The sequence below is a fragment of the Lactuca serriola genome, chromosome 4 (genome assembly GCF_051521515.1).
Source record: "Lactuca serriola cultivar US96UC23 chromosome 4, Lser_US96UC23_V15, whole genome shotgun sequence".
In the NCBI taxonomy this organism is placed as follows: Eukaryota; Viridiplantae; Streptophyta; class Magnoliopsida; order Asterales; family Asteraceae; genus Lactuca; species Lactuca serriola.
Genome location: NC_136411.1, coordinates 392,381,611 through 392,453,699, shown reverse-complemented (window position 1 = coordinate 392,453,699; position 72,089 = coordinate 392,381,611). Strand labels below are relative to the sequence as shown.

At 34.2% G+C, this 72,089-nt stretch overlaps 4 protein-coding genes across 7 annotated transcripts; all 4 read right to left on the bottom strand.

The window, feature by feature from the left end:
* Positions 1-16,640: 16,640 nt before the first annotated feature.
* On the bottom strand, positions 16,641-24,187 carry LOC145097878 (uncharacterized). Of its 4 annotated transcripts, none has more exons than XM_079035538.1 (22): positions 23,810-24,187; positions 23,029-23,089; positions 22,666-22,835; positions 21,558-21,812; positions 21,348-21,472; positions 21,187-21,231; positions 20,774-20,855; positions 20,620-20,688; positions 20,381-20,551; positions 20,151-20,216; positions 19,994-20,062; positions 19,754-19,897; positions 19,429-19,502; positions 19,047-19,301; positions 18,860-18,960; positions 18,687-18,763; positions 18,456-18,566; positions 18,298-18,340; positions 18,174-18,214; positions 18,015-18,076; positions 17,855-17,906; positions 16,641-16,971 (listed from the first exon to the last, which is right to left on the bottom strand). In XM_079035538.1, exons 3-22 carry the CDS (start codon positions 22,828-22,830, stop codon positions 16,921-16,923), a joined length of 2,058 nt encoding a protein of 685 aa, XP_078891664.1. In that variant the 5' UTR covers positions 22,831-22,835; positions 23,029-23,089; positions 23,810-24,187; the 3' UTR covers positions 16,641-16,920. The 4 variants fall into 4 exon arrangements, with proteins under 4 accessions (XP_078891664.1, XP_078891665.1, XP_078891666.1 ...); XM_079035539.1 differs by having other exon boundaries at positions 23,825-24,187; XM_079035540.1 differs by having other exon boundaries at positions 23,939-24,187.
* A 9,771-nt stretch (positions 24,188-33,958) lies between these two features.
* Positions 33,959-34,492, bottom strand: LOC145099873 (uncharacterized). Its single transcript, XM_079037378.1, has one exon. The coding sequence runs from the start codon at positions 34,490-34,492 to the stop codon at positions 33,959-33,961; it is 534 nt and encodes a 177-aa protein (XP_078893504.1).
* Positions 34,493-34,520: 28 nt separating this feature from the next.
* Positions 34,521-35,027, bottom strand: LOC145099872 (uncharacterized). Its single transcript, XM_079037377.1, has one exon. The coding sequence runs from the start codon at positions 35,025-35,027 to the stop codon at positions 34,521-34,523; it is 507 nt and encodes a 168-aa protein (XP_078893503.1).
* A 78-nt stretch (positions 35,028-35,105) lies between these two features.
* LOC145099871 (uncharacterized) lies at positions 35,106-38,263 on the bottom strand. The gene is made up of 5 exons (XM_079037375.1): positions 37,583-38,263; positions 37,221-37,461; positions 36,502-37,135; positions 36,183-36,357; positions 35,106-36,116 (listed from the first exon to the last, which is right to left on the bottom strand). Exons 1-5 carry the CDS (start codon positions 38,261-38,263, stop codon positions 35,106-35,108), a joined length of 2,742 nt encoding a protein of 913 aa, XP_078893501.1.
* Between the last annotated feature and the right edge of the window lie 33,826 nt (positions 38,264-72,089).

Genomic DNA, 72,089 nt, shown 5'->3' with positions numbered 1-72,089 from the left:
TTGGGGCGCAAACCGAACAAGTTTGTTTTCTTCCCCAAATCACTTGTACCCGTTGGATATGAGTTGGATATGAGTTCGATGACAAGTAGCTACCATCGACTCCAATGCTCGGTAACAACCTTCGAAATCAACTATCACATACCAATTCGAACATCACATGTCGATACCCACAACGACCGAAATCAAACCATCCAAGTCAACTATCAACATCGATACTAGTAACTACACATTTCAAATCGCGGGCCTCCAATTTCGAACCGTCGGAATCAATCCTTTGAAATCAATATACAAATCGAAATTTCTCTTCCTTCTGCGGTTCGCTTCCCAGATGCGAGCAGTGACCTTTGCATAGTGTCCACACGATTCACACATCGAACATTACTTTCGAAATTGTGTTCGACATCGGGCAAAAAAGCAAATCCACTCGTTGCGAAACCAAGAGAACTATACACATCGAACTCACAAACCATATAATCGAACTTGCCATCCATAGATCGAAATTGCTCTCTACAAATCGAATAACTACCATAAAAAATCAAAATCACCACATATAAGTCGTACCCGTTCTTCCACACTTCGCTTTACAGATGCGAACTGTGAAAATCATACAACAAAATTGCAAGCCACATATCGAACTACACTTTTGACCATTCGACTTTAAGACTTCAATCGATTGACCCCAAATCGAAATTCAGATCGTGAATGAAGAGTATAACCAGTCGACTTTGACATTGACCTTATAGCAGCAAATTCGACTATCTCAACCCAATACAATCGTTTCCAAGACATTCGATCCTAAGGAGTAATCAACAACATCATCGAAATCAACACTTGACTAAAAACACATATACCTTCGAAATCGATATACTCGACTCAAACCAAATACGACTCCAATCAAAATCGAAATCAACTCTAGCATATGCATTGATTTTGACTTTCCTTTTTGTCTTTTCATTCACCAGTCGTATCTGTTCTTGGGTCGTTCATCATAATCATCGAATATCATATACAAATACTCAATTCATTCATTAAATCGAATTCCATTTCCTAGACCATCAGTTCCATTTTCGAATCCAACATCTCCAAAAATCCATATTGACTTCGAGCAAACAACAATCAAAAATCGATATTCAAGCATCAAACTCATGAGCCAGTCAAAATCGAAATTATTTCCACTATAGCTTTCGACTTGCCTTCAATCAACGATCAACCAAGTAAAAATCGATTCCAACTCAACTCAAAACAAGTTTCGATTCTATTGATTTTGACTTTTATGTTAACAGGTCTTCATAGGATCTCAATTAATAACGTCGAGTATCAGATTTAATATAAGCAAATTAGGCTAGATAAATGAATACTATTGGATTTTGTCAAAATGGGCTCAGTGAACAATTAATATTTTGAATTATTGGGCTCATTGTGAATCACTGATGAACAGTAAAAATTTCGAACAAATTTTTTTTTTTTTGGATTTCGAAATTAAAAAGAAATATGAGAATATGATTTTGATTTTTGGAAATTGGATCAACAATGGGGTTGAAACAAATTAGATCCAATGAGTCAAAATGATCAAAAATGAAAAACGCAAAGTACTAATCGAAATCATGAATTTTTGGAAACCATTTGAGAATTTTATATATTTTTTTGATGATCCGAGTTCCATTTGCAATGAATGAATAAGGCTTTGATGATATTGGTTCTTTGGTTGGAACAAGAAAATCACCAAATTGAATATTATACCACCCATGATGTGTGTTGTATAACTCGTTCTTTGTGTTCTTCAACGATCTAACACCATCTTCATAAGAACCATCAACAATTTTGGGTTTTAACTTCAAATTCATTGCAACATTTGATGATTGTTTTTTGGAACCCAAATTTGTTTCATAGATTTTGGCTTCACAACAACATTTGAAGATTTTTGTGAATAAACCCACTTGTTCTTACTTTTGATCTTGTTCTTCTTTTTCTTTCTCGTCTTTTTGCATCTTGAAGATTTGAATTCAAGAACAACATCATTCTTGACAACTTTAGTTTTTCAAGTTTGAATCACATCTTTTTTAGTTTGATATTTATGAATTTATTGGATTGATGGCTTTCGATAAGAAATCATTCCTTCAAACGAATCACAAGAACACAACATATCATCGGTTTGAACTCCAATTGAGCAAAAAACTTTTTCATCTTCATGAGAATCAACTTGAATCTTCTTATCATGAACTTCAAGAACATCAAGTGTGACATCCTCATTTTCTCGGCCAGAAAAGACTGATTTTGTTTATGCTTTATAAAAATCAGAGTATCTCTTTTAATAAAAATATTGCGGAATTTGTTCCCAGAAAAACATGATAAATACGTTATCAAAGCATTTTCGAAGAAAAGTATTTTTATTCATTTTAAAACATTTGGGATGTCATTTTCAATACATAAACATAAGCATAAACAGAACTTACATTCATTATCACTAGTGATTTACATCTCCTTAATCTCTCAGTGTAATGTGACATCATAACAACACCTGTGATATAAATAAACTGAGTGGGTCAGGTTGGGAAATCTGGTGAGTACATATGGTGTTCAACCCACAATAATATAATTATTATGTTTAAACAATCAAGCAATCAACCCAATTACCCATCTCCGTTATCTTCTTTATTCTTAAGGATCTACCCTAAGAATCAACTATTTCTCGTTCACTCATTCCTAAGGAATCGACACAAAGTCCATCGTTGCCACGGTTTACACAATGGGCACTAAGTCTGCATCGTCTCCAGGGTTTAGGCATCAAGTCTGCATGATCACCAGGGTTTAGGCATCAAGTATGCATGATCGGGGTTTAGGCACCAAGTCTGCATGATCACCAAGGTTTAGAGTACACCGGGTGAACATATCGTTCACAACACCTACAGGTTGCGAGCCTGCTAGTGTTCCACTGGACTGTCTAGAATAGTCTATGGTTGTCATCGATACTCTGCTGAATGACGGGGCCATCATTTGGGGAAAAAGGCTTCTCACATCGTCCACCTCTCACCCTCACCTCACGGTCTATTTCACCTCTCAACTCATCATCCAACTCATACTCCATCTATTACATCTACCCATGTTTTACCCCAACATTATCGTATATATAAAATACATATACAGTTAAAATCATTTAAAACATGTATAAAATCGTTCATCCAACATAGACCGCAGGTATTCAGATAATATGTAGCACATAATTTATATAAAATACTTCATATCTATGTGTAAGATGAAAGTAATTATGCACTCACCTAAAAAAGGTGGTGATTCTGCCTTCGAACAGCGTTTCGTTATCTCAAAACAATTATCCCTCGATAAAACCTAGTATCAATACTACTAGGGTTTAGTCTAACGTTAACCATGACTAATTAATAGTCTAGCTATTATTATTATTATATAGGCATTAAACAACACCCTATATAACTCATAATAATAGCCCAAATAATTATTTTAAGGACCTAATAACATTACTATAATTATTTAAAAGCTATATTAAAAATAGCGTAGGCGTAGCTCACTTACAGCGGGTTTTAAAGAAAACCGGACTTTGCTTGGAGCAGCGTTTCGAAACCAAAAGACCCTTTTTCTCGGGACTCTGGGAGCCTCGAGGCTTCCTTCGGGAGCTAAGGGGTTTACCTAGGGTTTAGGGGGGTTAGGGCACTTAGAGAGAGAAAGTATTTAGAGAGAGATGTGAAAAATGGGTGAAGAATGAGACTGCCATTGGCTCCTTTTATAGGTCGAGAGGCCTCGCTACACGGGGTGTAGGACCGAAGTACGCGACGCGTTCGTTGGATAAGATCAGCAACCGGCAAGACACGTGGCGAGGTCTCGGAGGTGCAAAGTGGGCGAAGCTGGGCCGGGGAAGAGCTTCTCGTACGCGGCGCGTTCCGAGTTCGGACATTGGGCGTAGAAAGGGCTACGTGTCTCCATCTGAAGCGAGTTCTGTCATCATCATCGGACGGCTGGAAATCGGCCATGTCATCATCATCGCATCAGGCTTCGCAAATTCGAGTGCAACCTTTAAAATTTCGTAATTTTCGCATACGATCTCCGTTTTCGACATTCTTTATATCCACGCGAATACGGGAACGTACTCTACAACTTTTGTTTAGACTCCGTCGGCTAATTTTGACTTTATTTTAAAAGTTATATTATTAACAGGCCAGGACACGATTGGTCCATTAAAAATTCATAACTTCTTCATCCGACGTCCGTTTTTGTCTGTCTTTTTATCGTTACGCTACTATTAACGAGATCTTCGATTCCCGTTTAGGTTGTGTCGGCTAAAACCGCTCGATCTAATATTCGAATTTCGGGTTGTACACCGCTAAGTCGAAACTTCGAAAAATCATAACTTCGTCATACGAAGTCAGATTTGGGCGTTCTTTTTATGGGCTCTCTCGGTTTAACGTATTCTACGACTTTCGTTTAGATCACTAAGGATGAATATCGCTCTATCGTAAATTCACTATTTACGTTTTCTGGTGGAGTGTCGGTTCCATCGCGAAACTTTGACGGGCCATAACTTCTTCGTTATAACTCGGATTTCGGCGTTCTTTATATGTACGGAAACCTTGTGACATATTCTACAACTTGGTTAAGATTATTTATTCAAAATAATCTTTTTTCGAAAATTCGTTTTCGATCCCTATTATCTCTTAATTGACTAGCCCGGATCTACGGGCGTTACATCAAGAACTCCAATCGTTATTTTGTTTTAGAATTATGAAATAATGATGTGAATGTTGTGATTTTGCTAAAAAAAACTCTTTATTGTCTCAAATTGTTGTTGAATGTGCTTAAAAATTGTTGTTGAATATGCTTAAAATTGTTGTTGAATGTGCTGAAAATTGTTATTTGGTTTTGGAAATATGAAATAATGATGTTAGTTGTTGATTGTTTTTTTGTTGGAATATGTATGATATGCAATACCTTATGAAATCATATTTGTCAGTTTGTGAATGCTACAATACCTTATGAAATCTTATTTGTCTATGATATATATTGGTTATTAGAAATGGGAGGAAAACCACAATGGACCAATGAGCATTTAAAATGCTTATTGGATACTTGTATTGAAGAAGTAGACAGTGTTGGTAGAAAAGGATTGAGTTTGCAGAAGATTCATGGATAAGGCTTGGAAGAGTTCTTATGGAAAAATTTAGCGTTGAGTTGAGTCAAAAACAAATGAAAAATCCATATGAAAATCTGAAAGGCAAATACATAGGATCGATATATTTAAAAAACAAAACTGGTAATATATACAATTCTCAAACAAACACTTTTAACTTAACAACCGAGGAGTTGGATGATTTTAAGAAGTTACATATACATTAATATATATATATATATATATATATATATATATATATATATATATATATATATATATAACATTTACGTTTGAAGTTGTCAAATATTCTTATACTATTTTTTGTTACATTTGGGTTTAGGGGCATCCAAAGGCTGCTTCATTGAGAACAATTTCATCGCCTTTTCCAGATCTTTGGGCACATCTTTTTGATGGAAATAGTGCCACTAGTAATTTTTGGAGTTACTCAACCCAATCATCATTAGTAGCTGGAGCATCCTCTTGTCGTGTTCCACCACTTCATATTACCGCCACCCCTTTTCTTGCAATAGATGATGATGATGATGAAACTTCCCATCATGAGTGAAACATCCCAAAAATATGGTCAAATTTCGTTTTTAATTATTAATAAAACAATAGTTATCCAAACATCACATGAAAATCATAAGTCATTGTTTCTCAAAACATCATACACATCTGTCAAACATATCAGAGTAAAAACATCCCAAGCTAAAATCATGGTGTGTGCACTGCAGTCATCCCAAGCTCTTCCCGTTGCTACCGAAAGTACCTGAAACCAAAACTGAAAACTATAAGCATGAAGCTTAGTAAGTCTCCCCAATCTACCACATATCATACACATAATCACATAATAACATAACATGGGCCTTGCCCGTTATATCGGGCCCCGCCCGACATCGTGTAACATCCCGACTCCCATGTATAATATTCATATATTTATTTTTGGGGTTGATTGAGTGACTCGACAAGTTGTATGCCCAACTCATCGAGTAAAGTCGGATTGGCCACATAGGTTTAATGACCAACTCATCGAGTTAACATTATGTGAAGAAACGTTAAATCTTCGGGGTTGGGTCCTATTTAAAGGACCTTAAGTCCTCATTTCCGCCTCACCAGGTACCTTACACCCCAGAGTGAAACCCTAATCGCCTAGAGTGAGCTAAAAGAGAAAAGAGGGTTAATCTTGGGCATTTTGTGATCTTTTAGAGGAGAAGTCGGGAGCATCAAATCTTGGATCAAGAGGAGGCTTTTGGATCCATAGATTCTTTAGAGAATTGTTTCAGTTGGAGGTAAAAAATGCTAACTTGATCATTTCCTTATGAGATCGTGGTTTAGGGAGTTTTTAGAGTTTTCTCCCATCCATCTTGTTTCATTGAGTCATTTGATCATGGCTTGAGGTTGGAACCTTAGATCTGGACTGTAGGAGGCCTTGTAAGTCCAAAGACCCAAGCTTTATTGAGCTGGAGGCAAGCTCTTCTGCATCTAACCCTTTTAGGAGCTTGTATTGGCATTATGAGCCTAATATGCCATGCATGAAAGTAAAGCTTGCAGCTTTACGTGATATACAAGCCTTAAGAGGATAGATCCGGAGTATATGGCATACGTTTTGCCTTAAAAAGTCTGAATGAAAATTCAAATTAAGGGACTCGATGAGTCGGTTGGAGTTTGCCCTGATGAGTTTGAGCACGTTGTAACACGGCGAGTTGAGTTAGACTTTCATGCAGGTTCTGAGGAACCAAAGGGACTTGATGAGCTGCATAGATGCACTCGACGAGTTGGGTAAACATAGACTGTTGACTCGAGTGTTGACTTCTGTTGACTTTAGGGTTTGGTCAGCTTGAGGGATGGAGTACATGGAGGGGTAAAATGGTCTTTTACCCATCCCAAGAGTTAAAGAGGGACTATCATGAGTTGTGATCTTTAAGTGTTAATTAGATATGCTTGTTACATGTAGGCGGGGATTAGACTGTTCGAGGGGTATTCAGTTTCCTTGCTTGCTTTCGAGGTGAGTCTTCTCACTATACTTACCTAGAGTGGTAATTTATGTGTGACCGGAGGGTCTTATATGCTTATATTGAGTATTGTGATATCTTGCATTATGTCTTTGTGGTTTATGTTGTGTATTATTCTGAGCTTACTGAGTTAGGACCGGAGGGTCCACTCGAGTTGTGGGACCAGAGGATTCCACTGAGACACATAGAGCGGAGGGTCTTATCCGAGTACAGCCATGAAAGGCTAATAAGATGTGTGTGGTATTTTGTGGAACTCACTAAGCTCCGTGCTTACCGTGTTATGTGATATGTGTTTCAGGTTCCTCTCAGGATCGCGGGAAGGCATCGACTTGATTGTACACACAAGATGGAGTTATGTTTTGGTGGATCCTGGATTTTACTCAACAATTATGAAAATGTGTTTTAGATAACTTGACAATTGGGGATTTTGCGAAATGTGTTGATGAGATTTATGTGATTCTAAAATGAAATTTTTGTTTAAAAATTTACGGTGTTAGAAGTTAGTATCAGAGCCTTGGTTTGAGGGATTCGGACGTACCTTCCGGTGTGTCTAAACTCAAACTGAGGATTTGAAAAAAAAAATTCAAAGGAACTGATTTTTCTAAAATGAGAAAGAGTTTTAAGAGAAAACGAGTTGGAGCAGTGTGTACAATCAGCCAGAGCCCGAACAGTGATTTCCCAAAATACCCTTACTTATTTGTGTTATGAGATATTTATGAGATATTAGTGATGCATGCTAGAGGATAGGCTAGGTATTTCATATTTTAGGCTTAGAGCTGCCTGATTTGTGATGTCTTAGCCTAGGAGTTGTTGCTATCTGTTATGTGCCTTGAGTATGTGTTGAGTAGGAGTATCTAGCAGGAATATTTTAGAGAGAGCTTTATGTAGTGGAGTAATTTAGGATGGATACCTAGATGTGCTTTTGGAGGAATCTTTTAAGAGGGTAGTTAGATGCCACGAGGGGTGGGATTGCATGAGTCGGCAATGCCTTTTGAGTAGTGGATAGAGCGAGAGGAGTTATATGCCAGAGTGGTTTTACATGTTGTTGGAGGTTGTTTGATGCCCAAATGTTGCTTGCTTTGTGCTTTGTGGAACTCTTGATGATGGGATCCGGCTACCGGGTGAATATGACTATATTCCAGAGATAGATGGTTGGCATCATGAGGAGTTCTTCAGCAGCTGATGGCAGAGAAGTGTGAGAACCTAGGAAGAGCCTGGGGAGTGACTTTAGTAAGTTGAGTACGCTGATAAAGGAGATTATTCGCTGGAAAGCGACCATGTGTATCGGGATTGGTGATCGAGAAGGTTGAACAACTACTTAGGAAATCTGGGACTATCCGTGTGGAGAGTATGGGTAGATCTAGCAAGTAGTATGGGCCCATACTACTAAAAGCAGAGGACCCATACTCGAAGCAGGGAGAATCCCATATGTTCTAAATAGCAGGATAAGGGTAGATAACATGGTTTGGGTACCATGATTCGTAGCAGAGTGTATTTTCATCGTTACCAGTTATCCGACGATAGGTGTTCATATTGAGGAAGGATATGGTAAACTGTGGGGCCAGAGGGCCATGTCGATTGAGCTTCGATAGAGTGTACCTGGTGAGGGAATAGAGTTTAGATCCCGAGGAGTTGACTGGTGGGCTGCCATTTGGAGTTGCATTACTTGAAGTGGAGGTGATACGCTGGGGAGAATTTCGGTCTGGGTTGAGTGATCGACCAATAGTTAAGATGTCACATCCTGTGATGAAGATTACAATATTTCCACTTCTCGTGTGGAGCGAAGGAGATAACGAGCTTCCAGCTCCAAAGCTTGGAGGTAATTCTGTGAGGTATCATATAGTTGCGATGTTTTCACCAGAGTAATTGTGATATGTTGATGCGAGGTATTTCTTATACCATGAAAGAGTCATTGATGGGGACTGAGACGGATGAGGACAAGGAGATGCCTTGACCGAGTAAGGCATACTTTTTAGCAGCAGATTCAGGGGATCAAGAGGAGTATACCGGGGTGGCGGCCCTCGTTACCTACGTTGTGTATCGACTGTGAGAGTCAGGTCTCATGTTTCTATGATGATCCACACGATGTAATGTTGGTTGAGGGATCGAAGACACGGTGTGTGATAGTGCATTACTTCCAGATTGAGAGTCGTGACTAGTTCAGGACAGTTGGGATATCTGGCGGTGTGTCAGTATGAGATTTTGGGAATGACTAAAGGCAGTCACGATGGGAAGGGTCTGAGGATTTCATCTGAGATTCGGGATATTTTGAGTTGTTTGGTCTCTATCGGGAAGATCATCGAGTGTTACGTTGTACGATTCCAAGAGTCAAGTGTGATGTATCTGGTGAAACAGTCTATGAAATAGATTGTTGGTATGCCAATTGGTGATGGTTCGAACCTTGGGGGAGAATTGGGTATTCTATTGAAAGGGTCAGCAAGTTGTTCAAGGGTGGTTAGAGAACTGGTTATGAAGATCTGTGGTGCGGACACATGAGACTTGGGTTGTTGGTTGATGAGGCAAGGTGCAGAGCGGGTTGATGCATGTTGTACGTGTTCAGGAAAGGATGAGTTTATCCACAATGATTAGCAGTTGGCCATAGACCTTATTGTGATTAGGAACTCTTCATCTTTAGTTTTTAGTGGTTGAGTTCGAGGCGGTTGGCTCGTTAAGGTCCAGTTTCGACCGTTGAGAATTTCTAGTTTGATGTGTATGTTGTTATCTGCATTCCACAAAGGACAGCAGTTGTTTGGGCACCCAACTTCAGAGTCGGTATGAGTATTCTCGCATGGGTTTTGAGCAGTAAAGGATGAGTTTTCAGATTGTCGTCAACGTGTTCTTAGTCATTGACGATCCCTCCGTGTTTCAAGTTGTGAGTTGGAGTATTTCAAGGTTACGAGGTGTGCGAGTAGAAGATCATTGGTCAAGGCAAGACATTGTGAGATTATGAGAGGGTGTATTGCGGTATCTGAGTATAATGTCATGAGTGGAAGATCAATGGTCAAGGAAAGACATCGTGAGGTTATGTGATGGTGTATTGGGGTATCCGAGTATGATGCCCTAAATTTTTGGATTATTTTGAGACTTGAGTTTGTGAGATGGCAAGTGGAGTACCGAGTGACCATTGTTCCAGTGGGATCCCTTTAGCTAATTGTCATCGGACGGGATTGTCCAAGAATGTGAATTGTAGAAGGAGAAAGTGTCTTGTTGTGGCGATTGTCGTCAGGAGTAGAGATGCTTAATTTAGGTGGGTGTGTGTGATGCGTTTTGAGCATTCTAACACCCTTAAGTGTACATGCAACCCTAGAAAACCTTGGATCTATGTTTGTCTAAAAATACATGCAAAATATGATTTCCAAGGTTCATAATGCTATCTAGCATACATGGGAAACTTTTAATCTAAAAGATGGATAGAATTACATACCTTGTAGTTGATTTGATTCCTTGAAAACCTTGAGAGCCTAGCACCCCAAGTGTGATGCCTCAAATGCTTCACACAACACCAAATGCTTTGGAATGACTTTGAGAGAATGCTAACACTTGTAAAAATCGGCCTAGCCCTCTTGTAACTTAGTGTAGCCAATTTTGGTAGATGACATGTTCTTTATATAGTGTGTCACATCAAGGGTACACCATGTAAACCTTAATGTGACATGACTCTTCATTTCCATGACCCATGGGTTTGTAACTCCCATGGAGCATCCTATGGGTTTAACCCAACTTGATAATCCATGGAGCCTTTTAGCCCAATATACAAGTTATGGATGATTTACATAATCAACCCATATATCCAATTAGTTATATTTTGATCACTTAATTAATTCCAAATTAATTCTTGATCAATACTGATTAAATAATATTGTTAATATATTAGAGCTTATAATATATTAATAAACCACAAGTGTTATTTCTCTCATTTAGTCTATCCAAATGCATGATGCCATGCAACCCAAATGGACCATGTTGGGTCAAGTCAAGTACATACCAAAAATAGTTATGGACTTAGACACCTTATCCAACAATGTGTACCTATCTATGATTGGACCACAGAGCATGAGCTAGTAGGCTCAATGGGGTGATGACTCGAGGATGAGATTGTGGGGTGATAAGAGAGCGAGTGGATCCGAGTGTGAGTAATCACTTGGGACTGTCAGGGAAAAACCATGGGGTGAGCCCATGGTGAGTGAGAGAGTGTCGTAATCCTGCGGGGAGCCGTAGCACTCACGAGTCAGTGAGAGAGTGTGTCGTAAGCCTGTGGGGAGCCGTAGTTTTCACAAGTCAGTGAGAGAGTGTGTCATAAGCCTGCGGGGAGCTGTAGCTTTCACGAGTTAGTGAGAGAGTGTGTCGTAAGCCTGTGGGGAGTCGTAGCATTCACAAGTCAGTGAGAGAGTGTGTCGTAAGCCTGCGGGGAGTCGTAGCTTTCACGAGTCAATGAGGTAGTGTCTTAAGACGATGGGGAGCCGTAGCACTTATTAGTCAATAAGAAAGGGTGTTGTAACTACGGGGCGCCGTAATATTCACTAGTCAGAGCATGACGCAGAGGAGTTCTTAGGCTTGGGTAGTCTTAATAATTGAGTCTTTGGGAAATTGGAGGCTGGACTAGGGGCAATCCTGGGGTCTCTGTGATGGCCGAGAATTGTTACATCCCGATTGGAAAAGTGGTGTACGCATAGATTTTTGGATCACAGGGAGTGATTTGAGTATCAGATTAGAGATGAGTGGCTCCAATTTTTCTGCTGAATCAGACTCCCGAGCTTGATTTTGGCCATATTTGTGTAATAAGTAGGCAGGATGAGATTCCAAATTTCTGAATGAGTTTCCTTTTGAGAGGTAACGGTTTCCATCTGACGTTTAGGACCTGTGCAGGTCAATTTGTTGGTTTGGGGAAGGACCACGAGATGCATGAAATAGTAGGTGGTAGGCGATAGAGGTCGGAGGTGAGATTGCCTCATATCGGGTTGTAGTGATTCTCTTGAGTTGGAGCGGACCTCGTGACTTTAGGTGTCATGACGGGTTGAGATAGCTATTGTGAGAAGGAGTCTGTAAGTCGTTTTAATGAGTGTGCAAGGATAGCCTTGGAGGTTCAGTTGTTGGGTCAAGAGCTGACCTGGTGCCCGGCATTGGGAGAGATATTTGAGAGGAAGTGGTGGCTTATGAGTATAGATGCCAGAGGATAGTTCCGAGCGGGAATGATCATACTATTGTGTCTAAGGACAAAGTATTGAGGTGCATTTTCAGATGGGTTCTGATAATAGTACAGGTGGTGGGTCCCTGGTGGGATGTGACCCTTCCGTTCCTTTTAGAGCTACGGTCTGGATCGATTGGTATATTTTTCATGAGTGATCGGTAGCCAATTATCGGTCAACGACTTGCTTTCATCAGTCACAACAAGAAAATCAGAGTTGGTAGTGTGTTATCGGGGTTTGTTATTCGATGAGTGACTAACATGATGATATCTTTCATGGGCGGTGTAGCAGGGAGACAGACCACTAGAGTTTTCAAGTTCTGGAGAGTCAAAACTGGTACGCAGGGGCAGAGGGGTCCATCCTGTTTCAGGATTGGAGTTCCTGATTAGCTTCGGGTTTCTTGGAAGGAAGGTTGTTGTATGATATGAGATTTTTGGTGGTGCTTCTTGGGTTATTGGGTTTGATCTATGTGTTGTCAAGGAGCGATTTTGAGGGCGAAATCTAATTCAAGTGGGGGAGAATTGTAACATCCCGACTCTCAGGTATAATATTCATATTTATTTTTTGGGTTGATTGAGTGACTCAACGAGTTGTATGCCCAACTCTTCGAGTAGAGTCGGATTAGCCACGTGGGTTTAATGACCAACTCGACGAGTCGGAGAGTCGACTCGCCGAGTTGACGCAGTGTGAAGAAACCCTAAATCTCTGGGGTTGGGTCCTATTTAAGGGACCTTAAGTCCTCATTTCCGCCTCACCAGCTACCTTACTCCCCAGAGTGAAACCCTAATCGCCTAAAGTGAGCTAAAAGAGAAAAGAGGGTTAATCTTGGGCATTTTGTGATCTTTTAGAGGAGAAGTCGGGAGCATCAAATCTTGGATCAAGAGGAGGCTTTTGGATCCATAGATTCTTTAGAGAATTGTTTCAGTTGGAGGTAAAAAATGCTAACTTGATCATTTCCTTATGAGATCGTGGTTTAGGGAGTTTTTAGAGTTTTCTCCCATCCATCTTGTTTCATTGAGTCATTTGATCATGGCTTGAGGTTGGAACCTTAGATCTGGACTGTAGGAGGCCTTGTAAGTCCAAAGACCCAAGATTTATTGAGCTGGAGGCAAGCTCTTCTGCATCTAACCCTTTTAGGAGCTTGTATTGGCATTATGAGCCTAATATGCCATGCATGAAAGTAAAGCTTGCAGCTTTACGTGATATACGAGCCTTAAGAGGATAGATCCGGAGTATAGGGCATCAGTTTTTCCTTAAAACGTCTGAATGAGAATTCAAATTAAGGGACTCGACGAGTCGATGAGCTGACTCGACGAGTCGGTTGGAGTTTGTCCCGATAAGTCTGAGCACGCTGTAACTCGGCGAGTTGAAGGGTCAACTCAACGAGTTGAGTTAGACTTTCATGCGGGTTCTGAGGAACCAAAGGGACTCGACGAGTTTCATAGATGCACTCTACGAGTTGGGTCAACATGGGCTATTGACTCGAGTGTTGACTTTTGTTGACTTTAGGGTTTGGTCAACTTGAGGGATGGAGTTCATGGAGGGGTAAAATGGTTTTTACCATCCCAAGAGTTAAAGAGGGACTATCATGAGTTGAGATCTTTAAGTGTTAATTAGAGATGCTTGTTACATGTAAGCAGGGATTAGACTGTTCGAGTGGTATACAGTTTCCTTACTTGCTTTCGAGGTGAGTTTTCTCACTATACTTATCTAGAGTGGTGATTTATGTGTGACCGGAGGGTCTTATGTGCTTGTATTGAGTATTGTGATATCCTGCATTATGTCTTTGTGATTTATGTTGTGTATTATTTTGAGCTTACTGAGTTAGGACCGGAGGGTCCACCCGAGTTGTGGGACCGGAGGGTTCTACTGAGACACATAGACCGGAGGGTCTTATTCGAGTATAGCCATGAGAGGCTAATGAGACGTGTGTGGTATTTTGGGAAACTCACTAAGTTTCGTGCTTACCGTGTTATGTGATATGTGTTTCAGGTTCCTCTCAGGATCGTGAAAAGGTTCCGGCTTGATTGTACACACGAGATGGAGTTATGTTTTAGTGGATCCTGGATTTTACTCAACAATTATGAAAATGTGTTTTCGATAATTTGACAATTGGGATTTTGTGAAATGTGTTGATGAGATTTATGTGATTCTAAAATGAAATTTTTGTTTAAAAATTTACGGTGTTACACATCGGGCCCCGCCCGGCATCGAGCAAAGCTCGGTATACATATAACATATCAACAAATATACATAAATAATCACATAACATAAACATATAAACATTCCTCGGGTCCTGCCCGACATTGGACCGAAATCTAGAAGCATACAAACATTCTTCGGGCTTTCCCCGGCATCAGACCGAAGTCCGGATACATATAAAACAAGCACATGCAAGAATCACAAAGACATCAAGCATACAAACATTCCTTGGGCACCGCCCGACATCGGATCGGAATCCGGAAACATAATAACCTACATCGGGCATTGCCCGACATCGGACCTTAGTCCGAAACATACTAACGTACATAAACGGGTCGGCATTGGTGCGTTCAACCCGTTCCTACAGGAGGAACTCACCTCTCAAAGCTGAATGCAGAATCTCATGGTAAGGAATCTCTAACGGCTGCTCCCATGACTCCCCGAGCTATCATTACCAAATACCACTTAGTCAAAATCCAATAATCCTTCTTGGGGTAAAATAACCATTATTAACATGACCTAAGCCCCAAATTATTAACATGAAGGGCCCAATTCCATAAAGTCTTTTCAAGCCCACTTATGGCCTAATTTTCTAAATTGGGCCCAACTTCTCAAATGGGCCTTCTGAATCGAGGTGGCTGGTAAGGAGGCTAGGGTCTGGGACATAATGTTGTATTTATATGGCTTAAACCCTAAAAATTAGGGTTTTGAGTATGCTCGCGTACGCTGTGCGTACTCCTTGGTACGTTGCGTGTACGTTCATGAACTCCCTACATCCATAACTGCGCTACGCCCCACGTACGCCAAGCTTACGCCCAATGTACGTCTTCGGATAGCCCAATCATGACGGTCCACTTGCTAATGGCCCAACTCAATAATCTGTTATTTAACTCATAGCCCAACAATTAATTACAAAGATATTAAATAATTATTATTACCTCAAGTCACGGGTGTTACAATAAGCCACCACCTTCTGCTGCTTCACCATCCTGTAACCCCAAAAAAGGGCTGAATCCTCAACTCATATAGCTCCTAGTGCCTCACCGTCCGCTTCTTCACCTGATGGAACTTCTATTACCGCTGACGATTTAGCATTTGAAATGAAAAAAACTCTATAAAGTTTGACTAAAGGGTATACAATTTCTCAATGTTTGGAGAAGTTAAAGGTGCTTCAGTTAGGCCCTACAGATCATTTACGTTTTGTTGCATATCATATTTTTGGAGGGACCATGAACATGAGAGAGATGTGGATGCATTTATCCGATGTTCCCGATATATTACAAGAATGGCTTGAGATGGCAGGTACAAGTTTAGGAGTTTTGAAGGATGGAAAGATTGTCCAATGATTTTTCTTGTGTTGAAACTATTTGTTTGGTCTTTTTGCCTTTGTTGGAAGTGTTTTTTGTTATTTTGTTACTTGGAATATGGTTAATGTAGTGTTATTTTGCTACTTGAAATATGTTTATGTACTGTTTTTTGCTACTTGAAATATGATTAATGTAATGTTTTTTAAAGTTCTACTTTGTAGGTTCATAATGGATCACGATCAAACGATAATTCTCGTAATTCTCATGTACATGTACATCCGTTATTTTTGGAAGAGGAGTGTGAAACGATTGTGAGATAATGATTTGGAAATGACGGGACATGAATACACATGATTTACAGACAAATATTATCTTTGTAATGATTTATGGCCACTTATTGTAATATGAAGTATTGGCTTGGAGATTTTCATCAAAAACGTGCATTGATCAATAAAGAAAAATTTAAACATGAACATACAAAACTTCGGAATGTCATTAAGCATGCTTTTGGTATTTTGAAAGCACGCTTCCCTATATTAAAGAGGATGGCACCATTCTCATTTGTTACACAAAGAAATATTGTCATGACATGTTTTGCGCTTCATAATTTCATAAGACCTCACTTACATTATCCCTAAAAATTATACATAAAACAATATTTATTTGGATTTTCCGTGCGGCTTTTTTTGGATATAACAAAAACCAAAGCTAACCTAAAATCTCGTTTTTAATTATACCAAAATCTTTACAAAAGGACTCGGTTTTTCTACACAGCCCTATACAAGACCAAAGAAAATTAAAATACCAGATTAATAATTTTGATATTGAATACATAAACTACAGCATTTAATAGAATATACATGGATGCTATGTATGTATGCTATATAGAGGAATGGCAACTCATAACTTCAAAGCCTTAAGCCCCCCATTCCTCCTTGTATTCATTCACAAACAAATATATAACATATATATGCTTTAATACTTGCAAAATTTACAAACCAACAATTAGCCACCACAACATAATATTAGGAGAAGATATATATTATATATATTTAAAGCATGTGCTATCTCGTATATCATTCTTGGATGCTATCTTTTTCTGTTAAACTGCTAATACTTCTTTCCAACTGCAAAAGCCAAAAGGAGCACGATTGAGATTATGATTGTTTACTAAGACAATTTGAACCTATGTATGTAAAAATGGGTCGATTTGGATTAAATATTTTATTAAAAACAAATCCAACTGATGGATGTTGAGCAAAATTAGCTAAAAAGAAAACAGGTCAAAAGGATAGACTAGTTTAAAAGTAGACTTGAGTGTATTCTGATGTACACAATCTCCTAAAAGGTTTTTATTTGAAACAATCGGATCGTTATTTTAAGAGTAAATTACAGAAATGGTCCCTGTGGTTTTGTGAAAACAGTTGATTCAGACCAATTTTGATTTTTTCTTGCATAGACAGTCAATCCTCAAGGTTTTATTTCCATGCAGCCTTCTCACTAAATCTAACAACTCGGCTGTTGGATTTTTAGTTATGACCATTTTGTCCTTAGACTAAACAAGTAAAAACAATATACCACAATGACCAAAATAGCTTTTTAAATATGACCATGTTGTGGGACTCTTTATTTATTAACAATAATAATAATAATATAAAGGGTTAATTTCGTAAATGGATAACAAAGTAACAACGTTGTGTTAAAAAAGTACTATCCAAAGGTGTGTTGTACACAAGAATAAGACCCAACAGGGGTAAATTAGTCATTTTACACAGATTTCCCGGCCCAGTTCTAACGGTGTTAGTTGGAAGGACCAAAACTATAACAAAATGAAACTATGAGGGCTGTCCATGCAAGAAAAATCAAAATAGGAGTGTACCTGCTATGTCCACTAAACCACAGGGACCATTTCTGTAATTTACTCTTATTATAACAATAGTTACTGTAATCATATTTAGTTTATGAAATAACATGTATATAAACTATAAAGAGATGAAGATTAAGACAAACCTTTGCATTTCTTGTTTTCAGTATTCGTAATTGCTCAACCAGACTGCCAATGCTGAAAATCATGAAATATTTTATTTTATATAAATATATGCAATTTTTTATTATAAATTATGCAACTTGAAAACACAATTGTATTATATTATCCTATATATATATATACCTTTGTTGTAACTCGATAACCTGAGCCTGCAGTTCTCTTTCCCTTGGAGAATTTACATGCATCTACATATAAAGGAAAACAGACGACTATTTAATTTTCTAGTTTATTTAATCATCTTCAATGTATTAATTAGAAGAAAAAAAAAAAGGGATCAATTACTTGTGAAAATCCATTGGTTCCTGACCCCTCATAAGCATTGCCTGCATAAGGAAATTCACACAAAACATAAAAATCACAACTTAATCATGAAAAAAGTCAAAAAAAAAAAAAAATGATGAAGTACCATGGAATTGATCTGCAAACTTGATTAATTTAAGTAGTTCTTCCTGGACAACATAAACAAAAGTATGAAATGAGAGAGCAAATTTTGTAACCAATCAGAGAGAGGGAATTTAAAGTTATATAAAAATTAAGATTTAAGAGTATGTATGAGACGCGTACTCTTTGCATAGCATTATGCTGAAGAATGGTTTGCAAATATGGAAGAACAGAAGCAGCTGATGTGATTGATATTGGAGAATTGGTACTACTATTACCACTAGAAACAGGATTCTGAAAACAAAATGAAAAGATAAGCATTAACCATTTATAGCAACATACATACTCTGTGTACAAGATAAGACTTTATGTAGAAAGTAGAAGAATGGAAATAATAATTTATAAAATGTGTACCTTTGGATTATGATCTGCAGATAAGACTTTAAACCGTCCCTTACGCTGGACCACAGCTCCTTCTGAAACATCCTCACCTACATTACATAATAATAATAATAATAGATACCAAGGTTAAAAAAGACATTTACCACAAAAAGTTGACTTTAACAAGTTGGTCAAAGATGCCTTACCAGATGTAGAATTATTAATATTATTCCCTTTAGGTTTTTGACGACACTGCAGTGGACCACTATGATTGCGTTGTACTTGGAATCTTGATTGCAGATGATCCCTTCATATTCATAATGACAAGTCAAATTCATAGTCAAAACACAAATTCATACAATAAAAATAAATAAATAAACAATCCATAATTACCTGTCAAAATCAGCAACCAACTTTTTACGAGAAAAATGATTATTATTATTATTTTTATTATTATCTGGAAGCAGTGAACCACTCAGATATCTTCTTAGCCCATCAGTAGGACGTGGTAAGGATTTTATTTGTCCAGAATTATCAGTATCATTGCTTTCAGCTTCCTGTTCTTCAGCTTTGATTAATGGCTTCATGTCACTTTGTTGTTCATTATCTGTTAAGTTTTCATCATCTTCACAGACATCAAAACATCCCCTGTATAATTTACAATCAATACATGTAAGAAAAACTCTAAATCATGCTATTAATTCAGTTTATATCCATTGTTCCATTTATTGTTTACTCTAAATGATAAAGAACTTTTAAAAAAATATGATCTTACTTGAGTGCTTGAAGAGGCTTTATAGGAAACGCTGCAAGTGAAGTCTCCAAATCAGGAATTTCATCGATTGCATCCTGCAACGATAAAGTTTGATGTTACTACACATTTATTTGGACAATTTTCAAGAAATAGCAGCAGACATTCATTATTTACTCTTTTTACCTAAATTGGCTTTTTTACCAATAAAAGCAACATATAAGAGCAATGTACTTTTTTTATTTGTTAAATAGATGTAAGTAAGTTGCCTATTATGGATATTATAGTGCATAAATGTGTTGCTATTTCCTGAAATTTACCCTACAAGTTTTACTATGAACTATAATACCTCATGGTGAGATCCAGTATCTGAATGATCAGATATCTCAGGGGAAGGTCTCTCTGTTGGGAACCCAACATCATTGAGCCCATTTTCTTGCTTTGGATTTTCATTCAGATGTTCTGTATTTGATATTTCATCATAATCCTGGATCTGTCATTAAAAAAGGAAAGTTGAAAATATGCAACACCAGATATTTATTTTTTTTCTCATTAATTCCAATGACATGAGCAAAAAAAAAAAACATACAAGAGCAGCTTGATTCTTCAAGTCCTCAAGATTGAAATTCCAAGCACTAATTCCACGAATATACTCTTGCTGCATATGAAAAAGATTTTAGCATCACAGACACAGAGAGAGCAATTTATTATTATGAAAATATTATATAATTTGATGGAAATTCCACCTGTGATAAATGCTCCCTTTCCCCAAATAATTCCTTGTTCTGCATAAGAAGTTCTGCTTCCTTTGCCTAAAAAACAACAAAAAGGAGTTCAAAAATGACCAAAATTGTGGGGTCCATTTAACAAGGTAAACCACCTTTTTACTCTTATAACAAATAACCATCTATTTCCAATATAGATTTTGTATAAACATATCATCGTATAGAGGTCTAGCATGATATTAGCATAATACCTTTAGCATCCTGAAACGATCTCCTAATGGGAAAAGACCATTAAGAATAGTATTTTCCAAATAGTCAATTGTTCGCGCATTCTTAAAGAAAGGGTGCTTCAAAAGCTTCTCTGATGAGGGGCGTTTTTTTGGGTCTTTCACTAAGCAAGCAGCAACCATTTCTTTAAAAGACTGCAAAGCTGCTGCAAGTTAGCACAACATTCTAGAACATTTGAGATCTTGTAAAAGATGAAACAAACCTTTGAGAATTTTTTATCCCTTTCATAGTCAAGACCTGGTGGTGCGTTTTGCAGAGTCATAAGCAAAACCTGCAAAAAACGAGACATGAGCGTATAAGGGTACAAGGGTAATTTTAACAAACGCATTAAAAAATCATTTAAACAAAAGAATCACCTTCATTGGTGGATACTTGGAGAATGGTGCATGCCCATGAGCGAGTTCAAGTGCTGTGATTCCAAATGACCAGATGTCTGCTCTGTTGATGCACAACACAACACAATTCTTTAGTTCAGAGACAAAATAAAAATAGAAATATATAGAGAAGTAAGTTATAAGAACATTCCTAAAAAGTTTTCTCTAGCAAATATAAAATAAAATAGTAAAAAATTGTGAAATATAGTTATTTTACATGGAACATGGACTATGATACTTCAAAGTAATGAGCAAAACGTCACAAAAACCTCAAATAAGGACAAAAATTGCAAGAGAAAACTTTTTGGGACCAAATTACAGAAAACGACACTCAGGGACCATTTTTGTCATTTTCTCTATATAGAATAATCATGAACAAATAAATCATCACTTACTTGAAGTCATATCCATGCAATTGCTGCATAACTTCAGGTGCCATCCTAAGAAAACATTTCCAAGACGTGGTCAAATAATTTATAAAATCTGTAATGCAATGTCATTTACTACACTACAGATAACAACAAGTAGAATAGCATGTGCTAAAAAGGAAACATACCAACAAGGAGTTCCCACAAAGGTAGTTCTTGAACGTTGCCTATCACCAGTATCAAACATACATGCAGATACTCCAAAATCAGCCAACTTCACAGACCCATTAAAATCAACTAATATGTTCCCTGCCTAAAAACCATCAAGCTCATAAATGATAGAAATCAAAGAATAACTGAATCATGTGATAAGAAATAAGGGTGTGTAGTACTATTACCTTCACATCTCTATGGATGTGGCCTTGATTATGAAGATAAACCAGAGCTTTAAGAACCTCTCGCAGCAATGTAGCTATAACAGGCTCTTCAAAACCTTCTTGATAAGAGGATTTTATTATGTGAAGACAAGATCCAGCAGCCATATATGGTGTAACAACCCAAAGGCTTTGGCCAGTTGTGAAAGAGCAATATGCACGTAGTAAATTTGGATGCTCAATCAAACTCATGGTTTGTACTTCCCGACGAATACCATCCTAATTACATTGATTGAATAATACATTAAAATATTAAAATATTAAATTTAACAACAAATGCACTGATTACCACTATCATGGCAACCTATTTTAGTAATCAAGGGGTGGTATGAAGGTTTCATTTCATTGTCTGTAATCTTTTGCTTTATGCTTTATAGCCCTTATATTTGTTTTATGTTTTATTGCATGATCTCTTGTTGTTGTGTTGTTGTGTTATTGTGGTGGGGTTGTTCTTTATTCATGATCTCTTGGTGCATCTTTAATTCTTAGTTTTTGAGTTTCTGGTTTTGAATTTTGTAGATTGTTGTCCTATATAGTGGTTTGGAGTTTTTGAAGTAGTATAAGGTTTTATGCATTTTTATGTTATCGATTGTCCTATTGATGTTCTTGTTTTTCACCTTTTTGGCTTTCTCAATAGTGATGCATTATTATTTTCTGCTTTTTGCTAAATTAAGAAGTAATATGAAATATTGGCTTATTATTCCATGTGTGAGGTTTTAATGGGTGTTCTCTACTAGCAATTTGGTACATAACCAAGTGAAACATGAGCTTATCCCCACATCGATGTGTATTAATCAAATTCTAGGTAGTCCAAAAAACTTTTGGACTAATAACCAAAGATAATATTACATTTTGTCTTAAAAGATAATCATGCCTCTATCATAACCAACTTGGATAGAAGAATTGGAGTTTCTTTAGCTTTTAGCCCTGAATGTATATGCATGTGTGGATAACCCTCATCCAGAAAGTATATACATGTATAGATACATCAACATATATGTGTTTGTGCATGTAATACATAAAACATGACCAAATGGTGAAATGAAAGACACAGAGAGAGAAACTAACATACCAGGTCATTATTACACTTCTCCAAATCAAGAACCTTGATTGCAACCGTCTCATTTAGTGGAACACAGAGAGCTCTGTACACGGATGCACTGACTCCTTCACCAATTTCCTCATATAGCTTGTAATCCTTTCCATCGAGAGGGAACTTCTTTTTTGGATCTTCCATGTTTTCTAGATTATTATAAAAGTAAAGCCCTATTTAACATAAGCTCTAAAGAGATAGAGGTGTGAGTCAACTTAAAGTTAAATTCCTTCCAACAAGGCAACATGGCTGTTCTATCAGTATATAACTTCACAAATCCAGTTACTTCATCAGAACAACCTTCAAAGTGCTTCAGGCATCAAATGATATACAACCACTTACAAATGACGACTTTCGTGTGTATGTTAACTCACTGGTAATGATGGCTTTTGTTACTGCAAATCTGCCAGAAATGAAGGGAAGATGCAAAGATGGTGATTAGTAACCTAATATGTATATCATTGCTGTAACATGTTATGTGAGGTAAAACATGAAACTAAATTAGAACATGCAGTCAACAGCTTAAATTCATTAATATAACACTAAAAGGATTAAAAGCAACAATTTACAACTAATCTAAGCCTCTCTAAGAAAGAAAATGATGCCCGTGGACCATAATAGGTAAAAAGTGTGCTTTGAAAGTCTATTAAGAATCCTACTTGAAACAAGTTCCAAAACATATTTTGCTTCATAATTTCTAATGAATCATGGCATGCAGCAGAATTTTTAACGGAATCATAACTCATTGATAAACTCCTTCTGGATTTCCCCTCTATATTTTCGCTTACTTCTAAGAGCAATCTGAAGCTACTTTTCTTGTGATTCAAACAAAACGCTAGCACGTTCTAATCGGTTGACTAAGTCAATGTTCGTCGTCCAAGTAGACACGATTCCCCAATTAACAATAACAACATCAAATACTAATCAGAAATGTGATCCTCATAGGTTCAATCGTCATAAATTCGCTCCAGTAACAACCAATTCAAGCTGGAAGAATCACAGCAACATCAATTTCACTAAAAAAAACACAACTTCTCATATAAACAAGCAGAAAAAATCTAAACAATTCACTCAAAGCTGAAGAAGCAATTATAGAAACTTGTGAAAAAATAAAAGTACAAACCAAGGGTTTCCGTACGCGACAACAGGAGACGAGAACTGGAATTCGAGTATAGAAGTGGTTGCAGGAGAGGAAAGAAGGAGAAAAAACCAAAGCGAAGGATGTCGTGAGATGATTTGATAAGCCTTGTACCTTAGGAGTTTGAACTAATCATCAATCCGCCATAGATGATGTGTAAAAGAGAATCACACAGAACAGCTATGGTCTACAGCTTGTGGGGGATCGAATCTTCACCGTTAATTATTCGAAAAATGAGGACAGATAAATATCAATATGCTGCAGCTGATCCCAATCTCTCTTTCTACAAATGCTTGTTGGATTTGGATCCCAAAAGTCTAGGATGTTATTCGCGCTGGCTACCAGATTTTTTCCATTAAATTTTTAATACAATGAATGATAATATATAGGTGTATTTCAGCGTATATATAAAAAAATAATCAGATTTAATTATAGTTTAATAGGTTAAAGAAAATAGTATTTTGATGGTTTTTTTTTATTATTTTGATCAGATAAGTTTGAATAAGGCAATTTGATTTTGAACACTAAAAACACCAAGGAAAATATCTCTGGATTAGATTAAAAAAAGAGTTATTCAGATGATTTTATTTTATTAATCTATAACTAATTTTATCATAATCGATATTAAAGAGGCTATTTTACTTCATTAAAAAATTATCAGTTTATCGAAAACATAAAAAATATTTATAAAATATAAAAAAAAAATGAACAGTACAACTTCAAATGTGATTATTTCTCAAGTCATAATAATTAAATAGTTCATATATTCTTGTCTTAAAATAATTAGGGAAAATATCATCTAATCTAAAAAATTTAATATTTTTACAAAATAATATCTAACGACGCCACATAACCTTGAAAATGTTTTAAATAGATCAGTTGATTATAAAAAATAAAAAATAAAAAAAATAAAAAAAAAAAAAAGATTATTCAACTTTCAAATGTAAAATTTTTAATTGAATATTATTACAAAAATTAATGGTATTTTTGTAAAGTTTAAGAACTTACTTAAAAATTATGATAACATCTACATCACAAAATTAATGAACAAATTTATTACTTATATTTAAACAATTGAGAATAAGTTAGCCAAAAATACATGTTAATCAGATTATTAACAAATTCGACTATATATGTATAAGTTGTAACCATACATATGTTAAGAAATTTGATGAATTGGAGCCCACTCGTTTGGCATAGTTTGGGTTCGGTCGGGTCGTTCACATATTGAACTTTGATGTGGGTGGAGCCACTTGTTTGGCTATTAGAGCATCATAATTATTTTCCATTAAATACTTCTATTATTTTAAGAAAGGATTAATAAAGTTTATTTTAATGTTATAGTTGTGACTTAGTATTGAAAGTTTAACCGTTGATATATACTTATAGAGAACTCAAATATTTTCCAATATTTTCTTTTTATTCATCATCTTCCTCGTTAGATCAGGACAAGTGTCAAAATCAAGAGAGAAAATTAAGAAATGACTAGTTGTCTTTATATATATAATAATTTTATACGAATAGAAAGATAAATAAAAATAAAACTGTTTTTCATATACAAATATCATATCATATAATAATATATATATTTAACAGTGAAATTTTGAATAACAATACCTCAAAATTTACAACATAAAATTATCTTAAACAAAGGTATGTTTGGTAGAGCATTTAAAAGTTTTGAAAGCTTTTAGTTTTTAATTTTCAAAAAAAAAAACGCGAAAAAAAATTGTTTGGCAACAACTTTTAACTTTTATTTTTAACAAAAGCTATAAATCCAAAAGCTAGTTCAAATAGCTTTCGTGGGTTTTTAACTTTGAGGCTTTTCGTTTTTAAATAAATTTTAAACATTTAAAAGCTAATAATTATTTTTGTCAAACATTTTTTATAAATAAAAGGTATAATTTCCAATTTTTTAGTTACCAACTAGTTTTGTCGAACATTTCTAAAAATTCTTAAATAACAAAATAAATAAAATCTTATAAAGGTCTTTTTATGCTTTCTTTCTTTTCCTTTTCTTTTGATGTTATGACAAGTTTTGTCTTATATATTAGGAGAGTTTTATCTTAAATGTAATATATTAATTTCAAATTAAGAACATGATAAATATGTATATGAAAATATTGACATATATAACGTTAAAAAAAAAGACATGGCTTTAATAATAATTGAGCGTCATATAGAATTAAACATGTTAAAAACACTATATGATATCTCGTAACAAGATATTATGTGAATCATAAGATGATATTGGGGTTTTAAATGAACCCTCAATGATATGGCGTATGTATGGACCTTACACACATGTCTAACTATTGGGTTTTTTTAGCAACACCTCATTACATGTCTAATGATACATAACTTTATCTAAGGCTCATAACCTTAGCATACTAAACATTATGATCAAGAATCGACTCGCCAATAATTTTTTATCACAACCCGCTGGCTTATCTCGATCGAAATTAATGGTTCATGAAAGATTCACTCAAGTGAAATCACTGATATGTGACATAAGACCATTCATTTCTTCATACATCATGAAAGTGTTGATCACATTAAAAATATATCATCGTATGATTAAGAATTTTGTAGGATATTGGTGCATTTATTAGTGATGTGTTATAGTGATGAATTAATGTGTAGAGTATATTGTTTTTTTTTTAAATGCCAAATGTGTTCCTATGAAACATCTGAGGGGGTTTTCCAAATCTCCATAATCGGTTGTAACAACGGGAGTGGTTATAAGGTATAACTAATATTAAGATTGGTGACATTCATGAGTTCGATGTATCTTAATGGAAGAGCCAAATTCACATATATTCGTTGTTAATGCATATTGGTTCTAAGAATGTAACCAGTTACGAAACCGGACCTGAACCGGAATAATTGAAAACAAATTAAGGAGTGAACGTGTAACACCCTATTTCGATTCGTTTCATAATTCGGGTCTGTGACCCGAAGATCAAGTATCATAAGGCTTCGGGCTTTGGGAAAGAGAGGTTTACACCCATTTGGAAGTGGGTAATGTAGATTATGTGATCCAAGAGTTCGGTTTTGGCTTTAGAGTCAAAGGGTTAAATGGGAAAAGTAGTGTTTCAGACTTCTTTTATGAATTATGGATTTTAGTTCGATGTGTTTGAAGTCAAAAGTAATTAGATAGAGTTATAAGCTCCTCAATACCTTGTGGTGGATATAAAGATCATCGGAATCGGAGTTGAAACAAAGAAGTTATGACCGTTTGAAGTTAGGATATTTTTGGGTTAGCCGCGTACGTTGGGCGTACTAGGGCATCCCTAGTATGCTGGTTGTACCAGGAGTACGTTAGGCTTACGCGATCAGTGCCCAAACCCTATTTTTGTTTTTGAGCCCTATTTAAGCTCCTTAACTTCCCCCAAACCCATTTCATTCTCAGTCTCCACCTCTCCAACACCCTCTCTTGAAACTCTAACCCTAGTTTGAGCCTTGTGAGCAAAAAGAATGTGTTTTTGAGTGCTTTGGAGTGTTCTTGGTGCACCTTAGAGAAGAAGGAAATCTTTGAAAAAGCGTTGCTTGCATTAAAGCTTATAGATCCAAACCTTGTTCACCTTGATCTTTCTTCTGGAGGTATAAAGTTTTAATCTTGATGATGAAATTGTTAGATCTAGCTAATTTGGGGTGTTATGACCTTTGGTCACTTTAAGTGCATAAATTTTAGATCTTGAAAGTTTGTGACCTTGTTATGGATAAAGTTGGAAACTTTATCCATCTAAACATCATACTGATTCAGATCTGAAGGTTGGAGACTTGGACTTAATGTATTAAGTTGAAAAAGATGCATTTATGGTCCCTTTGAGACTTAAAGACTATATATGTTTGTTGGGACCATTCTAATGGATGAAATTGGAAACTTTATCACATTATGGAGTCATTGTGAACCATAAAAATGTGACCTTGGTCCCTAGTTTTCCTCTATGCATGGTCTTGGATGTCTTAATGGGTTAAGAAGTTAGGGTTTTTGCATGTTGAAGACTTAACAGCCATGCAAGACCATAAAGTTGGAAACTTTATGCTTAAGGATATCATTTGAGGGTTAGATCTGGATTTTGGATGAAAGAGCTTAAAGGATTAAGCTCTTAATGGATTAGGAGGATGGCAGCCACATACGTTGGGTGTACCACAGGGTACGTTGCATGTACGTGGTTAGCCCCTCGACTTCTGTTCAAGGAACAGTCCCCCCCCCCCCTCGCGTACATGTTAAGTACGCCCAACATACTCAACTTAGTTGAACCAGTCGACACGGTTGACTTTTGACTTTGATCGGGATTTTGACCAAGTTTGACCTAAGGGTATTTTGGGTAATTTGATTTATAGTTTGAGATTTGGGTTCCTGTTAATTATATAGGTGACCGGTAGAGATAGTTTTTTATAGCAGTGGTCGGTGCAACTATTCTTTCAGACTGTGAGGTGAGTTTTCTCACTATATCCATGGGTCAAAGGCACCAATTTCGGCCCATTACATGTTATGTGGAATGCTAGTTGTCTCTGTGATGCTTGCATGAAAGACCAGGATCTGACCCCTAGCAATTATATGAAATACTAGGATCTGTCCTTGGAAATTGTATGAAAGACCAGGATTTGGCCCCTAACACTTGTATGTAAGACCGGGATTTGGCCCTCGGAAGGAAAGACCATGGGGGTAGCCCATTGCACTTGTATGTAAGACCAGTATTTGGCCATCGGCATTGCAAGGAAAGACCATGGGGTAGCCCATGAAACTTGTATGTTTTGGTATGTGGTATTTTAGGGAACTCACTAAGCTTTGTGCTTACGATTTCATATTTATGGTTTCAGGTACTTTCGGTTTGAAATGGAAGGGCCCGGTGTGACTGCACAACATCCCTCAGAGTTGTTTGCATTTGCAATTAATGATATTACTTTGATGTTTAAATAATATATTCACTTTGATCAATTTTGGAACAACTCATTTTTATGATTTATTGTTTTAAAAATGAAAAATTTACCTTGGATTTCGGAATGTTATAGAACGGGGAACCAATAATCGGACCAAATGTCACTAACCAATTCAAGTTGGGTTTGATTCTTGTTTCAGTTTGATTCTACTAAAAAAAAGTATGTTATATAAAAAGGTGATTGGTACTAGAACCAAAAGAACCAAAAACCAAAAATTATGGATTGGAAAAACCAGGAACTGGACCGAATACCACTAATTGGCTCCAACCAATTTTGGTTCGATTTTCGGCTAAAAAGTCCATCCCTAATTGGATCGAACTGCCTTCAAGTTTTCACTTCATGGATCAACATTATTAGGTGAATCTTAAAAAATTAGTTAAGTTAATATAGTATCCTTTAACATAGGGTATTTTTACATTTTCTGAATCAGCATAGTGTTATGTATTTCAATACACATCAAAAGTTTTTCGGAAACATGATAATTATAAAGGCTACACTTAGATATGACATGAAACTCAAGATAAACATGGATAATGAAATGTATGATTCATTCCTTTTTTGTTGGATTTCGGTATCATTCATACCCTTGATGAACTAAATGGGTTTAAGAATTTAAAGACACCAAAATGATTTTGTTTGATCATATTCATTTCATAAATCAATAAAACATCTTGATGGGCCTTAAGAATGAGTGAATCAATGAATCATGTTTGTAGATATCAAAATGGAAGGGATATTTAGATCACAACATATAACCAAAAAAAGTTTAATGGATGCTTTGTGTAAGGCAATTTTTCATGTATCTTCGTAGGCAGTGACATGTTGCTATACATTTACCATTGTATGTGCAGTTAACGTCTTTAATTCCATGCATAAGTAGGAGTACGTTGGAATTAATGTGAGAGGAAAAAATAACTATGATGTTGGTCGTATTTGAATCTTTAGGGTCATATATTAAAATTCATAAACGGGATTAGATAAATAATATTATTTATGTAACACCAAGAAATCATAGGGGGTAATAGGTATGGGTCAGGTCATAACATACAAGTACATCATACTACTTTCTAGGACAAAAACATATTTTTCAGATGGAACATTAATTAAGTACATACATATACAACAAAGTTCATATAAATTCATCAATTTTACATTACTTCCTAAGTAAAATGTAAATTTCACTTAAAAAGGACCATCAATGTTAACTCTGTAATTACTTAGTGTATGCGCTAGGGTTACATACAATGTAGATTCGACTAACAGTGGAAGGTGTGGAGTCCGCCTCATTTCATGTTCCTTGTTTGGTTGTGGGCTTAGGGCAGAACCACACAATCGACTGTCTGTTCGATCTATATAGTATATAAGTTGTATCTACTAAGTGATTGTAGAAGGAACTGTATTGGGTCACATTTTTCTTACAATAGATTACATCAGGAAATATTGGATTTTCTGGAGGAACAAACTAAGGTTTTCAAGGAACAAAATGCATGCTTTCTAAAATAAAATACTTATGAACTCACCAACTTAAATGTTGATACACTTTCAAAATCACTTGTATTCTCAGGAAACTAAAAGACAGGTACACGCACAGGGATTCAGAAGATGGAGCATTGTAGCTTCATGTCTTTGTTTTATTATTTACTTTTGGAGTCAATCATATGTGATTCGAATGTAATGTAAAACTTTAATATTCATGTAATGGATTTTGTTGCTTGTTTACTATGATTCATGTGTTGTGATACTTAACATGAAGTCATCCACCCCCAGACATTTCTGTCGTTCTGGTTTGGAGGTGTGACAAAAGGTGTCTGGATGACTTCTCACGTCGTGAGAGTGATATGCTCACGTTGAGGAGTATTTTTTGTTTTGTTATTTACTTTTGGAGTCAATCATAAGGGAACACCATGGGAATATGTTGTGCCCGTACGCCAGACACCTACTCTTGAGGCGGCTATCTGGGATGCTAAGTCTGTTGAGGAGATGATCACGAGTAAAGCCGCCAACAAGGTCGAAGTTGGCGAGAAGAGAAAGTTTGAAGGATCTTAAAGGTCCAACGAGAAGAGAAAATTCTCAAAGTATGGTTCAAAGAAGTTAGGAGGGGAGGAGGTGAAGCAAGATGGTGCGATAAGTTCAAGAAGACACACTTTGGAAAATGTGGCGAGGAGGTGACATGTTTCAAGTGTGGAAAGTCTGGGCATTATGCTAATGAGTGTGCATTCAACAAGAAGGTGTGTTTCGGATGTAACGAAGAAGGGCATATTCCTAGGGACTACCCGAAGAAAAATGAAGCAACAATGCCAAATTCACCACTAAAGCCAAAGGCAAGAGCATTCCAGATGATCCTCGACGAAGCAAGTGACAATGCAAGGAATCAGGAGTGAGGATTGTATATCCAAAGATCGGGATATGAAGTAGCCATATAGGTAGTATCATGTGGTGTAGCATATTATAAGAGGCCTAGTGTAGGGTGAACTTGAACATCTATGCACTTATTTCAAGAAATAATACAAAGCTTGGTTATGTTATCCGATGTGTTAAATGACTATGTAAAATTCTTGTATGGTGACTTGGAAAAACTACAAGACAATACTTGGGACGAGTATGAGTAGGTGTGAAAGGTAGTAGAGTCCTATACTACCAGAAGCACAGGACCCGCACTTGGATCGAGGAAAGTCACAATGTTACCAACGCGCTAGTAATTGGTTATGTTTGATTCATGTCTGTCATTACCATTGTTTCGGTAAAGACTAAGAAGATGATTGTTGTTCCGACCCTGGTGGTCATATCAAATCAAGTCCGACAAAGATGAGTGTGTTATGTGGTTTAGATAACCAAGTTCGATGTAGTATCCAACTTAATCCAGAAGATTGAAGAGAAAGATAATCGAAGTGATCAGAAGAAGTATCACGATCATTGTTAAAGTAAGAAGCTTGTAGATAGATGTTCTACATGCTAGAATGTGATTATATCACATTAGAACATGAAGGAAGGTATATTCCGTTCTGGAATTTGACTCTAAAAGACCTGAGTCTAAGTGTTGCATCATACGACGTGAGGTCATTAGAACATGACTCATCGGCCTTTTACGATAATCGAAGTAAAGAACTTCTCTTAAGTTAAACATGTTTAAGAAGAAGTAGGAGTCTCTAATAAGGATCTATTTTGTAACTCAAAGGTTACGATTGAAAGTCCAACATAGGATAAAGTGCGAGTGCAAGATTGAGCACCGCCTGCAGTCAAGAAATCCAAGAGTTAGATACTCATTCGAAGGAATATAAAAGTTACGGTTATTACCTAGGATGAAAAGATAACGTATGGAATCATTATACAAGCGAGCGACACATGGATAAAAAGAACATCAAAATCGAAGCTTGTGGATAAAAAGAATGTCAAAAACGGAGCTCGTATGTAAAAGTTATGGATTTTAGAAGATAATTAGTTTTTGGAGTAACCAACGAGCGACATGTGGCATGATCTGAGCCATTGCTTCCTCACCACGGCTTGGCACCAGATGATGACACCTGGCCACGAACGCCCAACGTTCAGCAAGGGAATGCCCCGTGTTCAAACCGGACGCAACCTATAAATAGAGGCGGAAATCACCCCAAAAACTCACATCTTTCCCATTCTTTCTCTCTCAAACACCTCTCTTAGCCTCTCCCAAACCTTAGTACTTCCCAAGTGCTAAGAGGCAAGTCCCGGAGCACTAGAAGGCTCCGAGAAGAAGAGCTTTCGGCTCAAAAGTTCTGCCCCCGTAGAGACCGGTTCCTAGCCAAATCCCCTTATAAGTAAGTTATGCTTACCCTACTGTAAGTATAACTTATGTTTAAGTTTATTATCGTTATTATGAACTTATAAACTATATATATATATATATATATATATATATATATATATATATATATATATATATATTATAAAATATAATATAAAAATTGTTATCATAATATATTTTAACCGCTCGCAGTACCAGGAATCTGATTTGAAGGGCCGCATAGGGCTGTTGGATTTCAAAAGTGTTATAATGCCAAAATGGTCCTGCCCTCCGGTGTTTCATGTACGGTCCCTGTCTATACATAGTGGTTGAAAAGTATTGTTTAACACTTATAAAACAATATCGCTCATAAATAGTCTCTCTAAAAATTAGACTAAAATCCAGCGGTAATGATACTAGGTTTCGTTGAAGAAAAATAGAATTGTTAGAAGCGAAGAGTTGCCCGAGTTTGGCATCACCACTTTAATAGGTGAGTGCATAGTCCCTTTCATGAACATGATTTTAATACAAATATTAGTTAAAGTATTAAATATATGTTTGTGTGTGAAATATTTGTTATTGCCTGAAATACGTGTTAAAAGCATATGTGATAATATATGATGATTTAGGATACAGAGTAAACCTAAATTAATTAAGAGGAATATTGGATAGTATCACCTTATGAGTTGAGTAAGGTATACACGGAGGGTCGAACTTTAAGATTTGTCATTGATCCGAGAGCATGGATTAGACATAATCATCTGTCCTTAGTCCGAGAGTGTGGAGAGGACATAGTTATTTGTCATTAATCTAGGAGAATGGATTAGACATAGTTAATTGTCCTTAGTCCGAGAGTATGGAGAGTACATAGTTATTTGTCATTAATCTGGGAGCATGGATTAGGCATAGTCAATTGTCCTTAGTCCGAGAGTATGGAATGGACATAGTTATTGATCCGAGAGCATGGATTAGACATACCCTATCCAAGAGTATGGATAAGGTAAAGAGGTAAATTTTACACTAGTCGTTACCCGCACAAAGCGGCGGCGGCGAATAGTTTTTTTCGACAAAATATTTCTTTTACAAAAATGTTATGTTCCAAAAGAAAGTACATGTCAAAGACAATTGAATCCAACTTTGACGCTATTTTTGACACGATACATCAAATAACCGATAAAAATAAACGGTTCAAGCTGACACAAAATATAAATTGTGTAAGTCGTGCAAACAAAAATAATAGAATTGTATAAGAATACATCAAATATGGAAATGTCTAAAAACACATAACTGCTAATACATCATTAATCTCGCAACACTTCTTTATATACCACGTTTGTTGTATAGACTCCATCACCTTTGGAATTTTCGTTAGGCTTCACTAACAATTTTGTATTTCCACGTGAGACCCCTCTGGACAATGCAACATAAAGTTAGCTATGCGAGAATACCGGGTCTGGAAGATAAATACCCACATTCGGAATTGTTTGTCCCTGGGCTTTATTGATTGTCATCGCAAAGCATAATCGAATAGGAAATTGTTTCCTCTTCAGCTTGAATGGGAACAAGTCATCATCAGACGGAGATAGTGGAAGCTTTGGCAAAAATATCCTCTTGCCAGCATGTTGACCAACAACTATTTTTGCATCAATGACATTTTGCTGAAAGCTTTTGCATATCAATCGAGTACCATTACACAATCCATTTGTTGGATCAATATTCTGTAACAGTATGATCGGGCATCCGACTTTCACCCGAAGATAATGAGGGGGTAAACCACTAACAGTGAGCGAGTTCAAGAATTCCAGCGGATAGAATCCATTTTTATCATCTATGGCTTCATCGATACTATAGTAAATTCTCTCTTCTCCATGGAATCGATCAATCAAGTAATCATTAATCTCATCGACACTATCATTTTTTGTGGATAATATTGCCCGCGAGATGATATAATCTGATTCAGACATATTAAATTCCAATCAGGAAAATACTGCATCAATCAAAGCATCCAATGATTTTTTTATCAGTATATGGAATGACCATATCATCAGGGATGCGGATAAAGCTTCCGTCCACTGTTTCTTCAACTCCATCACCGACCCGTAATAGAAAGTTCGAGAACCACAGATCAGTTAGTGCTCTCATATTTATTGTTAACCGCAACTTTATAATCGAAGGCCAAAGAGGTGACATTCGTAGGCTGGAGTCTACAATTTGTGCACGTGTTCCGCGTCTTACAACTGGCAAAACTTGTCTGAAATCGCCTCCCATAACCATTATCTTTCCACCAAAAGGGAGCGCCACTCCAGTGATATCTTGCATTGTCCGATCAACCGCCTCCACCACCTGTCGCTTTATCATCAATGCTTCATCCCATATGATTATTTTTGCAAGCCGAAGTAGTTCAGCAGTATCGCTTTGTTTTTGGATGTTGCAGAATGAGTTATTCTCAGGATTTAGAGGAATTTTTAATCGCAAGTGAGTTGTCCTCCCCCCAGACATGTTATTAGCTGCAACACCCGATGAAGCTGTAGCGAGTGCAATATGACAAAGTTTGCAGATATTAGCAAGTAAAGCTTTCTATAGATATGTTTTCCCCGTTCCACCAGGACCATCTATGAAGAACACTCCCGGACAATCAGTGCACACATGCTTCATGATCTCGTCATACGTATATTTTTGTTCAGGATTCAGAAAATCTTGCGCATGCAAATGGTCAAGTTCCACAACAATAGAGCACTCTTCTTGTACCTCGCAAAAAACTCCCGATTGTAAATTCAACTCTGTATTTATAGCGGGAAGATCAAAATTTTCAAGCTTGTTACTCATAGATTGTAGGAATATGTTGATATATGTGAGGACCATATTCTGCACTCGTTCAACATTGTCGTATTGTCGCCTATAATCTTCTGAGAGAGCATTGTAGTGGGAATTCCACAACTTTCGAACATCTCCAGGATCACAAAAAACCAATATCGTTGCAAACAACCTTCTGAGAGAACTGGGAAATTGAAACAGGGATGCCTCTGCAAGACATTCTGATAAACTATCATCGGTTTCTATTAACCCTCTTTCAAGAGCCGCTTTTCGAAATGTAGGATGTCTTACGTCATTGACTGTGTATAGATCTTCAAAACATGTAGGGCCCCTAATATGACATAATAACACACGTAGGTAGTATCTCTCCCCTTCAGCGGGATTAGCATAAACCAAACGACCTACCGCTGGTGCTTGTTTTCGAGGATTCCATAGACGTGATTGGGTAATCCACGTGAAGTGTTTGGGAAAATCATTGTATAAGTACTTTCTTGCGCACAAGTTCTCTTTATTCATCTTGAAAAATGCGGTCAACATTGATCTCTTATCTTTCTCCTTCTCAACAATGGATGTCATTGTATCAGCATCACTAAATCGAACCAATTGTTGGTTCGGTAGATGCAGTTGCAAAGTGATCACATTAGGGTGGATTTGAGAAAGAGCAAAACTAAAAATTCGCCATGTTGCTTCCGGAGCAGAGACATAACATGCATCTTGAAAACGTTTTATCTCATTAATAAGAACAGGTTGTGCATCTGGATCAATATGGATAACCTATTTGTCATGACCCTTGTAAATACACTTAAAGACATATTTGACGGATGTTGTACTCGAGCAAACCTCTACATTTAAATGGCAGTTGAACATCATCAACAACTTTGGGTTATATGGAACAACCCATCTATTATCCATCATAATACCTTGTTTTTTCACCGCAATTCCAGTATCTCTCCTTCGATAAACAGGATATGCATCCTTTCCTTGCGTCGTAGTTTCATTGAATTGTCGAGGGTATCTAAAACGACATGTTGGTGGATCACCTTACATGCAGGAACATTTTTCGTTTAACGTACCGCAAGGGCCATGGATAATGTGTGCTTTAACCAGATCGTGTAGTATCGGATACTTTGTCGGGTTTGGAATTTCAGCGCACACATACTTGTCATAATGGTCTGCATTGGTGAGCTTCCATTCAGGTGTCATTATCAAGAGAAAATGGGCATGTGGCAAACCACGTTTTTGGAACTCTATTACATAAGCATAGGCACCAACCTCGCCAAGGACGTGCCTCTTGAAGAGTTGTTCCTTAAGATCAAGTAACTTAGCACGAAAAACTCTTGAAACCAAATCCGGTCTATCTTGAGCTGTCTGCGAATGAAGTAACTCATTTTGGATTTCAGGCCAATTTGGATTGCACGTTATTGTAAGGAATATATCAGGTTTCCCGCAATTTTGAACTAAAGCCATAGCATCAAGAAACCGTCCTCGCATGTCACGAGGGCCTCCAATGAAACTTGCAGGCAAAACAACTCGTCGCCTAACCATACTTGGTTGATCCTCCCCGTCATTGATACAATCCACAACACCTTGGTATAACTCCGCTCTTATTTTGGATTGGCTTTTTCTACAAAATTCCAAACGCGAAGTCTCAATCTTGATGTAGATATCTACCACAAATTGTTGGAACAATCTTCCTCCTAACATAATTAAGTTCAAGTTTGAACGAATCTGCAACTTATAACAGTAGTACTCCCGCATACTTACAGTTTTCCTACCGGTTCTTCCATCAGTCTCTACACAATGTTGACGATGAAAATATTATATCAATGTGCATGTTTGTGGAGCAAAAACGATATTAAAAATTATGGCTATGCGTACCTTCTAGATCTTCCTCGATGATTTCGGTATCATTAACAATCTCATTGATCGAAACTCCTTGTCTTGGTATTTTATAATGCCATCCAGGCTCACCATTTGGGAAGAATAGAGGATAAGACAATGAATCATAACATGCCCAATAAGACTGAATTGTTGATGGTTTTTCAGACCTCCCATAAACTATAATACTTCTTTTATACGCGGTTATGTTGTCATTACCTTCAACCCAAATACCAGCAACCTGTGAAAGTATATTATTGAAAAAATATGATTGAATCTGGCATGTAAAATGCATGGGTATATTTAATACGTGAAATGTTTCATTTCATTAAAAAAAAGTGTGTACATAATTAATTTCAAACCTCAGATGTGGTTGGCCGATTGTACACTCTCTGGTCTAGTTCTATCGATGCATTTAAAGTGACTCTGTAATTGTCGAGCGGTCCTAAATCAGCAAGCCTACAGAATGTTGCAACGTATGGGTTTGTAGCAAGAACGCGAGTCAAAATTTCAACAATTGGTTTATCAAGATTTTTCCATTGTAGTCTATGTAACATCTCAGCTTCAGCATCATAAAAATACAATTGTAAGTACTTAGGTTCATCCTTCTTCCTTGGAACTAACTGATCGATTCTATGGTATATTCCTCCATTCACACAAAAAGTGTATACTCCAGATGTCATGTTAGCCATTGATTTATCCACATCTACACCCATTGATGCAAATGAAAAGTTGGTGTTGTACGCACGTATATTTTTTCTAAACAATTTGCCTAATTCGGTTTCTGCAGTGAAAAGACTGTGCAATTCGTTATGAATAAAGGAATCTGCCAACTTTGTCTTCCCATTCATGCAACAAAAACCAGGAGATTCAAACTGCAATCGTTTTGCTCCACAATATTTGCATATGTCATTGAACTTCACCACACGATGTTTTTTACGGATACCGGCAAAAACAAAAGCATATGGATCCTCTGGAACGCCACCATCTTGTACCGATGGAGTGGCATTACCATGGGTACAACCTTGTGGATCTTTAGACATTTGATTCAAATAAAAAAAATATAAATATAAGATTAATTCAGGTACATAATAAAAGTATTAAGAATGAAATAAAAATTAACAAATATAAATAAATTATAAAGAAATAAATATTAACTTGTTGATGTCGAAATTTGACTTAGCAATTCATCTCGTACTGACGGATTGATATTGATCTCGGTTCTAGGAGATGCATTCGTAGTATCCATTAAACTTCTATCTACGGTAGTCATATTAGTCAAATATGTTGTGTTTTGACTATTTCCTTCTTCGTTAGATATTCATCTCATTTTGTTTTTCTCTTTTCGTCGTTCGTAACATGCCTTATTTATATGCTTTTCTTTTTTCTGCAACAATTTTTTTATATGAAAAATATGTAATGATGAAATACTAATAACGATTGTACGTACGAAGCATACCTTTTGTATGTTCTGTATCAACTTGAATAACATTATTATGTTTATTTTCTTTGCATCAAACCTCATTGCAAACTGTAAAACCGACAACAAAAAATAATAAATACTTTATTTTTTCATGACAAATTCTATAAAGACTATTATTTATATATGAAATTTATTACTGTATTAATTGAGCATAAATAGAATATATGATATTGAACATTTATTATTAAATCTATAATTGGAAAGATAAAATGTAAAATGATTGAATTTGATATTCTCTTAATGACAACAACTGAACACATTAGAAAAACATATTTATATCCGACACACAAATAGTAGAAATGAAACTCCTTAAATAGATAGTATTGACTTCATTTTGTTTTAAAAAAAAGAAAAATCATATTGAATCGTAGGTAAACTGAATGTACTTTGCTAGTTATTGCAAGACATAGCCATATACTTTGAGTTTTGAATAAAAATAAAAATAAATTACAAAAATCATAAACAAACCAGTGTTAGTTAAAAAACAAACATTGTAGTTATTGCATTATCCAGTCAAATGGAAAGCACATTGTGTAATTGATTATTTTAGTTTTTTGGGAATTAAATGTTATTAGTACAATGATAATCGGAATTAGTATCAACTTTATTATTATGTTTATTTCCTTCTCATCAAACATCATCGCAAGCTCTTCTAATTGACAATATAATAATAAGTACATATACTTTTATAACAACATTTGGTAAAAATTGTCAAACAAAGAAAGTAAAATTTATAATCTTAAAACGCACCAAAAATCCATATCACAAAATCCGCAAACAAATAAATACCAAAAAAACTATAAAAACAAATAAAAACCTTAAATCCTGCAAACAAATAACTACCACATACGACACATACAAATAACAATGGAAAAATTAAATATTTTCCCTATCTCTCATTCGAATCCTATCAGCTTCTGGCATTCTTGGATCTAGCGTGATATCAGTTAATGCAGTTGAAACCAAAATATTATCTGTATGGACATGTATTAAACAGTTAATAAGATATACTGAAATAATTTATTTATAAATAATTGAAACTATATATAATGTAGCACAGTTAACTTACAAATATTTTGGTGGACCAATTTAACCCTAGAGACATAAATTATGGATTGATTGATAATTACAAGATACATTTGTATCATAAGGCTCATCGGTACGTGATTGAACATCAACTTTATTGTATGCCCCCTATTCATTCAAACTAAATTTTGTTAAAACACACAATAATAATAATAATAATAATAATAATAATAATAATAATAATAATAATAATAATAATAATAATAATTGGTTAATGCATTTAAAGAAAATACATTATATTAGCATACTATTAATATTTTTATATATATTTATATCTACATATAATCTTACATCTCATTTTGGATAAATAGTTCAAATGCATAGAATGACCTCATTCGTCTTCCCCATACGATTTTTCCAACGACATCTACAATGCACCAAATTTAGTATTATTTAATTTGTCGTGTGAAATATATAAAAAACAATATATATATATATATATATATATATATATATATATATATATATAATCAAATATAGAAATGCACCTATCAACATTCTTCGACGGCTAAAATCTATTGTGAGACTTGTGATAGAAGAACACAACGGATAAATTGGAAATGAATTGGCGATATCATTTACCAAGAGAGTAAAAATGGTGTTACTCTTTATCAATATACCCCACTCACCAAAGAAAATTTTATAATGTTGATATCTTGGGTGGTCTTTGTAAAAATGATCCATTCGGAAATGTTTTAAGGAGATAACGTGTCCAACCAAATTCATGTTCAAAATTGACCTCAAAACCCGTGGGACAATTGCAATCATTTTGTCTCTCTAAGATATGTAATACAATAACAATATGTGAACTATAAATAGAACATTAAACAAATAATGTCATATTCATTTTATTGTATTAATACTTACGTTGCGATCAAGCAGCCAAATAAGAAGTCTCTCATGTTCAACGTCGTCCCACACAAACAAAACTCGAACAACTAGTATGTTCCACCATACGTGAACGTGTCGTAATGCAGAAAAATCTCGAACAGTGGTATGACCATCCATTACTAAAATTTTCATGTCAGTATGAAATACAAATATGTATTGTTTTGTATAATTTGTTTTAACCATATAAACATTTTTATAAATTATTCTTTTTATGTAATAATAAAAAAAATAATGTTTATTTAAAAGCCTAATTTTTTTTAATGTTTATGTGAAATATTTTAAATATTCACATTACATTATTATATTTAATTTAATGTAAGAATATAAAAAAAAACCTTCATATAATACGTTTCAAAACTGTTTTTCCCTTAATATATATATATATATATATATATATATATATATATATATATATATATATATATATATATTTACTATCTTATAAAAGAAATCTCACTATTTCTAAAAATAGATTGAATATAATAATATTATTATTTTAAGACGTTCAAATCATTAAGCTAATAGTACAAGTGGTTATCAATAAAATAATATTAAATTTTAACATGTGTTTTGAATCCTTATATTTCTCAACAAATTCTATCTCCTTCCCTGAATTTCGGATAATTCAAAATTTGAAACCATCAGAAATACATGTTGATTCAAATATCCCTCCTGCAGATGGCTCTTTCTTAACAGGTTTTTATTTTAATCCTTACTTGTAATTGATTTCATCATTTTTAACTTTTTGTATTTTTATCTTATAAATATATTGGGTGAAGGCTTTATTATATCAGGTTTGTTCCTAAAAAGGTTTTTACTATGTTTCTTTAATGTGTTGGCTTTGCAGGTTCAAAGAACTCAACCAAGAGGGCCAGTTAGAGCATTGTATTATCATTAATTTGTATATTTTGGCATCTTACTTTTGCAATAAAGAACGGTTAAACATAATATTTGACATGATTAAGATAGTTTGTATATTTTTCATCTTGTTTAGTCTAAAAATGAAACATTTTTCATCATTGGTCCTTATACTATCAAGTTTCATCACATGGACTTCCTGATTACGGTGATTATTGTCCTTATTATAAGGTTCTATATAGATTTTGTTCAATATTTTAAGGTTTCGAGAACCTAAATAAAAATGTTTTAATTTGTGACCAAACTTGGTTTAGAATCACAATGAACAAGTTGACACTTGAGTATTTTGGCCTTCTCAAAGGCCTATTTATCGACTTTTGAATCACAACACCTGATATTTTAAAGGTTTATTTTTATAAACTATTATTTATATATTTTAGGATTTTACTTAGTAGGACATTAAATTAATAAAGGAATTAAGGAAAACGAAAAAAAAGGGACGATAAACAGTACAAGTGGTTTGGGTACGTATAAATGGAAGTAATAACCATTTAGGGTGTGTTTGGCAAAAAAAACTTATTGCTTATTAGTTTATTAGCTTATAAGTTAATAAGTAAGTGTAGGGTAACTTATGAAAAAATGACGTATTAGAGGTTGCCCACCGGAATAAGTTATTTTAATCCAAACACTTTTTTAACTTATAGTGATGTGGAACCTAATAAGTTGTTTTAAAAAACCTTAGCCAAACACCCCTTTAATATGGTATGGTAATGCTCTTGAAAAATAGATGTCATTTAATATTCATTTCTCGAAGTGAACGCAAAATGATTTTAACTCTAAAAAGATCAAATTATTCGCCGCCCGCTACTTTGCGCGGGTAGACGGCTAGTATATATATATATATATATATATATATATATATATATATATATATATATTAATTATTGTTTCTATACATACGTTAATTAGTGAAGGCGTGAATGTTTACCATTCATTATTTTTTTTGATAATAATATAGGGTAATGTTATAACACTCTCTTATCTTCTACTAAACCCTAAATTGCTTTTTCAATTCTTACAGCCAACATAACCCAAAATTGCTTTTTCAAGTCGACATTCAGAAAGGGGAATACGAAATGAACCGACACATGAATTAAACACAACCATTTGTGTAACACTCTAAAAATTTCAACCATTTTAACTTTTCAAAAACAACCCGGTTTCATAAAGTTATTACAAAAATGTTTTCAATACAATTATTATCAGAGTCTTCCCAGAACCACATCATAAAACATAATCATGAGGAGCGGTACGATCACGCCTTTGTCTTGCCATGGTCTCCTGAAGAACATGAAAAACATTAAACCACAACTGTAAGCTCGAAAGCTTAGTGAGATACCCCCAAAATACCAACCACATATACCATACACGCACAACATGCCATATCATAACAGAACACAGAACAGCCATGCACTTCGGGTCTACTGTGTGACTGGTCCACCGAACCGAGCCTTCAATCCACCTGGTCCATTCTCTGAGTCTACAGTATGACTGGTCCGCCCGCACTGGGCCTTCAGTCGGTCTGGTCCACTCTCCGAGCCTCGGCACGTCTGATCCGCCCTCTTGGGGCCTACAGCCTATCTGGACCGCTCGCTGGGCCTTCAGGTTAACCGGTTCGCCCTTGGTATGTTGGCCTACAGCACAAAGCAGGACCTGCCTCAACCCAACCCCAGTCCAACAACCATGTGCACATAAACATTCAATCGTATAACAATTCACATCCAATAAAACCGATCTAGCAGATCACATAACATAACATCATCCTAACCAGGATACCGACCTAACCGGTCACTAGCATAACATCATCCTATATACCAGGATTCCGACCTTAACCAGGTCTCTAACATATACCATCCTAACTACCAGGATGCAAACATAGAAAAGCAATAACATAACAACGATACCCAGATTACAATCCGATAAAGGGACGACCTTGGTTCCGTAGACCATGTCGATATAGTGAGGATAACTCACCTGCAACTGATGATTGAAGAGATAAGACCAAGCTGCTTCGACCACTGACACGATCTCCACCACTAGCCAACACCAAAACACTGAACTCAAAACAAATGCTAACAATTACCAAAATTCCCCTGGAAGTCAACTGGTCAACCCTTGGTCAAAGTCAAAGTCAAGGTCAACCTCTTGACTGACTCTACTCGCCGACTCAACCCGCTGACTCGTCGAGTCCCCATGCTCAGAACTCCCAATCTGCGACTCAACTCGCCGAGTCGCCCCAAGACTCGCCGAGTCCAACAAACTCTGAGTCCTTTCTCACTCAACTCACTGAGTCCTCCCTTGACTCACCGATTCACAGCTTAACCAGAAAAAGGTTAGGACCTCACGACCAGACTCGCCGAGTCCAAGGCTATCTTTAACCAACTCGCCGAGTTGTTCTTCCAACTCGTCGAGTTCCTGCCTATCTTCATGCAACTCGCCGAATACACCCTTGTGACTCGCCGAGTACCTCTAAGTCTTAACCCATACAGAGGCTTTCCAGGCCATGCAGATGATCCAAACCATAGATCTACCCTTCTACAACCCATCCATCACGTAAAGTGGCAAACTTTACGTGAATCCAAAGAGATCTAAGCATATAACACTCTCGGGTTAGGGTTTGGGACAAGATGGCTTCACCAATCACTCAAGAACAGGGACTTTAATGCACTCTAGACCTTCTCCATTCCAGATCTGAGGTAGCAACCTCAGATCTAACTTCCACACTCAAAATATCACAAGCTATGCCTTCCCAAAACTCCAAAATGATGAATATAGATGAATAATAGCCCAAGCAACGAAATAATACCTCAAAAGAAAGCTCCAACAGAAGAGAAATCCAAATCCTTGCAAAGCCCCTTGCTCCAAGCCTCTTATCTCTCCAAGATCTCTTCCACAACACTTCTCCAAGGTTCAAAAGCTCTCAAACTCACTCACAAACGCACATTAGGGTTTCATGGACTTCAAGGGAGAGTAAGGAGGCTGGGGAGAGGGTATAATGTCCTTTATATAGGGCTCAACCCCCGAAATTAGGGTTTTCTCCACACAGCACCAACTCGCCGAGTCCAGCCGCCGATTCGCCGAGTTGGCCACTTAACACGCGACCAGAATCGCGACCCTACTCGCCGAGTCCACCCATGGACTCGCCGAGCTGTCCATTCACATTTTCACTTTGAACCCTAAACTTGCACTCCTGAACTCGGGATGTTACAATTTGAATCGACGAAACTCTTCATCTCTCTCTCTTGCCTCATTTGTATAAATCAATGATGCCATAAGACCATATTTTCTCTATTACTCTCGTTATGCCCTAAAATCATATCTGCAGATCTGGTTATGCTTTCTACAAATTGAGAGATGCATTCATCAATTACATCTCGATGCTCTCGACTGAGGGTTTTATGGCTTTAAGTGTCGGCTTTAATTCATGATTACGAGCGATATGTCGAGGGATCAAAAGAGGATCATTGGTCCGATAGTTACATGGAGATGCAACAAAGGTAACTAAATTTATGAAGTTGTTTAAATGTAAATTTATTGTTCTTTAGCTTTGTGGATTTTATGGTGATTTTGTTTTTATAAATTAAGGATGGAATTGGAGTATGGATTATTCTATTATATAAAATCATGTTACCAATCATAATACATACATATATATTACGTACAGTATGTTTAATATTTCTATTATATATGATTTTTTCAGGGAGAATCATCAACTTGGTAAGGGTAGAAACTAACTGCAACAAAGCTACGTTTACAAGTAAGTGTTATTTTCATGGTTTCAAAAAGTAAATCCTAAATTTCTTAGTCAATCAGATATGCTTAATTAACTAATAGTATAATAACAATAATATTGCTTAATCTTTGTGTAACTACTACATAAACTCAATAGAAATTACAAGCAATTATGCTTTCTTCATTGCTAATACATATTACTTTAGTAACATATAATCTAATGGAAAAGAAACATACCTTTTTTTAATGCCTGTAGAATAGATTGTTGTTAAGAAGCCCTATTGTTTATGCATGTAGAACGAAAAACACAGTTAATGAATATTTTGTATACATGAGTAAGTAAAAAATATAGTTTAAGAATATGGAAGACATACGTATGTGCAGACTGTGGAAATGGTGAGGGTGTTCTCTCTTTATCTGAATTGCGAAATTTGTTTGTCAATGACAGACTATAATGCATCTACGATATGGATAGTATAAATATACAATATAATATTATATGTTTAAAGTTTGTTATGAATAGATAAGATGCAATTCATATATATGTGCATGAATATTCAAATATTGTTTTGAAAATTCATCATCTATTTGGATATACATTATCCTTTTATCTAATAAATAATCAAAATTTCTGTATTAATTTAACAAAAAATCAATTTTCATTTTTTAGCTGTTTAACATTGAAATGCATGATGCTTTCTGAAATAACAATATTGTTTGGTAACAAAAGCTACTTGTAATTAACCTGAAAATATGTTATTTTCATTTTCTAATGACCTACTTACTGTTACACCAACGTCATTTATCTACAACTCAATATGAGTAGAACATTTTATCAATATAACCATTTTAGATATAACAGATGAATTTGACCACCAATTTTTTTTTTAAACGCCATTAAAGATAACTCTCTATTGTGGTAATGATTTAATTTGTGTAATATAACATGAAAATAATATCATACTTTCATTTTTTTCTGTATATAATTTACTTTTAGAAATCACAGAATCCTACTTTCATTTTTTTCTATTACCAAATTCTACTTTCAGTGTTTTATGCAATTAGACGTTGTCCTTTAAAAAATGTTAATATTTTATATAAAAAATAAAAGTTTGATTCTATAATAAGCTATCATATATCACAATATCCTACTCTAAATTCATCTTGAATAAATATGTTTCCAAACATATCTGATTATAAGAATTTGAATGTACTTGAATAGTTATTGCTATAATTAGCAATTTACTTCGGGTTTTAGATAAAAATAAAAAATAATTGCAAAAAATTGATATTAACAAGTGTCAAATAAAAAAAAATACATTGTTACTTATTGCGTTGTCTTACATTTATTGGATTGTCCGCCCAAATGGTTAGTACAATGCTATTTTGCATCCCTTTATTATGATATCCTAATCATTTTTTTATTGCAGATGGTACTTGCCAACAAATATGATTACCCATAAATAGTTTTGCTGAGTATTAAGAGGAGATACTTCTTTTATTTGACCAACAAATAACACAAATAAAGATCCATAAATAAAAAGTATAGTTGTTCATTTTGGTTTAAATTTAATTCCAAACAGTTTGTTATTTAATATTTTTTTTATTGCACGTGGTACTTGCCAACAAATATAACTACCCATAAATAGTTTTGTTGAGTATTAAGAGGAGATACTTCTTTTATTTGACCAACAAATAACACAAATAAAGATCCATAAATAAAAAGTATAGTTGTTCATTTTGGTTTAAAATTAATTCCTAACAGTTTGTTATTTAATATTTTTTTAAAATAGTAAATGTCATTAAAAAAAGAACCTGCTCCATAACCATTAGAATTCTGAAAAATCAATAAAAAACAACCTAAAACTTAAACAAAAACAATCCTAAGAAAAAAGACCCTAAAATGAGACACTAAGAAGAAAACTCTAATAAATAAAATACTTAGGTGTCCATGACTACATCATCTTCACCCCATAACAACATGATTTTCACTATCTTCCTCGTCATGAAGCTGATGAAATCTGTTTTGTTTATGAATTGTGACACGGGGCCTCTTGGTTGGTCAGGTTGATGTTGTTAATGCTGTTGAATCTGCTGTATCAGTTGTTTCCACAGCTTCAACATCCAACTCTTGATCTTCAAAACTTAGAAGATCAACAACCTCATTCCATTTCCAGGTTTCCAACGCTCTCTGTCTTTTCTTTGTTTTTCGACCTTAAATTGTTGAAGCTTTTCTTGAACAGTTTCTTGTTGTTGCTTCTTGTTATCATTGCTAAAGTTTTGGATTATGGCTGATTGTGTATGATAAAATTAGTCTTAATTACAACAAAACAAATGAAAAAGAAAAAAAATATATACGAGAACATACCTTCTTGAAAGCTTGACATTTCTCGTCACAATCTACTTTTACAGTAGCGTACTTGGCTATTTATTGTAGTAGAATTAGTACCCATGTGTCAATATTTTCCCGCTCAAACTAAATTCTATCCCAAAATATAAGGAACCAACTTATATAATCATTTAAAATCGGTATTATCTTTACAGCCATCAATATTAAAAAAAAGATTAATTGGAAAGATAAAATTTAAAAGGGTTAAATTAAAATTAATAATGTTATTTAAGTCATTATTAAATAGAAAATCTTCCAGGTTGTCAATAATTTCCCGTTAAAAAAATTCTTTTCTGAGAAAAAATAAGTATTTAACTTATTGAGTAAATTACACGAATGACCCCTGTGGTTTGGGGTAATTTGCACGTTTGGTCCCTAACTTATTTTTTTAACTTAAAAGGTTCCTATAGTTTGTTTTTATTGCGTGTTTGGTCCCTGTCTCACCTAAAAAGACTATTTTTCCATTGATTTTTTAATTTATTTAAATAAGATGTGGTAGGCATAAAATAAAAAATCAAAGGCAAAATAGTCTTTTTAGGTGAGACAGGGACTAAGAACGCAACAAAAACAAACAATTGGGACTTTTCAAGTTAAAAAATATCTTAGGGACCAAATATGGAAATTACCCCAAACCATAGGGACCATTCGTGTAATTTACTCTAACTTATTTGATATTTTAATAACGAAAATGACTCTACAGGTATCAATATGTTAAAAACATAATCTATAATTAGAAAGATAAAATGTAAAATGGTTGAATTCTATATTTTGTTAATCACAACAACAACTGAACACATTAAAGCAGCATATTGAAATTCATTTTGGTTTTAAAAACGAAAAATTATATTGAATTGTAGGCAAATTGAATGTACTTTGGTGGTTATTGCAAGACATAGACATGTACTTTGAGTTTTGGGTAAAAATAAAAATAAATTACAAAAATCAGAAACAAATAAGTGTCGGTTAAAAAACAAACATTGATAGTTATTGTATTATCCACCCAAATGGAAAGTATATTGTTATTTATTAATTCTTTAGTTTAGTAGCTATTCGTATTTTTATTGCTCATTAGCGGAGCTTTATAAGGGCTGGTATTTTAGTTATAAACAACCCTCATACTTTCATTTTATACATTTTTGGCCCAAAATTATAAAATTTTGGCTGTGGCCCCCCTGCTTACCAAATTTTTTATATATTATATTTCCGGCCCCCCCGAAGCAAACGTTGAAGCTCCGCCCCTGTTATTGCTGGAGGTATTTGACAACAGAAGTGATTACTTAACTGTAATCACCGGGATATGAAGGAATGAGATCAGATTTGTTGAGGATTATAAGGAGGTATTGCTTTGTTTTGACCAAGACATAGCACAAATGAAGTCCCACAAATATATAGTATAGTAGTTCATTTCGGTTATCAGTAAATACAAGATTGAATTTTAGGGAAATTGAATGTACATAGACAGTTGCGTTGACTTTGTTTTTTGGATAAAAAATTGCAAAAAACAGAAACAAACAAGTGTCAATGTTAGTAGTAATATATTTTAGTAGCTAATCACTTTCAATTGCAGGCGATATTTACCAAAGGATATGATTACTTAACTGTTATGACCCGAATATGAGAGAATGAGATCTGATTTGATGAAGATTACAAGGAGGTACTACTCTTTATGCTATATACAACTGCATAATTTTATAATAAAAAATATTACTTTTCTGGACAAATCGATCTTTATCAGCTTAACCAACTTCCGGGCACCTTTTGGAATAAGATTAAAAAATCACTCATAGTTTTTTACAAACCAAACATCCCATAAACCAAAAAATGTCAATCTTATTTTAAACAATCTACTGAAATACTAAAACATAAAAAATCCCTTCTCTTAGGTGTCTTTAACTGCATCATTCTCAACCAAGAATTTGCTGATTTTTCGGTTTCTCTTAATTGGTGGTGATAATGTTGTTGGTGTTGTTGAATCAGCTGTATCAGCTGTTTCTGTAGCTTTATCATCCAATGGTTGATCTTTGGAACTCAAAACATCAATAACTTCATCCCATTTCTAGTTTTCTAATGCTCTCTTTCTTTTCCTCTGTCTCTCCATAATCCATTGATTCAGCATGTATTGAACACATTCCACTTGTTCGTGAACCTCATCATCGGTTAAAATTTTCATTCTAGCTGATTTGTACATTAATATTAGAATCAATAGTTATGGAACATATATAAAATGAAATGAAAGAAAAATTATTAAGTAATACATTGATGACTGCTGGATTTTGGTATAAAAATTCTCTTTTACCTCTTATTTTGTCTTCTTTATTAGGATCAAACAAATCACTATCAGTGTTTGAAGTACCGTGCTTAATAAAGATAGAATCAACAATTATACAACATATATAAAATGAAATGAAAGAAAAATTATTAAATAATACATTGATGACTGCTGGATTTTGGTATAAAAATTCTCTTTCTACCCCTTATTTTATTTTCTTTATTAGGATCAAACAAATCACTATCAGTGTTTGAAGTACAGTGCTTAATAAAGATAGAAGTACAATGCAATAATCAGGTAGACGTTTGAAGTATAATTCATGTGTTTGCAGCCATGGTGGAATCCCCATCTTTTATTAAAACCAATTTATAGATCTAAGCTTGAAAAAACAATTTTTTTATAATAATTTCAAGTAATTGAGTTTAAGTTTTTATGAATGTACCCGTAGATGTGAGGAACTAATTAAGCTTTTAGTACCAGCCCTAGTAATGTTTTGATCTGCAGGTCAAAGACTTTTCAGGAAATAAAATTAATGTTCGATCGTCATTTTAATATAGATTTTCATTTTTTCTGAAAAGATGATTGTAATGATTGTATATGTACCATATGATTCTACAATCTTGAAGGCTGTTGGCAACTGTTGGTGATGATCGATATTGTCCAGAGAAGAAAGTTGTATCTTTTTGATCTGCTTTTAGTACCAGCCGTAATAATGTTTTGATCTGCAGGTAAAAGACTTTTCAAGAAATAAAATTAATTTTTGATCGTCATTTTAATATAGATTTTGATTTTTTTCTGAAAAGATGATTGTAATGATTGTATATGTACCATATGATTATGCAATCTTGAAGGTTGTTGGCAACTGTTGGTGATGATCGATATTGTCTAGAGAAGAAAGTTGTATCTTTTTGTTCTGCTTGTAAAAGTCGTGAGCAGGTTGCTAGTGTTGATGATCGATTTTTTCCACAAAAGAAAGGAAGAAAGCATAGATAACGCCAAGAGGAAACTTGAGCCTTTTTTTTTCTCTTTTTCACAGTGTACAATTTATAATGCATGATTTGCTTAGATCCAAGAAAAAAGGACTGAAAACTTATCCCTAAAAGGAACTGGTATATGGGCCACGTGACAACTTTTAATTTATATTTCAAAACTTATGTTGACTCATTCTAGTCAAAAATATGATTTTTTTAAATTTTAAATCCTCTATATTGGGTAAGATAAGATATATGTTTGAATGTTTCAATATTAAATTTACATTTGTACTTAATGCATTGTATTTTGTAATTTGTTGATAAATGTTTGTACATTGAGCTTAAAGGTTTGGTCTTAAATCTATTTTTAGAAATAGTAAGGTTTGTATAATAAGATAGTGTGTGTGTGTATATATATATATATATATATATATATATATATATATATATATATATATATATATATATATATATATATATATATATGATATAACATTGTGGGATTGAAATCCCTATGTACTCACCAGGTTTCCCAACCTGACCCACTCAGTTTATTTGTATCACAGGTGTCGATATGAAGCAACATTACACTAAGAGATTAATGGAGATGTGAATCACTAGTGTAAATGAATGTAAGGTCTGTTTATGCTTATGTTTCTGTATTGACGATGACAAACCAAAGTTTTAATATAAACAAAATACATTTCTTTGAAAATGCTTTAATAAAATATTTATCATGTTTTCTGGGAGCCCGCAATATTATTCTTTAAAATGAATACTCTGATTTTCAAATAAGCATAAATAAAAATTTTAAAATAACCGTGAATTTAGGGATGTCACACATCTACTAGAAGATATCTATATTGATTAACTTGGAGGTTTTCTTAATCCATGTTATCCTAACAAAATGTGTAGAGCTAGAAATCCACTTGTGGATATAAAGCAAACATATCAATGTTGCAATCATCATTTTAATGTAAAACCACAAGGTATGTTTTATATCAAAATGAATAGAACATGTGTGTTTACTAAGAACTAGTGGGAGTATAGCGAAATTCCTAATCTTGTATGAATGAGACATACATTCTGACTAAGCAAGGTCGTTTTCACCTTGACTCGGAAAGTGTTTATAAAATGAAAGACTTAGGAACGAGAAGATACATTCTTGGAATGTGAAATCTATAAAAGATAAATAAAATGAATGTTAAAAGTTTCATGTCCTTATACATATATTGGGAATATCTTGAAAGGGATCAAGACACAAGATTCTTTTGGAGAATTCTTGGCATTGTCATATGGTACCATTTTGAGCCAGCCTCAAAAGTACATAGCTCATAGGTTTGAACTAGATGAAATGATTTATATTCTATTTGCTTGGCAAATGAATTCATCATTTACACCATATTATGCATAGGACATGGTATTTGATCATGTTGTAAGCATGTCATAGGATGTTAATTGAATACATGGTTAAGTCACTGGATGACTAAGAGAGCATTATAAGAGTACTTTACAAGAACTAAGAGAATGTATATGAGACAATCAGTTTAGAAAGGATCTTTATGGAAAGAGATACACAAGATGTTAATTTCTAAACATATATAAATAATTATGAATTATAATTGGATTTTTGACTTCATTATGGAATGAAGGGTAACTCTTGTTGGAATGAGGTCCAAGCAAAATATAATGAAACAATCTACTACAAAATAAGAATATACTTCTTTAGAAGTTGAATTCAAATATGATTGGATGAATGGGATCATTGAAAAACTATGTTGATTTTTGTCATTCAAGGATCACATAGAAATCTTTGTGACTTCGATATCATACTTAATCAAGCTAAGAGACTCTATGCCAAGAAAGAACACCAATCATATTTTCCAAGATATTTAACTATACTTAGAGTAAAGTTAAGTATAGAGATGATAGTATTCACAGAATTCACACAAATTAAATTTTGTCTGATCCATTGATAAAGTCATTCTTTTGAGCTAAGTTTGAATGGTCACACTTCAGCTGTAAGACTTTATTATTCTAGAAATGGTTTTTTGATTTGGATTTAGTATTTGGATATTGGAACACTATAACAACTATTAGATAATGTCATGATATATTGGGATATAGTCATCACATTAATACTTGTTGTGTTCTATGTTAACATGTTTAATCCATGAATAATGTTATTATTCTAAAAGTTCATAGTCGGTTATAATTGTGTGAGCAATTATAAAGTAAGACTAATATGAATTGGATTGGTTGACTCTCATTATATGAAAGTAGGCAAATGGTTGTAACCAAGCTTCATAGGTACTTGTTAATGTTAGAGAACTAGTACTGAACTGACCCGCATCAAGATCATCTCATGGATCACTATCATGAATGATACTTGATTAAAAGGTACTATCTTTGTATCCTTAACACTTGAGATACATAGTGGGACTTAAGTGTAGGGAGTACTATGATTTGATATGGTCAAATGTTGTTCCTTAACCGGGCTGTTATAAAAGCCCTTTTCAGGTATAGTGTGAACTATGCAAGAGGCTTATGTAGTCAAGATGGGATTGGTTCCTCTTATGTGTTGAGAGTTAGACATATAAGGCACCTTACCAAAAATTGAACAACTAATGAGATTGATCGCGATCCGTATCTCATGCTCAACATGATGTCTGTAGCAAAGGGATAACTGATAAACTTACCTTATACACCAACTGTAGCCTTGGGTTTTTGGGAATTGGGCATTGATAGAATGACACAAAGTCGTATGTTGATGGGGGCAGTGAAATGTTGATAGACATTCACCACTGCCTATATCAGTCTAATATGAGTCTTGCGCAAGTGGGAGATTGAAAGATTTAGTATGCTGAAGAGTTATATTAAAGTGATATTGCTAATTAACATATGATACTAATGGGTCACACTAACAACAACTTGATATAATTGATTATTTATTAGAAATTGATTTTAATAAATATTCAATAAAAACTCTTATAATTAAATTGGAAATTATTTATTTCATGGAAATAATAATTTTCATTAGCAAGTAACATTACATAATTCATATGGTATGAATTAATAATTCATGTACAACATTTTGGACTAGGTAAGCCTTTTGTCTTTCAGCAAAAGACAAAGTTTATATCTTATAAACTTTGAGTCTATAAAATATAAACTTCTTCTTCTCTTTTTCTCCATGCTGGACAAAAATGAGAGTGACATAAAGAGGTATGTCTTTCTTCTTAGTTTAATCAAAAGAATAAAGCATGGTGCATGCATGGGACAAGCATGTCTAAAGTTCTTATTGGTTAAATATCTTTAGATCAAGTGTATGCTTTAAATAGCTAAAGTCTTGCATTCTTTTGGTTGTTCCTTTCTTGCAATTGTCAAGAGCACCTTAGGGCTCTCTCCATCTCTTCTTTGCTTTGAATATTGAAGAAATATTACTTGAATTTTTCTCTCTTTGAACCATACTTGGTTTGGTTCAAAGCTTAAGAGTTTTATACAAAGAACTAGCATTCTACATCAAGTTGAGTCATTGTTGGTGTCTCAGAGGTTCCACATTCTTCATCAACTTCCAAGCCTCCCAAGATGACTCAAAGAACAACAAAGGTTGTTATTTCTTCATCCTTTCTTTGGTTGGTGTTTTAATCTTTCTATAACTTGCAAGAAGATCCTTGGTGAGTATAAAATGTTTATGTTATGTTCTGAATTTAAAGTCTTCCATTTTCCATATTTTCTAGTTTATGAAACTATTTTGAACTAAAACCCAACAAAAACTAGTTTTTACTTTTACCATATGATCAAACGATTTAATTTTGGACGATCCCTTTCCATTGGGAAGAGAAATCTTTTCTGGACCACCATTGTCACCTTTTTTAATGTCCATGGAAACCTTGGAATTAGACCCAATAAGCATCTTTGCTTTAGATGATCTCTGAAGCATTTCTGCTTCAGCAACAATTAACATTTAGGTCAGATCAATTAGGGTCATGTCGATATTCCTCATATAAAAGTTATCAATGAAATGATCATATGAATTTGGAAGTGAAAGAAGAATCAAATCAAGGGCTTACTCCCTTAGGAAAACGACACCCATTCTATCAAACTTTTCAATGTACAATTTCATTTCTAGAACATTCGCACACACAAAATTTCCATCTTGATGTCTACATGCCAATATGGCTTGAGTTGTCTCATATATTTCAACTTGAGGTAAGCATGGCATATAGGAGAGCCATAGGAGGAGGAATAGTTGAAGAAGCATGATGTCCAGTTCCATAAATTCCTGAAGAAGGAAAACATTTTCACCTTGATCAGAATGTGGAAAATCATCTTTAGAAGGAAGAGGAAAACCATTTAAAAAAGAATGAGGAAAACCATTTCTATCTTTCATAAGACATCTAAACTTAGGAGAAAATAGAATTCAAGTTAGTTGATTTTAATCCTTAATTATTAACCCAAAATTTAAATTAAGGCTAGGATCCATATTTTTGATTCGAACTTTGAAGAGGGATGTCGTAATCAAATTCAAATCTATTTTAGGTAGGTAAGACTCTTACCAATTCCAATCTTATGAAACTCCTAGATCTTTTGAGATTCATTGAATCTTATCAATGACATGTTTAATCTTAGATTATGCTCTCACTTTTATGACTGGGATACCGAGGATCACAAACGTGATGTGAATAACCATGCAAAACCGCTTGACAACCTCAATGTCATTTATCATCTCACATTGATGTGTTGGTTAACCACACACGCTCCATCAACAATGATAATTTTCAAGATGCCCATCATATCTCTTTATAGTCATTATTAGTGTGTTGGTTAACCACACACGCTCCACTAATGACATATAAAGCATGATGTGCATTTTCATGGATTAACGTACTTTTCACATTTTTTTCTAAAGTAACTAAGAGTGATATTTAAAAAAATGGTTTAGTTACTTTATATCATTATACTTATTAATGATATTATGTCATATCGAATATGTTCGACTAATACCCTCCACCAAGAGACCGGTGGGTAAGAGTGGATTCCCAATGACAGTCATTTTATAAGCCGCTTCCTTAAACTCCCCTTATAGTATGACTTTGTAAATGAGGCATACTAGCGATTTGACTGACTTGTCTTACACATATAATATATTAATCTTTTAATTATATATATAGTATAAGGTGTATTTTAAAACTTTTCTAAAATACTAGGTTTAAATTTAAGTTTTTGAAATTAATATAAAAAATTAATTTAATTTAAAAATAAACTAATTTTGATTTAATCTTTATCTTTTAATTAAACAATTAGTAAAATTAATTAAATCATTATGGATTAAATAATTATTTACAATTAACCAATTAATAAAATAATTCAAACTTAATCCTAATCCTAAGCCTTCTAATTTTCGAAAATAGGCTAGGGCTTATCAGTTTTTAATTATTCAAATTTTAATATTTTTAAAATAACAAATAAGGAAATAAGGTAAGCCCTAAAAGGGACTCCTCAAACTTCGAAAATGGGCAAAGGAGGCTAGGGTTTCTAAAACCTATTAATAAAATCAAAAATATGAAGGTGTAGGTTAGGGTTTCAAGAACCCTAGTGGATTTCGAAAATTACCTCCTTAGGGTTTAGTTTCTATAAACCCTAATTTTTGACCTATTCAACTTTGTGCAAGATCAATGAGAATAATGACTCTGATACCGTTTATGGGTTTTATAGGTTACAAAAATCTTATTTTGGCGGAAAAACTTAAACCCTAAGTTCACATGCAACCTAAAGGATCTATGTTTTCATTATGACTTGCAACAAACAAATGAATATCAAGAACCCTAAAAGTATATTGCTCTTTTCGAAATTAAGAAAAGGGTTTATATAAATTACATACCTTTATGATAACAAATAAATTACTATTCCTTCTTGATTGGTCTTTGGAAAGCAAGGACCAAAAGGCTCGTGCCTCTAATGGCTCACACCCAAACCCTAACAATTGAAAGCTAAAGAGGAGAGAGGAGGAGAAGGAATAATTTCGTATTCAAGGCTCTTAGAATGATGATTTCGAAATTCTAAACCCTTTGGGGTTTACATAGGTGCTAGAGAGGTTGTATGTAAGGCAAATTCCTTTTAGATAACCCTTATCCTATTGCTTATTCCTTAAGGCATTCTAAGATTCCTTAAAAATCTAGAATCCTCTTTAGAAATCGTCTCCTTCTTCAGAGGTTCTAGAATTGGTCAGTTTCAACTTTTGAACATTGTCACCTTTAGTCATTCTGTTTTTACTTAATCCAATTAATCCCAAAATTAATTCTAATTAATTCTTAATTCAACAATACTATTTCTAATTAATATATTATTATAATAATATACTAATAAATAATTTATTTTGATTTCTAATTAATTTATTAATCATATAATAAATTAATAAATCATTCTCTCTCCAAAAAACATTTCAGTCAATTACTATGTATGAGGGCAACCCAAAAGGACTTTGTTAATAATTCAAAATTATACTAATTTAGTTATTAGTTTAGACACATAATCCAAGATATAAGCATCATTTAATCCATGGATCTAATTTTGACCATAACCCATGATTTTTTTTAAACAAGTAATATGAAGACACCATGTCATAAGCTTTTTCAAAATCAAAATTAAAAATTACCATATTCTTTTTATCTTTTGTATATCAAGTAATCACCTCAATCGCTATGATCTTAAGACTGGTATGTCTTAAGTTTGTGTAAGGTATTAAACTGGTAATACCTTGATGCTCAAGACCAAACAAAGGAGGAACATGAAAAACAATGACAAAAGATTTTATTGCTATATATCTTTATCGAAACTAACAAATACATATCCTTATTTATACTAATGAAAGAAGTAACTTAAACCAATACGTAATACTTGTTAAGCAAGCAGACAACTTCATAATCTAAATCAAATACTTAAAATAAAAATATTTTTTCCAAAATACCCCTGCACTCATAAATCCGATTAACCCAATAGTTTGTGCCAAAAATAGGGTCATCCACTTAGAGGATCCTCCTTAATAAATGAAGGTTTTTTTTTGCCATATGTTAATATCTAATGAGTTTTGACACTTGTCATTTTGTGCTATTTTTGAAATAAATATTATCCACTTGTTAATTTTTGATTTGTTTCAATTTTTAAATTAAAGTCATATACTTATATATGTAAAATATTAAATATCATATATATGATATTAAACTAGGTGTAACACCCGTGTATTACACGTGTTTATTAAAAATAAATTTTTAATATCGATATATAAATATGAAATATTTTATAATGTAATACTTTACATAACATAATGTAATCTTCTGAAAATTTGCAAAAGAAACTAAATCGTTTGAAATATTTATGAGAATTTATTACCAAATTAATAGGATGATTTTATTTCTTTATAAAACCCATTACAATTTTATGGAATTTTATTTTAAGAAAATAAAAATTCCTAAAAAATTACAAGTGGAAAATAAAATTTTCACAAAATGACAAGTGTAAAAATGAAGGAGAAGATGACATGTGACAAAAAAAACTTTCATTTATTAAAGAGGATTGTAATAAATATGTTTCTTTCTTATTTTAAAGTTGTACATTAAAAAATGTTTTTTAATGTTTAATCTTTTTTAAATCAACTTATATAATACACGAAAACTCGTCTACTAAGAGTAATAAAAGAAAAATTGCAATCAACCAACAATCTCGTCTCCTCAAATTCTACACAGACCGAACTACATATCCTTTAACAAAATCTCACAGTTTTTTAATAAATGCAAAATAAAACCATCTAGGCTCCTTTTCAAGCATATTCGTAATAATCTTTTGAAGATGACGGATGACATTCAATTTAACTTTTAGTTAAATTAAACTTAGATTACATTTGCTGGATCGGTCTCAATGGTGTTGCTCTCCGAATATAACAGCTTTTTGTTATTTTATTTATTCTAACGGCTTGATAGTTTTATCTTCTCAATAATATTCTGCGTTAAAAAAATATCTTAGTTAGTAGTCAGTTGACATTGCAAATGTTACCATTTTTTTTTCCTCTGACGTACGTATATGTTAATATGTTTATTATTGAGACTGCATTGGCTGCATATTTTACATAATCAGTAATTGAGTACGCCATGTGTGAGCACTTAATAGTTAATACATCGACTGCATATTAGATAATCAGTAAATACACCTACTAATTGCATTTGACGTAAACGATTACGTTCGTAGCGTGTGACAAGCACGTGTCATACCAGCATCCATAATCAAACTCACGCGCCAAGCAAAGCCGCCCACTCCTCCCTATAAATAACTCCTGCTACCAAATTTACCCCAATTTCAACATCAAACCCTTTTCTACGTCTTCCAAATCACAGACAAAATGCAACTTCAAGAAGAAATCAACGATTTAATGTCTTCTCCTAGCTTTAACTGTTACTACTCAGATAGTTTGACAGCCATGGCAGCCGCGAAAGTCAGCCGTGAGTTCAAGCAGGAACAGGTTCATGAACTAAGTTATGTTAATGAAGAGGATTTTGAGTTCTCGGTGGAGCTCTCCGATGTAGAACTTAATTCTGGCAAACAGATCGATCTCGAAGATCCTCAATTCGTTTTTCCAATTTTCGACAACGAGAAACTCACCAAGGACGATGCGGTTGAAGAAATCGATATTGCTTCTTCTTTTAGGATTCAGGTACAGAAATTGTTTGTTGATGATGTTGAAGAATCATCGTCTTCTTCTTCAGTAGAAGCTTCCGAATTGGAAACTCGACATTCTGGAATTTTCTGTATGTGGAGGTCAAAACCTGACGTTGCGTACTCGCCTCTTACAAAAAGTAAAAAGAGCAGCTCTACTGGATCCGGATTGAGAAGATGGAGAATCTGGAATTTACTCCGGCGGAACCGCAGCGAAGGTAAGGCGTCGGCATTCTTACTGTGGCATAAGAAAGTGGAGACCTCGAAGCAAAAATGGAATGCAAAGTCCGACGAGATTAACAGAGTCGCCGGAAAACTAAAAACTCCGTCGTCTCCGTCGTTTCACGAGCTATTTTACGTGCAGAAAAGAGCAGAACAGAAAGGCGATAAGATGAAGACGTTTCTACCTTACAAACAAGATCTCCTTGGGTTCTTTGTTAAAATCAACAGAATTGGGGTATCATTCTAAATTATATGAATGTCAATCTTGTTTGATCTAAGAATCTAGTGCTCATTCTGTAACGTGGTGTTTTCAAATTCAGTTGAGACGTAAATACAAATATTTTTCCACTCCAAGTAATATTGGTTCAAAAAATATAATTAAAAGAAGCTATACTGAATCTTGACAATTAAAGCCTTGGCTACGAAGAAACTTAACCAAACCATGCATGCTAGTTGACATTATCCTACAATATATTTAAGTTTTATTTAGTCCAAATTACACTAAACTAAATAATAATGTTTTGAGTTTATTTGTAATAAGCTATTCAATAAAATGATCTTGTGAAAAAATGTCATTTGGAAACCATTTTTATACGAAATTTAACAAAATGACCAACTAAATTGTGAAATGTACATCGTGCATGCATTCGCAGACTACTAATTTTCTCTAACACAAAGCATAGCCGTTAAACGTTTTTATAACCTTATCATTCGTGTGCAATTTTCTTTTTATAACCAATACAACACTTACTAAAATATCATATTAATTAAATTGAGCTTAACTACAATGATGAAAAGTTCACAATATAAACGTACCACAACTACGTACGATGATTAATGAAGTAAATATTTTGATAACATACATTGCTAGATCTTTGTGATTCTATATTATTTAACAAGTGTTAACGGCGAACTTTATCTAAAAACGGTGAAATTATGTGCACAAGACGGTGATCTACGATGAAGATGATAAAGGAGTAATGCAAAGCCATTACGTGTATTCTCACAAACAAAACAAATACTATTATGCACGATGTGAAAAGCAAAACTACAATGACTAAATTAACAACCCGAATTAAGATAATACGTGTAAACATATGTTCTTCCCACTGCAAACCACTACCTTTGCTATTCTCCATCAACTCTAACTACACATCCCTCAAATTTTATGTTTATTTCTATTTTATAAAAGATGACTATGTATATTTAAAATGTAATAATTATTAATTATATTATTATGTTATATATTGAATTGATATTAAATAATTTTAAATAGAATAATTAATCTTTATTTGCGAATTTAAATAAAAGTGGTATATATATATATATATATATATATATATATATATATATATATATATATCTAATAAATGTCTTTTCAATAAAATAACAAGTTGTTGGAATTAATAATATACAAATAATTTATTTGGTTATAGTTTTGTAAAAATAGATTTTATAAAATTATTTTAAAAAAATGTAAATAAATTTATAAAAACATAATAAATTGAAAAGTGTTACTGGTAATTTATATAAATTTAATAAATAAATGGTACTATAAAGTAAACTGTTTAATGATCTTATAATCATTAACTTTTTCCCCATAAAAATCATACTTTTGTAATTTGTGTACAGATAATGATAATGATCTTGAATATTATGCAACTTACTCATTTAAATTTTAAGTTTTAACTATTCATTCACATGTTTTGATCATTATGTTATTAAAAAAAATTATAGTCTCACCTTTGACTGGAGATACTTGCTTCACACACAACACTACTCTACATGTCATGGCTGTGCTGTCGTGGGCTCCCTTCTAGAAAGTAAATATTCTCTTTCTTAAAAAGTGCAATTTAGTAGTTTACATTTTTTGATCATTTTTTATTTTTAAAAACAAATCATTATATATATATATATATATATATATATATATATATATATATATATATATATATATATATATATTAAAATTACAATATTTTTAATGACTTTGACACTTTTTGTCCTTGTAGTTAAAACTTTTATATTTTGATGTTTTTACTATAAATTTTTACTGACTTTGACACTTTTTAACATTCTAATCAAAACTTTTACATTTTGACATAAAAAATACAGAACACCTACTTTAGACTTTTGTCAATATATTTTCCCAACTTTGACAACTTTCACACTATAGCCACAATATTTTTGGTTTTTCTCCATCAATGTTTCTAATTTTGATTATACACTTTTGGCATCTAATTTTAGAGGTTGTCGGTTTTCTCCCTTATTTGTGGCTATTTACACTTTCAACACATCTTTTAAATTTTACCAATTTTTAACTTCTATGACATAGTCCAAAAGTGACGGAGCCGTGTGTCATTTTCTAGTTAAAACTATTGATCATCTTTCTAATTTTAAAAACTAATCATTAAAATTAGTATTTGATTATATTAACATTTTCTCATCAAATAAGAACTTTATTATTTATAATTTATGATATTTTGTTTTGAACAGTAAAGTTATTTTATTTATAAAGTATTTCAAATTTTACATCATACCTGATACGAGACTTGAGCAGTTGATCACGGAAAAAATAACACACTATATATTATTAGGCTAGAAACTATTTGGTAATTTAATTTATGATATTAATATTTTATTAATTAATTATAAATTTATAGTGTATACCATTAAATTATATATATATATATATATATATATATATATATATATATATATATATATATATATATATATATATATATATATATATATATATATATATATATATATCAATAGAAAATGGATAAACTTAAAAAAAACCCTAAAACCCTAGAAATGTATAAAAAAGGCTTTGAGATATCTAATCTTTATTATTATTTTTATTTTTTTTATTTTACAAACATAAAAATCAAAACTTTTTACTTAATCGCTGAAAAAAAAAGTAATTTTTTTAAAAATTTCAAAAACGAATTGGTATAAAACGCTGCGATTGTTATGTTTTTAAGGTCAAAAAAAGATTGGATATCTCATAATATTTTTTTCTATGTATTTTTATTGATTTTCTAGGTTTTTAGGGTTTCCTAGGTTTATATATTTTCTATTGATGTTTCCCATATATATATATATATATATATATATATATATATATATATATATATATATATATATATATATATATATATATATATAACATTTTAAACTTTTCAAAACAACCCATTTACTAAAAAGAAATGTTTACAAAACCATTGTTTCCAAAACATTATATAAAATCAGAGTCTCCCTAGATCCAATCAATCATACAACCAAGGATGTGTACGATCACGCATTCGCCTTACTACGGTCCTCGAAAGTACCTGAAACCACATACTAAAACTGTAAGTTAAAACTTAGTAAGTTCCCCCAAAGTAACAACACATCACATAACAACCATGCATGCAAACATGAGCAGTCAACCTGACTGGATCGTCTCGCATGGCCTATAGCCTATTTGGACTGCTCCACGAGCAGCCAGCCTAACTGGACCGCCTCACAGGGCCTACAGCTTATCCGGTCGTCCTGGGGTGTCTTGGCCTACAACACAAAGCAGGACCGCCTCAACCCAAACCAACATGTCAACATATGCAACAAACAAACATGAACACAAGCCGACAAATACATATAATTATACAAATCAAAAAGATCAATACATCATAGCAACATCTTATATATCAGGATACAAATCTAGCATAACAACATATGGTAACCAGGATATCAATCCAATAGGCGGCGTTGGGGTCTTTGACCCGCAAGTACCATGAGGAAAACCCACCTCATAGTCTGACGAATAGTTGAACAATATACTGCTCTAAATTCCAGTTCTCCGGGTCACCTATTTAACAGATAGAGACCAAGGCTTATCTATAACTCAAAATGCCCAAAATATCCTTAAGTCAAACTTGATCAACCCTGTCAAAGTCAAAGGTCAAAGTCAACAGTCAAGGTCCAAAAGTCAACATTCATCCCAAGCAGAGTACGCCCAGCATACTCTGATGTTGACCAAGAAGCAGGGCGTTGACCGCGTACGCGCTAGGGATGAGCATACGATCCGTGGGACCGGACCGGACCGGAAAAAAATCGGGACCGAACCTAGACCGAACCGGATTATCATATTAATGGGCCGGTTTTCGGGTTTGGTTTTTATCAATAACCGGGTTTCGAGTTTGGACCGGACCGTACCCGAATTAAAGGATTTAACCCGGACCGAACCGGAAAACCAAAAATTATTTTCTTATTTTTTGATCGACAAACAGTAAGCGAGAATTACCAAAATAAAAAAAAAATTGTTGTCCGATTGAATTGATTCGGCCTCTCCTGTGGATCACATTATAGTGTCATTTTTTTTTGTTTCGGCCGCTTCTCTTGATCGTATTATGGTATCGATTTTTTTTCTCGAAAAACCAAAAGTTATTTCTTACTACATTTTTTTTTAATAAAAACAGTGCATTTTTTTAAATAATGCAGTATTTTTTTTATAAAAATAATGTTGTTAAATGTAATTTTTTTTTATAAAAATAGTGTAGTTTTTTTATATAAAAATAGTGATGTTAAGTGCATATTTTTATATATAAATAGTGTAGGGTTTTTTTAGTAAAATAGTGTGACTTTTTTTACTAACGTTTTTATTTGTTTGCATACACCTTATTTGCATGTATTCTAATTAGTGTCTCGCAACGTACCATTGTATTCATCATCTTTTATGCAATTTTTTAGTTGAATTGTGAAAACAACAAAGATACGAATGATGGATGTTACGTAATAAGATTATAATTTGAAATACTATGCTAGAGAGTGACGTGACAAACAAAACTTGAAACCTTAAACAACAAACATACGAAACCTAGCTTGGTACAAGATTGGACCGAAACTGTAAACAGCACTACTAAAGTCTAATTCGGTCCAAAAGCCGAAACCCGGTTTAGTACTCGGAACCGGACCGGACCAAACCCGGACCCGCTACACCCAAAAACGGTCCGGTTTTTGGGTAAGGTAATTCACAATTTTCGGTCTTCGGGTTTTCGGTCTTCGGGCCGGTCCGGTTCGGGTTCGGCCCGTTGCTCATCCCTAGTACGCGCAGCGTACGCTGCCCACTCCCAAAATTCCATTAAAAGCTTATTCCATTAAGCCCTTCTACCCAAGACTTAGATCCAAGCCCAAAATGACGTCCTAATTCATACAGTTTCCAAATTTATGACTTTGCATGGCTATAAAATGCTTAATGTCCAAAACCCTATGTTCTTAACCCAATAAGATCCTCTAACACATGCATGGGCTAAATATCACATCCAAGATCACATTTTTAAGCTTCAAAACACTCCCAAACATATGAAAGGACAACTGAAAAGGATTAGAGTGCCTCATACTCATAATACCAAGCTCATGGGACCAAAATAACTACAAATCTAATGCTAACAAGATCTAAATGAAATCAACACCAAGTTCATAATTTTATACCTCTAAAGGGTATTAAAAGATGGTAGGATCCTAGAACCTAGGTGTTTTACTCTTCAAGGATGATCTCCTCTTCTAACTTATTCCTTAAGGACACCAAAATATACACAAAAACTCAAAAATGCACTTGATAGGATTAAGGTTGGCTAAAGAACGATTTTCTAGATGGAAGTTGAGGATGGGAAGGGGTATTGAGCCATAAAGATGAATATATAGTGCTTAAACCCTAAATTATTAGGGTTTGGCCTGGACGGAGTACTCCCAACGTACTCATGTAGGCATGCCTTTTTCCCAATTTGCCACATGGGACCCTTTTTGCAAATAAATCTCACTCAAAGGGTCAAAATGTAATATTTGAAAGTCAAGGTATTACAATATATATATATATATATATATATATATATATATATATATATATATATATATATATATATATACACACACACACATGCAATTCTTCCCAAAACCATGTATTTAAGGTTTCTGTAATGTTTTTAAAAATCAATTTTTAGTTGAACCGGTCTAGTAATCGGTTTCCAAATCGATAAGTTCAACCCAATTCTCATAATTTTTCTGTATCTTTTATTTTTCTACATACATATAGATACATAATCAAGAATTTGATATCCACAAACATAAGACTTTATCGTGACAAACTATATTATAAATACCATAAACATAACAGTTGAGAAGCATTAGTCTTGAAGTTGAAAAGATTGATGCCAGACCAATATCTAGTGTGCGTCGAAGTTGTTTCTTGTAGAGGTGTGTGTTGGCATTCGACTTGTGTACACTCCAGATAACATGATCGATCGAACTGTTTAATTTGATTTGGAAATATTTTTAAAAAGATAAATGAAATCCATCTATCCAAATTCGATAAATCATTTTTACCGGTTTTATCGCACTGGTTCAAACTGGTTTTAAGAAATTGCCCGGTTCGATCCATGCAGGGCATCAAAAGGCTAAAAACATTGTTAGGATCCATGCAAGGCACCATTTACCGCTTTTATCACACTGGTTCACAGCCATGCAAGGCATCAAAGGGCTAAAAACACTTAAACAAGCTTATCAAGGGTCTTAGAGCATGAAAGAGGGCCAAGACCTGATAAAGTTGACAACTTTAAGTCCAAAAAGGCCCTGAGATATCCAGATCTAAAGCCAAATCTTCATATCATGCTCAAATCCAAGAATAGTCACAGACTAGGCTAATAATGGCCATAAACTTTAATAGAAGAAGATCTAAGAAATAAAAGGCCAAGGTTTCGACTTTATACCTCAATGTACTTGCAACACTGGAGGAAATCCCAGATCTACTGCCTTCTACTCAATCAAACCTCTTGAAGCTTCTAGTTCCTTTCCAAAAGAGTACCATAAGTCACTCTCCAAGCTTACACACACACAATGAGAGGAAGTGGGTGAACTAGGGTTTCTCTGGATGATGGGGGCGACAAGGGAGGCTACTAATGAGGCTTAAGGCCTTTAAATAGGGTACAAGCCCTGGAAATTAGGGTTTTCCTTGTCGTTGAGTTGGGGCCTTCCATCGTGTCGAGTAGACCCTTAACCCCACGCCCATTATGATCCTTACACGATGAGTTGGAGCTCCCCAACTCGTCGAGTTCCAGCCTAAAACCTTAAAAACTTAAGAAATAAATGATACCTGAAACAAGTGTTACATGTACGCCGCACATACGACCGCAGTTCACTTTTATTAACTTTTGTTGACTTTTAACCAAAGTACCTTAAGAGGATTTGTGAGAGATTTTGAAGAGGCAAAACGGTCTTTTGCCTGATTAGATTTGTCTTGGAATTAGTGGAGTATAAAAATTACCTTAATTATTAATTAGAGAATAAATGGTGTAATTATTAGGCGGAGTCTATTTCCGACAGTTCGGGTGTGAGTTGTATCATTCATCTATACAAGGTGAGTCTCCTTGCTTATTCTTACTTGTGTGGTAGAAATTTGGAATCATACAAGTTGTATTGTATAATGAATGAGAATTTTCATCTTTGAAAATTAAGACTAATTCTTTGATCACATGTATATGTGAGTCAATTGAAGGACTAAGGAATTAGGTACACTGGGTGTGCGCTGGTCAAGGTCCACCACAAAGATTGATTTGTCATGATTTACTAAAGATTAGTAAATATGATTATACTTATGAGGTTAAGTATAATTCTGTAACATTGGAAAGGTTACAATGTATAACAAAACAAATGAGAAGAATCAAATTAGGCAGAAAGATAAAAGTTTCACAAATCTGAAAGGATGGGAGAGTACTTTAGTATCTTATTTCATGATCATCTTAATGATTATGAAACCATATCACAAATTCATACTCTAAGGACGTCTTAGTGCATTGTTATGGCTAAGAGGAGAGGTCATGAATTGTTGGATTGGTTAAAATCAAGAAGATGAGTCATATTTCGTTCCAAAACAATTCTTAGAGTCATACTCCAAGATTGTAACCTAGAGTGACATAAAGGAAGATTTATTAACACTAGTCAAATGTAAGAGTAAAATGTTTTCTACTCTTGTACATTTGAGATTGGTAAGTTGTGATGTCTTGGATGAGACAAAGACCAACTAAGACCAATTGTGTGAAGTGTTAGTCTTGATAAGAATCCGCACTATCCCTTGAATATTTGTTTTGTCAAGGAATAGTTCTTGACTGGGGAAACTTATATATCAAGGGGACAGTGGGAGCCTTAAAGATCCCGAAAGAGTTTCAAGATTTAATCAAGAGTAAAACCTGTAATTTATCACTAGCACAGGACTTAAGGTTTGCAACCTATCGTGTTGACATAATTCTTATTTATGTACCTACTTCAAATAAGTTGAATTTGCACGTGAGTTATCAGAGTTCAACTTGGAAGCATTGGTGGGCCTTGTGCTACCAAGGTGACAAGAAACTAAGATTGAACAAGTTTAATCCATGTAAGGCTGAATTTGTCACTAACCTTATCTTGTGATTATGGTTTTGACAAATTCACATGGATAGGAACTCATACACTATAAAATCTAAGTGTCATAAGGTTTCTCTCCGATTCATGAAAATGATGGTGAGGAAACGCTTTCACTAAGTAGATTTTACGTAGATATCAATTGTGTTATTTGCATTTTCAAAAGTCGTTAGTGGAGCGTGTATGGTTAACCGGCACACTAACATGGACTTATGAGAAATGGCAAAGGTCTAAGAAATTGAGACTATGATTACGACATCCCTTTTCATAGTTCTTGAAATTGCTTAGACACACATGTGAGCTATCTAAGAAAGGGTGTATGAATCTAAATTTCAGAACTCCAGCAGATATCTGGAAATATGTCAGAGCTAGTGGGAGCATAAGTGTTATGCTGATAATCATCATGTTAGTGGGAGCATGATTATTACGTTTAGTGTTGCAAGTTAGCAATGTTAATTATAGAAAACAAAGTTTCAATTCGTGAAGTTGCAGGGGTTGAAAAGTTGTTTTGCTATAATTAAGGGAGAGGAAATTATACTTCGTTTCAATTCTAAAGCTTAGATTGAGATTTTAATCATCTTTAGTCAAGAATATATATGTATGAATTTTATGTTGGAATGGTTCAACTTGAAGAAATTCTATATATATTGCGTTTTCAAAATTCGATTATGATTACGTCATCCCTCTTCATAGTTAAATTTTGAAAACATGGAAAATAAAAAATATTGTAGCAAAAGACTGGTCTAGTATCATGTCTTTATGTCAAACATCATGAATCGTGTCCCATATGCTTCAGATATAGGATCGATTGCATGTGCTATAATATTCATCTTTTCTAAATTTTCCAAATGCTTAAGGCATTGAGAAGGGAAAAGTGTAGAACTGGATATGACTAAAGTGATTAAGCAATTGTCGAGGACAAATCTGAGGTTCGCCAAAGATTGGTTGCTCAGGGACAGTTGGAAGTATGATGTAAGTTGTCGGAAAGGACCATATTGACATATTCTGAAAAGAAGTAACTCTTGTTCGGAAGTGATAGTCAAAATGGGACTATGGAAATGTCTCCATAGGTGGAAGTTATTCAATCTATGTAAGATTAGAAAACCTTAATGCAAGAAGGATGTTCAAAGCAATGTACTTTGAATATGAGACTTCCGTTCCATAGAAGTTGACCTTCTTTGGAATACTCTGTAATGACTGGTGACAAGGTTTTGGTGACTTTGTGCATAATCATTACAAGAGGAACATTGCATAAAAGTTTAAAATCTAACAGTTTTTTTTGGTAAATGATAGGAATCAGGGATTCTCACATTTACAATAAGGATTTGGGATTGTGAAATGAGTATCATTGGAATCATGTTCAATTGATCTACATCACAATGTAAGGATCATAGACAAACATAGTGTGCATACTTGGAGTATGGCATAACTATTGTTTAGAAAAACAAAGTGTACATGCTAGGAGCATAGGACGGCTGTTGTTTTATTCAAGTCTTAAGTTGATTGTTTGAAACATTATACAATGAATAATGTGTAATCAATATGGTAATAAATAAAAGGTGGTTCTATTTATATTCAAAAGGGTTCTGAGACCATATTGGATTCGATTATTATTGTGTTTCACTTTGCATGTTTTGACTTCCAAAATAGCTAGGTTATTCTTTCCGAATGACTAAGTTATTTAAACACTCCACAGTGGTTCATATGTTGGAAGTAGGTATGAATCAAGACTGTCATGAATCGAGTTTGTAGATGGCTAAATGGGTTTAGTCATAGCAATGGTTGCTACAACATTCATGAGTGCTCATAAGTTATGAGTATTGGAATAAACCCACGCTCACTTGTATCACTTCATGGAATTTATCTCGAGTGATCGTGAAGCGGTAATATCATATAAATCTTCAAACCTAGAGATATGAGTTGTTACCTATGAGTTGGTTGTGCATTGATTGCACGTAAACGCATCAGTAACTTGATGTTATAAAACGTGCCTTTATGTACAATTCAACAAGTAGTAGAACAAGCATATGAGTCGAAGTTTATCTGTTCCTTCTAGAAATAGAAGCGATATTTGGGCCCCTCGATGATTTTGTTGTGACCTATGTACCGGCCGGTCAGAACTAAATTGATGTGTTCGATTAAGTTCTTTGTCAAACAAATCGAAAATCGGGAAACAAACTGCTGGACAATAAGTACGACGTTGTTCCATGTATTTGTCCGGCTGATATCATGAGAACAGAGGATTATATGATCACTTATCTAAAATGGCGCTTCATAGTTCAACAGAGTTTTCGAGAGCTACGATTGCTGGTTGGTTCCTGAAGTAACATACGCAAATATAGTTATTAGACTTATCCAAGTGGGAGTCTGTTGGATAAGGTGTCTAAGTCCATAACTTATTTGGTACATACTTGACCCGGCCCGACATGGTCCATTTGGGTTGCACTTCACCCAAACGATTTATGGATAATTTTATGAGAATTGTATACTTATGATTTATTAATATATTATGAGTTATAATATATTAATATGAAGTCATGTTATTTAATTAGTTTTAGTCTTAAATTAATTATGAATTAATTTAGAGATTAAAAAGAAGACTGATTAAATTATGGGCTATTATATTTATATAGTGTGGGCTAATACTCATTTGTTAATGGGCTAAGCTAATATGAAAGTCCATGGATGATCCATGGAGCTTTTAACCCATGGATCCTTGGAAAGGAAAAGACATGGGTTATTAGGGTTTCACCCTAACCATGCACACTATATAAAGAAGCATATGATGCAAGAAATGACACACTAGGAGTGTGAGACTTAGTGGCGGCCGATTCCACAAGAAAGTATACTACTCTCACAAAGTTTTCCAAATGTTTGTGGTGATTTGTGATTCCATTTGAGGCATTCACACTATTGGTGCTTGGCTCTCAAACTCCAAACAATCAACCATCATCAAAAGGTATGTATTTCTACTAGTACTTTTATGATTCATAATCCTTATGCTATGCTAGTTAGGAAGAAACCTTGGAAGTTATTATTTGCATGTATTTTAGAAGAAAACATAGATCCAAGGTTTATTAGGGTTGCATGCACACTTAGGAAGTGTTAGATTGCTCAAAACCCAACACCTAGGACCACAGCCAGACAATGAACAGGAAATAATGCCAAATCAATCATTCTAAGGCTATAAGATCCTAACCGTATATAATTTTTAAAGCATACACATAGCAAAATCCATTCGATTATCATAATCCAAATATCAATATAGCATGGCTAACTTATTGGGGAACCACTTACTTGAGCTCAGCCGATTACACACATTGTACTCTCCATTTTTCAGTTTAAGAAGTTTTAAATTTGATTTTTTGAAAACAATTTTACCATTTCCTTAGTTTGAGTCCTGACACACCCGAGAGTGTGCCCGAATCCCTCAAACCAAGGCTCTGATACCAACTTGTAACAACCTAACTTTTCCAATAAAAAATTTCATTTATTTAACAAAATTGTTTCCAATATCCATAAAATACTGATCACAATTGTTTTCAAAATCCACAGTATCAAACATCGTATTCATAATATCAGAGTGTCCCCAAATAAAATCGTCGGAGAGTGCATGTCGTGCCATCAAGCCGGGCCCTTGCCCTTAGGCTCTGAAGTACCTGAAACAACCAACAAACTGTAAACTAATGCTTAGTGAGTTCCCCATAGCATGCCCCGCACAATCCACATAATTATATAATTCATATTAGCTCTATAAGCTACA

Excerpts from the sequence above, each read along its gene's own strand:
- LOC145099872 (XM_079037377.1), bottom strand. The coding sequence starts at position 35,027 with ATGTCTGGGGGGAGGACAACTCACTTGCGATTAAAAATTCCTCTAAAT.
- LOC145099873 (XM_079037378.1), bottom strand. The coding sequence starts at position 34,492 with ATGTCTGAATCAGATTATATCATCTCGCGGGCAATATTATCCACAAAA.
- LOC145097878 (XM_079035537.1), bottom strand. The coding sequence starts at position 22,830 with ATGGAAGATCCAAAAAAGAAGTTCCCTCTCGATGGAAAGGATTACAAG. Across the intron at positions 21,232-21,347 it reads TTTGTGGGAACTCCTTGTTG|GATGGCACCTGAAGTTATGC; the intron begins GTATGTTTCCTT and ends ATGTTTTCTTAG. Across the intron at positions 19,503-19,753 it reads ATACTGGATCTCACCATGAG|GATGCAATCGATGAAATTCC; the intron begins GTATTATAGTTC and ends TTATCGTTGCAG.
- LOC145099871 (XM_079037375.1), bottom strand. The coding sequence starts at position 38,263 with ATGTCTAAAGATCCACAAGGTTGTACCCATGGTAATGCCACTCCATCG. Across the intron at positions 37,136-37,220 it reads CATCGAGGAAGATCTAGAAG|AGACTGATGGAAGAACCGGT; the intron begins GTACGCATAGCC and ends AACATTGTGTAG. Across the intron at positions 36,358-36,501 it reads AATGCAGACCATTATGACAA|ATACCCTCGACAATTCAATG; the intron begins GTATGTGTGCGC and ends ATGTCGTTTTAG.